Source organism: Dioscorea cayenensis, chromosome 6 (genome assembly GCF_009730915.1).
Source record: "Dioscorea cayenensis subsp. rotundata cultivar TDr96_F1 chromosome 6, TDr96_F1_v2_PseudoChromosome.rev07_lg8_w22 25.fasta, whole genome shotgun sequence".
Classification (NCBI taxonomy): domain Eukaryota; kingdom Viridiplantae; phylum Streptophyta; class Magnoliopsida; order Dioscoreales; family Dioscoreaceae; genus Dioscorea; species Dioscorea cayenensis.
Genome location: NC_052476.1, coordinates 1,141,553 through 1,202,931, shown reverse-complemented (window position 1 = coordinate 1,202,931; position 61,379 = coordinate 1,141,553). Strand labels below are relative to the sequence as shown.

The following is a 61,379-nucleotide window of genomic DNA, read 5'->3' as shown; positions in this document are numbered from 1 at the left end:
TTATTATTATTATTATTATTATTATTTGGACACATTGTCTTTTTTAACGGAATACAAATAAGGCACTTTAGCAGAATAAGAACACTTTGCGTAACGGACCTAATATCAATAAACGATAAGATATATGCATGAGATATTTCCTTTTCTTAACACATTTGCTCGTAACCAAAATCACACTGTATTTTATTATAAATTAACAGTATTTTTATTGAAAATCTTTGGGATTTGGATATCCAATGCTTTAGATATACTTGGATATGTTATAATTCATGAATATATCATATATTTAGTCCTTAAAACCATTGAGATTTCAATTTAGAAAGTCTTGATGTGTTGAAATATGGTGATATATGGTGATCTATGAATTTTATTTAAATTTTTTAAAATATCTTATTAAAAAAAACACACACAATTTCTATTCCCAAAATGCCCATGATACATGAATTTTATTTAATAATTGTTTTAAATAAATAATAAAAGAATTTATCTATATATTTTAACATAAATTATAATTTACTTCTTTTCAACTAATTTCCTTCTTTTATAGAAGTGAAATTTTAGAAACTATCTCACTTGCTTGAAAGAATTTATTAAAAAAAAAAGCATAATTTCACTTCCCCAAAATGCCCTGATTCATAAATTTTATCTAATAGTTGTTGTAAAATAGTAATAAAAAATTATCTAATTTCCTTTTTTTATAGAAGTGAAATTTTAGAAATTATCTCACATGCTTGAAAGAATTTATTAAAAAAAAATAATTTCACTTCCCCAAAATGCCCTTATCCATAAATTTTATCCAATACTTGTTGTAAATTAGTAATAAAAATTATCTAATCATTTAAAAATAAATTATATTTTATTAATTCCCAACAAATTTCCTTTTTTTTCTAACTAGAATTGGTTTTTTTTATATAAATTTCTCACATGCTTAAAAGAATTTATCAAAAAAACACACATTTTCAGTTCCCAAAATACCCATTATCCAAATTTGGGCGTGCAAAAATTTCATAAGATTTTGACTCATTTTGCCGGCTCTGAGGAAACTGGCCTGGAGGCGCATCTGCTCACCGCGGTATGATTACCTCCACCCAAAAAATCACCACCTTTGAACCCTGAGTATTATCTACGTGGCATGCCCGAATTGGATTTTAACTATTAATCTACGTATAAAATATGAAAATTATGAAATTCAAATTTAAAATATTTATGGATTTATTTTATTCATGAAAATTTTACTTTCCATTTTTTTCTGCTTTTTTATAAGGAAAGTATTTATGAAAATTTAAAATTAATTTCAAAATTAATAACTGAAATGAATGTGGGACCCCGTGCATTTCACCTGGGCTGAATATTGTTTTACTGTCCATAATTTCATTATTTATTGCATTTTTCTCAAATTAAGAAAGAAACAAATAAAGGGAAATTACATATTGCCCCTTGGAAATTCAAATTATTCACTGAAGAGTGACTGGTCATCAGTCAAAGGAAAGTAATCCTTTATTTTATATTTTTTTTAAAAAAATAATTTTCCTTTATTTAATGCTAAATGAATTTGTACTTCTATTTGAAATTCAAATAAAAATATAAAAGCAATTTTTATACATTTTTATTTCTCATAAAAAGTGATGCATTTTCATTTATTATTCAGCAGCCATCCACCTAGTCTTCTTCATGTACTGTAAAGTCATTACTAGTGTTATGAATGCCTTTTTAAAATTATTTTTTATTTAATATTTGCTCACAATAAAAAATGTTAAAAATTCTGGTTAAAAGAAGTTTATCAAATTATTATTTTTTAAATTTATCTCATTAATTAATAAATAATTTTTTTTAGGAAGGTGACCTTACCACTGTAAGGAGGTGACCGGAACACTTGGGAACTCGAGGACTTACTATTTTTTAACCTCACCTTAAATTCCGCGTCGGTTACGGTTACCGTCTGATGTTTTTTTAATGTCTATTTTGCTTACAAATATACCCCTGAATAATCCTATAATTTCATATTTGCTATTGGCTAAGTTACAATTACCATTATACCCTCAAAAATGCATGGCAAGTAATAATATTAGTTTTTAATTAAGTAATAATATTAGTTTTTAAATTTAAGCTCACTCACTTTGGCCATAAATAAATACCTTTTGTTAATTAGATTATTAATATTTCATTAAATCAATGCTGAGATTATTTATAAGTTGTTTCAATTACTATCTAATTACTTTGAAGTAGGTATCATAAAATTGCATCAAATGTTCTCCTTTTCCATCAATAAATCATCAAAAATAAATTTTTAGAAATAAATTTTAGAATTATATACACATATTTTCATTGCTAAAAAAATTAAATAAAATTATAATAAATAGAAATTCACACACATTCATTCTCTGCTCGATCCTATTTATATCTTCATATTAGTACAAATCTATACATAATTACAACATAACAAATACCATATAAATACGACAAAATACTCCGTTTTCCTGTCGGTCTGCGTATCAACATGCTTATATTTTTTAGTTATCTAACGTCGGCCAATGATCGTTGTCACTATTAATACTGAAATCTATACACAATCATAATAACAATACGACAAAATTTTATAAACTCTACGATTTCATCTTCAACCTCTGGTTACCGGCGACCATTGTTCTCTGTTGTTTACACTGTTCATTTTTTTATAAAAAAATTTATATATATTCATATTATTATTTTTAAGTATGTGTTAGAAGCATAAATAAAATAAAATGTTATTTTTAAAAAAAAATTATTATTTTTTTCTATTAAGAAGGGGGAGGGGGTAGAATGGTAATTTGGGAGTGGCCGGGGGGTGGTATCCGGCCGGATCCTGGCCGATATTTCCGTTGAGGTCCTCGCGGTTTCCATATTTGTGATTCACGCCCCTCGCGCGCCTTGCTTTCCTTTGCCAACCCCTACCTCCATGCGCCATTTTTAGAAAAGCCACGCCTTTATATTCTGAGAGAATAGAGAGATACTTCTCTCATCTTGTGTTGCCAGAGAGATTGAGAGAGGGAGAGAGAGGAAGAAGAGAGTGAGAAGAAGAGGAGAGAGATGGATTCAGGGGAAGAGATTGAAGGAGTGGAGGCTCAGAGGAAGAAGAAGAGATACCACCGCCACACACCTCGCCAGATTCAAGAGCTTGAAGCGTATGATTCTTCTTCTTCTTCTTCTTCTTCTTCTTTGTCTTCTTTGTCTTCTTTGTCTTCCATTCTTTTATTCATCTTGGTTTTAGAAGGGTTGTTGATTTTCTTATTGTGAAAGACATGAGCTTTTCCTGTTTTTTCTGGGTTTTTTCTTGTGGTGTTTGTGTTCTGCTTCTCAAGGTTGAGTTTTGAGTTTTGTTTTGGGTTTGGATGATTGTTTTGTGGGGTGTTTGAGAGGAAAGGAGGAAGCTTTATTTGGTTTTTGATTTGAAAAGGAAGGGGAAAGGAGAAAGTGGTCGATTTCTTAGTTGTGTTTTGTGTTTTTTGTTTTGGTGTTGTTTTGTTTGTGCAGGGTGTTCAAGGAGTGTCCTCATCCGGATGAGAAGCAGAGGATGCAACTCAGCAGAGAGCTTTCCCTCGAGCCTCGTCAGATCAAGTTCTGGTTCCAGAACCGAAGGACTCAGATGAAGGTATGAATAAAATAAAGATACATTTTTATGTTTTCTCAGATGTTCTCTTTCTTTCTTTAGATCTTTGTTTGATTGGTTTATTTGATTTATTTGTGTCTGTGTTCTTTTATGGTTGCAGGCTCAGCATGAAAGAGCAGACAACTGCTCTCTTCGTGCTGAGAATGACAAGATCAGATGTGAGAACATCGCCATTCGAGAGGCTCTGAAGAAGATTATGTGCCCGACTTGCGGCAGCCCTCCGGTCGCCGAAGACTCTTACTTTGATGAACAAAAGCTCAGGATGGAGAATGCTCGCCTGAAAGAAGAGGTTTGATTGCTTTGTTTGATGATTAGGTGCTGGTAATGTTCAATTTTGGTGCATTTATTTTGTTCAAAATGAGTAATTGTTACAACTTTAATGCCTGCATTGATGGTGCCATCTACTGCTTCTTTTCTGCAGTACCAGTGGATTCATTTCTTCTTTTCTCTGGCTTTGGTTTTCTTTAAAAGATGAATTTATATTCTTAATTGTTCTTCTTGCAGCTTGATAGGGTGTCCACTATTGCATCTAAATATCTGGGAAGACCCATCACTCAACTCCCCCCTGTTCAACCTATTCCTGTTTCTTCATTGGATTTATCTGTTGGTGGTTATGGTGGGGTGCAGTCAGGACTTGGCCCTTCTCTTGATCTTCTTCCTGGAAGTTCATCTTCTGCTATGCAACTCGGTTACCCTAGTGCTGTCTCGGAGATGGAGAAACCGATTTTTGCTGAATTGGCTACTAATGCAATTGAGGAACTTATAAGGATGGCTCAGACTGATCAACCTCTTTGGATTAAGCCTGGTGGTGATGGTATTGATGTTCTCAACCTTGAAACTTATGAGAGGATCTTCTCGAGGCCAGGCCGGCAGTACAAGAGTCCTGATACTCGTGTTGAGGCATCAAGAGATTCTACTCATGTGTTTATGAATGCCGAAACTATTGTTGAGATGTTCATCGATCCGGTGTGTCTTGTTTTCTGCTCGACCGATGATCCATTTTCATAATTTTGGATTGAAGAAGACACTTGTATTTTTGGCTTTGGTTTTGTTGCAGATGAAATGGGCTGAATTCTTTTCGACTATTGTCTCGAGAGCTAGGATTATCGAAGTTCTTACAGGTGGAATTGGAGGAACTAGAAGTGGATCATTGGTGCTGGTAATGGATCACTTAAACTGAACTCAATTTCAATCTTCAGCTTTCAATTGTTTTAGCATTATTCTGATTCATCATAACATGTTTAATTAGATGCATGAGGAGCTTCAGGTTCTGTCTCCGGTCGTCTCCAAACGTGAATTCATCTTTCTCCGTTACTTTCAGCAAATCGAACAAGGCTTATGGGCAATAGCCGATGTATCCGTCAATGTATCAGCAGAATGCCAATTCACAACTCCTTCCAGATCACGGAAGCTACCTTCTGGCTGTTTGATTCATGAAATGCCTAACGGCTACTCGAAGGTAATTCACACGCATAAGTTCTTCACTTTTTTAACCATTTGCTTGAACCATTCATGCACATATATACCAAGTTAAATTCTTTGACAGGTTACATGGGTCGAACACATGGAGATTGAAGACGAGAGTTCAACTCATAACATGTATAGGGATCTTGTTGAGAGTGGTGCAGCTTTCGGTGCGCAGCGATGGCTGGCCACTCTGCAGAGAATGTGCGAGAGGTTTGCCTGTCTTATGGTTGTTGGAACAACTCAAGACGACATTGGTGGTGGAGGTAATATGTTCAGAAACCACAATTGAATTAATTAGAATTGATTGATTAATTACATGCTTGCCGATGTTATGTGATTCAGTGGTTCCCTCGCCGGAGGGAAAGAGGAGCATGATGAAGCTGGCACAGCGAATGATGAACAACTTCTGTACCAGTTTAAGTGCATCCAATGGTCATCAATGGACTTCACTCTCAGGACTGAATGAAGTCGGTGTTCGAGTGTCCGTCCACAAGAGCACAGACCCCGGCCAGCCAAACGGAGTCGTCCTCAGTGCCGCAACCTCTTTCTGGCTCCCAGTGCCATCTGACATTGTGTTTAGTTTCTTCAAAGACGAACGTACTCGATCTCAGGTGCTGCTAGCTGTTCTCTTCTTTAAATTATTTAAAACTGATACAATTGTATCTTACACTGATCGAAAATTTCGCACAATTGCAGTGGGATGTTCTGTCTAATGGCAATACAGTGCAAGAGGTTGCTCATATAGCAAATGGTTCGCACCCGGGGAACTGCATTTCGCTGCTGAGAGTAAGTGTGCTGAGGCTAATTAGTTATTTATCTGATAAAAAAATTAAACATATGTTTGAAAACGATCAGGCATTCAACGCGAGCCAGAACAACATGCTGATACTCCAAGAGAGCTGCACAGATGCATCAGGATCGCTTGTCGTGTATGCACCGGTAGACCTGCAAGGAATAAATGTAGTAATGAGCGGCGAGGACCCATCCTATGTCCCGCTGCTTCCCTCCGGCTTTGCAATTGTACCAGACGGCCGAGCAGGAGGGGCATCAACAAGCTCGAACCCGATGACCGGTTCTCTGATCACCGTGCAATTTCAGATTCTGGTTAGCAGCCTGCCATCGGCGAAGCTGAGTGCGGAGTCGGTGAATACAGTCAACAATCTGATCAGCGCCACAGTGCAGCAAATTAAAGCTGGATTGAATTGCAGCAGTGTCTGAATTCATGTCCAGAGCCTCTTGAAGCTGGCATTCATGTTTGTCTGGTTGGCACCATGAATGCTGTTCTTCTCAGTTGCCAGCCACCATTAGAGAGTTCTTCAGAGAAAACTTCAGTCTCATTTACAACATTCAGTACAACAAAAAAAGCTCAAAAGAGAGAGGACCTTTTTATTAAAGAAAAGGAGTCAAGAACGCACCATTGCTACCTGACTGCCACCCTTCTTCATGGCTGCAGTTGATCATCTTTTGATTTTTATTTTGATATTGATTTTGTAGTTTATGAATTCAAGCAGCATTGGTAATGGTTCGGGCATTGACTTCTATCTATTTGGACATTAAATTTTACATTGATGGCTTTGAATATTTTCAAACTCCAAAGTTCTTATATATTTATATTTATAACATGCTGCACACAATAGGCAATGATCGTCTCACCGTGCACACTCTTCTGACTTTTTTCTGATTGGTACAAGAATTGGATTGTAAGTCCGCATCTACAATATTGCGTCTAGCATGTTTTAAATTCAGGTTATGAGCTTCCTGTAAATTATTATCTTTGAAAGTCGTAAATTATTATCTTTCATAATTGAGCAATAGTCTAATGTTGCTGGATCAAAAGTCTTTTAGTTATATATTTAGTTATTTATATTTGTTTATTATATGAATAAACATGAAAATGAGGAAATATTTTTGTTGCTATTAATGGAAGTAGGGGCCCATGAATCCATGAAGTCACCTAACCATGCATGTGTGTGAGTGTGTGTTTGTTTGATGATGTTGATGAACCTTTGTAGAATCTAAAGAATGTTAAACAGAGTGAAAGCCTAATGGATTGGACCTTTTTCCATAACCAGTTAGCCGGCCAGCTTCCTCTGCCACATTGCATGTGGATAATGAATTCATGATATAAAGATATACACGTGTGGGCCTACACTAGGGTTTGCTTCTCATCTACGTAAATGGTTGACCTAACCCTAGATTTTGGATATAATATCTTCAGATACAACCCTACATCAAAATCCCCCTAGCTACTATAAGTCTATAAACCCTAGATCCTATACCTAGATGTAAAACATAGATGAAATTTCTTTCTCATCTTGTATGGGTTCATAATTACTAATATACCCTCATAAAAATTATATTTTCTTTATAAACTAGCTACACATTGAATTATTTTTTTTTTTTCTACTTTCTATTTTTTATTTCCTAATATGAATGAAAAGAAGAAAGTAAATGAGAATTTAGCATTTTTATAAATTATTTTAATTGATTTTTACAGGGGCATATGAGTAGATAATATTTTTTTAGAGGTATATAAATAAATTTCTATTTTTGGTAACAAGGGCTTGCAACTATAAATAAAATATAAAAAGCATTATTGAAGAGCTAGTTAACCAAACACTAAACTCTAAATTACCGACTAAACTATAGACATAAACATCTTTATTTTGAACTAACAAGTTCAATCAATAGGGTTTGATTGTTGTCAAGTCTTTTTGAAAACACAACTCCTAAACTCGATCAAAATCAAAATTATGAGTAAACCTTAAAACTAAACATTACTAACTAAAACCAAATAATTAGATTAAAAATATCACTTAATGAGAATATTAAATTCTTGACTAAACCCTAAACTCAAGGATTGCATGTTTAGCTTAGAGATTGCTAACTTGGACTGAAAACTTCGATCAAAATTCTAGTAACTACGTATTAGTTAAAATTATTTTTGCCAAGTACACATATTTTATTTTTTGAACATTTGAATTTTTATAGACTTCTATTTTGGTGGTTCAAAATATTTATAAACATATAATGAGGGGTTGGTATTTTGTGGCATTGAACATTCATAGTTGTTGAGTCATATAATGGCCATTGATGGTGCATGGTAAGGTTGTGTGGGGCACAACATGGTTAGATACATTCATTAATTAGACAATTCTCAACAACACCCAAACCAAGCATTATCAATGAACATAATCATTCTAACCAACTTATTTCTTATTCATAATTAATTCGCACACATTGAGGAAAACCAACTTAATGTTTCATTATTTATAATAATAACACCATTTTAATATTAAGTTTTTTATAAGTTTGGGGAAGATAATGAATGATATTAATATTCTCTTGACTTTTGTTTGTCAATCATATAGAACAGTATATATTGTTATTATAATTAAGGTCCATTCCAATAAAAATAAAAATTTAGAATTTAAAATTAAGAAATAGAAATTTACTTTGTGAGATGTTTCGGTCTTGATCCTGATTATCCAATCACCATCACTAATACTTAGAATAAATCACTTGTTGCTCCTAGTGGTGGTGTGTGGTCTAATTTATTTGGGAGCTAGCATTTTATTTATATATATATATTTTTATAAGAGCTGTATCCTTCCCCTTCTTGTGGATTTGTTTTTTATTTTTTTTCTTCAGTTTCCTGTTTTGTATATCTAGGGGTGTATTTGAGTCGAGCCGTTTGTGAGCGGCTCGATATTCGGCTCGATAAGGGTTTATTCGTGTTCAGCTCATATTGTAAACGAGCTAAGCTTGAACATCATTTTCAAGCTCCATTAATAAATGAGCCAAGCTTGAGCAGCTGAAAGCTCGGCTCGTTTTGGCTCGCAAACACAACTCATGAACAAACTCATGAACAAGCTCGTTTATAAGCTCGGTTGTGAGCTCGTTTTTATATATATATTACATTAATATATGTATATATATATGTGTGTGTATTTGTATATTAAGATGTATATGTGACTATGTCATTGTTGTCAATTTGAGTCACACATATAGGGCTCTAAATTACTATTCAAAAGCTTAGCTCGTTAAAAGCTCGGGTCAGCTAGTTCATTAAGTTAAATGAGCTCGTAAGATAAACGAGCCAAGCTTGAACATTACCAAGTTTGGCTCATTAAATATTGTGAACAACTCCTTTATTGTATAATTAAAAGCTCGTTTATAGTATCATTTAAAATTTTATTTGTGGCAATCATTAATATAATCATTTATAATGTCATGAACAAGCTTATTTATCAGATTGCTAATAATATTACAAAAAAAAAAAAAAAAATTATAGATAGTTATATCACAATGTTTATTTTGTTATCATTATAATTATTTGTTAACTTATTTAATGAAGATTTTAACAATCTTGAACTCAAACCTTCATGATTCTATAAATAAGCTTAAATTATTCTTTTATTAAAATGATCCTCAAACTCAAATCGAGTTGAGTCACACTTGATAATAATTCATTAAATAAGCTTTAAATGATACTTTACTGAATAAAAAAATAGAATATAAAAAATCAGTCAAGCCTTAATCAAGCTAACGAGCCAAGTCTATAAGCTTTGAATTTTCTTAACAAATTGAGCCTGAGCATGAAGCTCGAAATAAGCTCGGTTAGAGCTCGAACTCGGTTAAAATAGTAACGAGCCAAGCTTGAACATGAAAAATGAAGCTTGAAGAAAGCTCGGCTCGAGCTCAAACTCGATTAAATAGTAACGAGCCAAGCTTGAATAAGGCAAAGCTCAGCTCGGCTCGGCTCGTTTACAGCCCTATGTATATCCCACTTTTATTTAATTAATAAATTATGCTTTATTTAGTTTATTAAAAAAAATACAAATAATAAAAATGGAAACAAAATTAATAATTTTTTTATTGATAATACACACAGAAAAAAAGTTTAATTAAGCAAAGAAGCCCCTCTTGTTCATGTTAATTCTACTGATACAAGAAATGACAGAAGATGTAGCAATGCAAAGGAATTCAAGCAAAAGGATGCTTGTAGAGATGATTCCTTTCTCAAATAACTTATCAAATTTACTTCTAACTTCTGGAACCACAACTTCATCTCCCAAAAATGATTTAGTTTTCTAATTAATGTCAATTAACACTCCAAATCCAGCTCCAATTCCACTGGCCACCACCGGAGAAATCAACTTATTAAATCCACAGGAAAAAAAGAGAAGATTCAATATCTTAATCTCAAGAATTTAAAAGCAGTAAAAAATATATTAGTTTTAGTGCTTCTCCATGTTGAAAATATAAATTAAAAGAAGGAAGATAATGTTTGCACTATCATATCATCAAAGAAGGAAAATTCAGCAAGCCTTAATTTTCATGTTTTCCATTGCCATCTCTTTACATACAAATATACAATGAACATTGTAAAAGGTGTTTGCAAGAGAGTATACAAGAGTCCAATGCTATTTGCTGCAACAACATATCTGCAAATATTTTAAAGTTAAGCATATATCAATGTTTTCACATAATCAATTATGATCAATAGAAAGAAACCGTATGAGTAATATAATTATATATATATATATATATATATGTACTTCACCTAAATACAGTGAGATCTAGCTAGGAGATTGGTCTGCCCTCCAAAGCTATACTTCACCTTGTCTGTTACTATATATGTGGAAGATGTGGACACTGCTAGTACCACTGCCATTATTAATCTCAAAGTTATACATATACTACTCCCATTGCCCCTTCTGTTAAGCCATCTCTCTCTCTATCTCTTCTATATATCTTTTTATGTAATCTTAAATATTATATATTAAGGTTTGGACAAAAGTATAGCTTAATTATTATATATATACATATGTATGTATAGATAGATAGACAAGTTACGGAATGATGGAAGATGCTTTTATTCACGTATGCATGGAGTTTTAATCAAGAACTTTGTATGTGTGGTTTGGACCTTGTCTTGTTAGGCTAATTATTTTAATGCTAATAAAATTTTAATTTTCAATGTAATTAAATGGGTAAACATGATCATGGATTTCGGCTATAATTAATATTGTGTTGAACTATGTTCTTGAAATGTATAAAAACTAGGAAAAAAATGGATAATCACACAGAAAGAAACACATTTGCTTAGACAATTATACACAATCCTTAATCATTATTGTGAAAGGGAGTTTACCTTCAATCTTTTATTTAGGAAGATGGCACAACAATAAATTTTCCAGATCAAAATGAATTTGCTCCGGACTTGCTAGAGTTTGTAGGGCAACTTCGTAATTATTATCAATAAATCGGCTTCCTATCTATCATATTATTCAAATAATTAATCAAATGAGTTAAATATATAACACCTATCTTATTATCTTAGTTTCTTAATTAGTTAATTACTTCTTTTGCTAAGAAAATATTGATAATGGAAGACATTGTTTACTTCTCAAAGTTGAACAGGTTTAGGTAATTTGGTTTTATAGGACTTGACTTGCATGCTCTTGGATTCATCAATGCATCAATCACTAATGTATGTGTATATATATACATATGATCTTTTGAAAAAGGCTCATGGTTTAGATGATGTCAATGTTGCTGCTTCTTTAATGTATCTTTCATTTGGCAATCAATTACAGGCATGCATAAAATAAACAGAAGGCCTCCCATTGATGAATGCATCAAGTAAACCTAATTGTTTAAGTTACACTTGATAGATAAAAGATGAGAGAAGAGAATGAATACATTTCATTAGAGCAAACTAGCCCATATAAATACAAAAATGGTGTATATATGAGTATGTATATATGTATAAATACAATGTACATGTATTATTATTACTCTAACACGCCCTCTCAAACTCACGGTGGGTCATGAACTGAGAGTTTGTCAACTAAAAACTGAAACCGGGAGACAGTATAGGCCTTAGTGAGAAGATCAGCAATTTGCTATGTAGAGGCGACATAAGGAAGAAAAATACTGCTAGCAAGGTAATGATGACGAATAAAGTGATCAAAGAGCGACCTCGAGATGCTTCATATGCTCATGGAACACAGAATTGGCATCGATTTTGATGGCACTCTAATTATCACAGTATATAAGAGTGGGGGTAGAGATAGTGTTATATCCTGCCTATTACTGTAGTTAAACCAGCCCAGTCCTCTAGCTTTTGCAGCCCAGTACTGCAGATTTTGTTCGGTATAGTAGTTGTTACTGTAGCAACCAGAGAGCTTTGTTTCCTTCTTTCTTTTTCTTCTTCTTTTCTTCTCACTTTTGGCCAATCCCTTCCTTTTTCCTTAGAAAGCTTTCCGCGACCATTCCGGCGAACCAAACCCTGAAAAAATCCTCCTCTTTTATTCTTAAATATGGTAAGAGCTTCGATCCGACTTTTTACTTCATATTTGATTTGTATTTTACCGTAGTTGTATTCTTTGAAAACCTAGAATAAATCCTAGATTTTTTACTTGTTTGTGAATGTTTATGACCTTAAATTGAAGCCTTTGACATTGTGATTCTTTGTGGTGGATGATTGTAAAGAAGTTTCATTGTTTGATGATGTAAATTAGGAGAAAATCATTCGGTTAAGGTTGGCTTTATTGTAGTAGTCCATAGTTACTGTAGCACGGGCAAATCTTGCTTAATTCTTTTGCCTCCTTAGTTTGGAAGGAAGCCTAGTTCCATAGAAACTCTTTGAAAGTCCTTGAATCCAAGTTTGAGCCAACCATAGGCCCTTATAGGGTTGAATTGCACTTATGTATCTAGATCTTTCTTGTTGCATCTCTTTGCTCATACTTTGGTTCTTTTACTTATTATTCTTTGTTGTCTCGCTCTCGTACGTGTTTTGGGTCAGGTGGGGAGAGCGCCACTCGAGAGAAAGAACCCGCGGAGGAATAACACCTTTTGGGAAAAATCCGGTCTTCTAAGTTGTGAGTGGGTTAAGTTGAATGCACAGTTCCAATCGAATATCTTAATGTTTTATTCGCATGATGAAATTATTATCTTGAATTTATCATATTTTAAAATGATGTTTGTGGTTAAAATGGAGTTAAATTGGTCGTTATAGACTACAGTTGTGATGAGAACGACATGGACTTATTGTCTTATTCTCTTTGGACAGTTTATTGTGTTTTGATTGGTGATGATTGAATTTGAACCTGATGGGATTTATATTTTCCAGAATGATGGAAAATAGTCAAGTATCACCACAAATGCATTGAGTTTAATTGACATACATGAAATTGATTATCTATGTTGTGATTTGGGGTATATTGTTATGTCATTAAGCCAATATATGACTATGAATTGTGAAATTAATAAGGGAAGAATAATGGATTTAAATGATGCATATTTTTTTCGGTAATCTTTATGTGATTGATGTTAAAACTTGCCTAGGGTTATGTGTGAACTATGGATGATCTAATTACTCTAGGATCTTTAAAGTTTTGCAATATGATATTATGATAGAGTTATATGGAATTTGAATATAGTTTGATTTTATAAGTATATCGATAGGATGTTTGTTAACGACTATAACTATTGTTAAACTGAAATTCATAAGTTTGATATGCTTATTTTGATACAAGTGAAAAATTCCTTGGAAGAATAATGATGGATAACATGTGTTGTATATGCTAAAAGTTGTAATGAATTTTGAATGTGAACTTCAAAGTTTTTGTGAATGTCCATAAATTGTTCGATATAACGCCAATAAGAAATGGAAGTAAAATCTCGATAGCTTTGATAATGAAATTGTTACTAGCGAAGTTAATGTTGGTGTTTTGAGAGTAATGGCACTTTGTTGAGGAATTTGCGTATGATCTAAAATACAGGAAAATACAAAGAGTTATAGGCTTGTGTATGTGACTACTTGAGGATGTGTAAATCTTGCAAACATAGTGAATATCTTAAATGAAAGACTTGGTAGATGTCTTGGTATACACAAGTGTATGTGATGACATGAATTTTTTTCCATGATTAATGTGTCTTTAGGGTGTGAATTTGTTTATTTAGCAATCATTTGTTTATGGGTGAATTAAACTTGTATTTTACCAATTGAGGATTGATAATGACTTGTGCGTTTTTGAGGGTCTCTAATGAATCATTTTATCAATTGTGAAAGGTTGCAAAGACGATAAAGAGTTTGAAAGGAATGTAAGAAAGGTGATATGTTATGTTATTCATGCAAACTTAGGTATTATGTTTGGAAGGTTATTGGCTTTGCTATTATATCTTGGTGATATTAATTGAATTGTGTGTGAGGGGTAAAGCTAGTTCAATCACAAGTATTGTGTGAGTTTTATTTGGATCAGAAGCTAGGATTTGGTATGACTGATTATCATTATAGGTTTTTAAGATATCCCAAATGTATATCAATACTTTTTGTTGATACTATGGATATTTATATTGAAAAGTGATTGGTGAAATCTCTGTTTATAAAATTGTACTATTGTCATTAGTCTAAATCTGAAATAATTTTCATGGCCTTATCTTATTAAACTTGTGAATTGATCGATTTGAAAGATGTTCCATGCCTTTGGTTTTATATTTGAAATTCATGATGTTTGATGAAAATGTTTATGTTATGTTGACTTATTGGATTTGAAATGAATTTTGGTACCCTACGCATATTGGTATGCTTTAAGCATTGGTTTATATGGAAATGTTTTCTTTTCCACTATATAAATATTTGAATCATCTTTGAAATGAGATATTTGTCTGGAATGGGGACATGTGAATTATTTTGATATGAATATCCAGGATATTATTGTGACACATGGTGTCGTTTCTATTCCATGTTTATGATGTGAGCTTTAGCCATGTTTTATGTTATCATTGACGGTAGGGGGTCTCCACGGGCCAGCCTTTATAGGTGGCGTGGAGGATCAGATTTGATTATCCTTTTCAGGTGGTGCAGAGAAACCTGATTGGATGGTACATTGGGATTCCTGAGTCACCATACGGAACCGGTGGGTCAACGTCAAGAACGTGAGAACCTTAACAGCTTTGAACTTAGCCGCGACCACGGCTATTGTTTGGGGGGTTTTCTAGACCTTAATTTATCGAGATGCAAGTTTGATGTTGAGAAATTATATAACTTATGTGGAATTATTCTTGCATTGATCCCTCGTATGCATTTGAAGAGAAAAGAATGAGTTTTATGCCAAATTTGGGTATGTGTGAAAGTTGGAAACTTGATTTGATCAAATTGATGTTTACACTCATTATGTTTATGGGGCTTATGTGCATGCATTTGTTTTACTCATGATTTAAAGCTTTGAGTATTTGATTAGCCCTTTGGAAACCTCTGTTTTTGGGTTTTTGAATACGGTGGTATCGTACCCTGCAGTTATATGTGTTATAAATGTTGAAATGTTTTATTACTATTTGTATTATTGCAAAAGCTTGGTTATTGAAATTTATTGACTGGTTTATGATATTCTTTTGGAAATGTGTTGACCCACTCATTGAGTGACTTAGGTTACTCACCCCCTCTCCTTCCATTCCAGGTTTTAGTAGCTAGCAGCGTCGTAGCGAGGCGAAGTGCTTGGCAAATCCTTGGTCTTTTATTGACATCTTCAGTCTTATTGTAAGTTATTTTTAACATATTGCATTATATAAGAAAAGTGGATCCACTAGTGTCCTAAATTTTGTATTTGTGATTTGTTAGTCTTTTGCAACTTTATCGACTTTCTGAGTGAAACTCTGGCTTTCGTGTGTTCTAATTGAGTTATTGTTTAACTCATGTATATGTGCATGAGTTGTCAGCCTTGAGGTAACTCGAGGGTTGAATGGTGCGTGTATCCCTCCTCGGGTTCTCGCGGTGGTTATTGAGTCTCGGGACCCACTGGTCGAGGCGTGATAGATGGAGACACCAAAGTCCATCAAAATTTGACGCAACCAAAGAACCTCCTTAGCAGTAAAGGACATAGCACCATACTCAGTAGTAGATCGTTGATCAGAAGCATCACCTATCCAATCAGCATCACAATAGGCACTCAACTCAAGAGAAGATGTACTCACAAAAGGGCAGCATAATGAGTAGAGCGAGGTGTACTCACAAACTGACTAAGAACACAAACAACATATGCAATATTAGTCCTAGTGATGGTAAGGTAGATGAGAGCACTAAAAAGTGCACGATAGCGAGTGTGATCAGGTAGAGGCTTACCATCAGAAAAGGAGAGTCGATGATGCAACTCAATAGGAGTAGAGGCAGTAGGTAGATCAATGATATCAACTTATCAAAAAAATATCAGAAAAGTACTTCTATTTAGACACCAAGTAGCCTCAATGAGAATAAGCAACCTCAAGACCAAGAAAGTGATGAACAGGGTCTTTCATCTGAAACTTGGTGTGTAATAGCTGTTTCAAGGAAAGAACAATATCAACATCATCACCAATAATAACCATATTGTCAACATAAAAAAGGAGAATAGTAAGGCCTTCAGAGGTCTACCCAGTGAAGAAGACATAATCATGAGAGCTTTCAGTGAAACCAAGAGCAAGAACCACACTGCGAAAACACTCAAACCAGGCACGAGGAGCCTATTTGAGTCCGTAGATAGCTCGGTGAAGATGACAAACATGCTGAGAAGGATGAAAGAAACTAAGAGGAAGAGTCATATAACCGTCTTTAGAAAGATCCCCGTGTAAGAAGGCATTGGTCACATATAACTGATGAAGTGGCTAGTAACGAGCAACAACAATTGTGAAAATTAAGAAGATGAATAGTAGTCAACTTGGTTACAGAAGTAAATATCTCCTCATAATCAGTGCTATACTCCTAAGTATAGCCATGAGCAACAAGACGCGCTTTATGGCGCTCAATACCACCATCGGCTCAGATCTTGACTTGATAGACCTATCAACAGCTGATAGGAGTAACACCAGATGGAAGCGGAACAAGATCTCATGTATACACGCTCTGAAGAGTATCAAGTTCTTTTGTGATAGCCTATTGCCACTGGGGATGTTTCACCACCTCACGATAGACTGCGGCTCGGAATGTGAGTGAGTACTAGCAAGAAAGGCTTGAAAATTAGGAGAGTAGGTAGAGGAGAGAGAAAAGGTGTACCAAGCAGGAGGATGGCGAGGCCGATCTGGGTAACGATGAGGGACAACAGGAGCATCTTCAGGAGAGGGTGGGATGATGGAGAGAAGAGACGAATCACCAGATCCATCAATGCGCCCAAAGGAAAGGGAAGGAGAAACAAAGAAAGTACCTATGGAGACGTCGGGAGAAGGCATAGAATTGGTAGTTATTATAACCAGTTTTTACTGTAGATTGAACTAGCCTATTTCTATAGATTTTTCAGTCCAATACTGTAGCAGTCTGGTTCTGTAGCAGCCCGGTTCTGTAGTGGTCTGTTATTGTAGCAGTCCGCTACTGAAGCAACACGAATTTTTAGTCTAAAAGCCTTTCTTCCTTTGTTCTTCTTCTTCCCTAGTTTGGCCCAACCCTTCTCTCATCCTAAAATTTTTCCGGCAAGGTTTTCCGGCGAACCAAGTGTCCCTTCCTCCCTCACTCTTGAACTTGGTAAGCTTGGATTTAATGTTTTATTCCGTATTTTCTTCTTGTATTTCCTTGTTTTTAGATATTTTTTAAAATGCTAGATTTCTCCATGGATTTAGTTGTTTATTTGCTCAAATTGAAGCCATTGACTTGTTGTTCATGTATGAGAATGTTTGTGAAGAAATTTCTTGAATTGGTGTTGTAAATTGGGAGAAAATCATAGTATAAGGGCCGGTTTTACTGTAGCAAACACGAGGTTACTGTAGCAACAGCAATCTTTAGTTGTTTCTTTGATTTCTTTGGACTAGAGTGAAGCTAAAACCCTCGGGAATTCATTGGTAACCTTTAGACCTAGCTTTGAGCTAATCCTAGGATCGAATTAAGGTTCTTTGTTAGAAAACTTAGGGTTTTTCTTGTGTGATTTGTTTTATTTGTTAATTATTGTTGTGTTTTGTTATACTTTGGCAAGGAGAAGTCTTGGTTCGAGACAAATCGCCAATTCGGTGAGTGGAATTGTTGAGCATAGCTTTAATTAGAAGAATGCCAATAGCTAGATATCAATTATACATATATATATATATATATATACATATCATGTTTTAAGTAAGGTTTATTGATTTATACTTGTTTGGTATTTTGGTGAATGATAGTTATTATTGAGAAAATCTTGGATGTCTCATTTGGTTTATGATTTGTTATGGTTGGATTTGTGATTGATATATATATCCATGAGTTTGTGAAATCCTTATTTTGTATGAAACTTGAGATTTGTTGTGGAAATCATTGATTTTGTGAAATCTAAGGCTTGAAACTCATTTTAAATGGTTGAAAGGAAATGGTTACCATGTTGTTTCTTGTGTGGGATTTGTAAATTAAATTGTGTTAAAAGCTTGAACTTTCCTTGTGTTTTATCTTGTCCTTGTACTATGGCCGAGGTGTTATTGATTTATGATATGGATGGCTTTTGCACTCCGAGTGGAGTTGTGTTTATTGTGGTGATTGTATGGTGATATCCTACTACAGTAGGCGGTCTCCACGGCCAAACTGTTGAGGTGGCGTGATGACCGGCTGATTACTACGAGAGGGCCAATTCAGGTGGGAGTGTAGAACCCTGACTGGATATCCATCGGATAGCCGGAGTCACCAACCGGTGAACTGATGGGTTAATGTCAAGGGCATGAGTACCTTGACGGCTCTAAACCTAGCCATGGCTACGGCGAAGGTTTAAAGAGTTTTCTAGACCACATTATGCTGGGTGAGTGTTGGGTATTGTGCTGATTTATTAAAACCATGTTTTGTGGTTTTGGTGTTGTAAACCCTAGTTGGGGTAAAAATGGTTTTCTTGGTATTATTATATTATTTTAATCCTTTTGAAGACTTCTATTATATGTGCTAATGTTTCTAAACTAGTATTATTTTGGTAAAACTTTTATTTTGATGTTTTATTATTATTATTATTATTACTGTTGGTGTATTTCTGCTAAAATTGTGATAACCTCCCCTCACTGAGTAACTTGAGTTACTCATCCCTCTTTCTTCCTCCCAGTCTGTTGTAGGTAGTAGGTGTGGTTGTGTGGCAGCGTACTGGGCATTTGCTACTGTTCTATCTTCTGTTGTATTTCCTTCAGTTCATGTATGTTGTTGTTGTTGTTGTTGTCATGGAACATATTATAAGACCTATGGATCCACTAGTGTGTAGAAAACTTTGTTGCATGGTTTAGTATCTAAATAACTCTTAACTTTCATGTACTTGCATTTTCTACTGTTGTTAGTGTTGTTTCCTTGTGTATTTGTGAACCTCTATATTTTCTGTATCCTACTGTTGTTGTTGTTGTTGTTGTTGTTGTTGTTGTTGTTGTTATTATTGTTGAATTCCAGGTATATTGATCAGCCTTGCGGCGTCTTGAGGGTTGAGTGGCAGGATATCCCTCCTCGGGATTGTTGAGGCAATTGTCGCATTTTGTGGGCCCGCGGGTCGGGGCGTGACAGTAGTGGTAGTGGAACTCGGAAGAATTATGGAGGGGAGAGAAGAGGATGCAAGACTGAATAAAGGAAAGATTGGGGAAGGATGAAGAGAAGTAAAGAGTATCTTTAAGAAAAGTGACATAATGGGAAATACGAGGACAGTGAGAATGAGGATCATAGTAGCGATAGCCCTTGTGTTCAGAGCTATAGCTGAGAAAAATGCACATGGCAGAATAGGGAGAAAGTTTAGTTCGCTCGACAGTGGGCAAAAGAACAAAATAGGTGCAACCAAACGTGCAAAGATGATTATAAGAGGGAGAAAGGGAGTAAAGATGCTCATAAAGTGTGATACCAGAGAGAGTGAAAGTAGGAGTGCGATTGATAAGATAGACGGATATAAGAATGGCTTTAGCCCAAAAGGATTAAGGGGCAGAAAAGGCAAAAAGAAGTGCACATCTAGTGTCTAGGATATGCGATATTTGTGCTCAGCGACACTGTTCTAAGTAGGTGTGTAAGGACAAGTTTACTGAGGAATAGTGCCATAAGTGGAGAGTAATTTTCGGAAGGATGTATCTATAAAGAGATACTCGCGTGCCCCATTAGAGCGAAAGATCTTAATGCATTTACTAAACTGAATATACACCATTTGCGCAAATTAAGAGTAATGGCAAAGCTGAGATCATGAACGCATTAAATAAAACTAAGTATAACGTGATAAATCATTAATGAATGATATGTAATAGAAACAACCACCAAGAGATGAGAAAGGTGCAGGATCCCAAACATCAGAATGAACAAGATCAAAAGGAGATTCTGAAATAGAATCTTGTAAAGAGAAAGGAAGAGCAGTGGTTTAGCGAGTTTACAACACATACATAGATGTGAAGGAAGGGAAAAAACAGAACCAAGACTACCTGAACTTGTTAAGAATTTCAGGCGAGAACTAGACAACTGACCGAGATGACTGTGCCAATAATCAAGAGAACATACAGAAGTGGAAATATCAGAAGATGGAAGAGCTGGAAGATGAAAAGAGTCTAAGTGATAGAGGTCGCCAACTCTACGCCCGATCTCAATTCTCTGGCCTGTAAGATGGTCCTGCATAGTACAAGTAGAAGAAGAAAATGTAACTGTGAGACCATGATCAATGAGTTAACTAACAGAAAGAAGGTTGAGAGCTAAGCCAGGGACGTGATGGACGTTAGGAATGTCAAATAAAGAAGACCGAAGATGACCACACTGCGTGACAAAAGGAAGGCTCCTATCAGCAGTGCGAGCACTGAAAAAGGTATGAGGAGTAAAAATAGAGACCAGGCTGGATGTATTTGTAGTCATATGATGAGTGGCACCATAATCTAAAATTTAAGATGAGGAAGACATACTAGGGTAGAGGTATCTGCATAGCATAAATCTATTCAGTAAGTTGAGTAACTTGAGAGAAAAGATTAGTAAAGGAAGAAGAAGCTGAAGCTGAGATAGAAGCAACATGAGGGGAGGAAGCCGAAGATCGAGGCGGAGGGTGAGACTGGGATGACTGCTATTGTTGTCATTGTTGAAGCTAAAGATATTGACTTTTCATATGACTAGGACGCTTGCAATAATAACAGATAACAGAAGACCTAGAATAGGTCGACAAAGCAGGAGCTGGTGGCACAAAAGGGCCGAAAGATACTTGAGGAGTGTGGAGAGGTCACGGCGAGAACTGTGTCTATAAGGATAAGTCATGGAGATAATGTGCTGAGATGAGTTTCTTCAGCAATAACACTACGAATGGCATCGTCAAATGATGGAAGAGGGTCTCAATTGAGCAATTGGCTACGAACATCCTCAAAATCAGGATGAAGATGCATTAGAAATTCAAAAGTGTGTTGTGTTTTGTGAGACCGAGTGTAAGTTTTACAACATTTGCATGTTAAGCAAGTGGACTCCTCCAATGAATCAATCTGATGCCACAGGGACCGCAGGTCATTGACATACTCCCCGAAAGAACGCTCACGGTCCTGGATGTGTGTAAGGTCTACAAAATGGCATACTGACGAGCAGAGCTAGAATGCTCAAACATACGACCTAAGTATTCCCACATTGCATGAGCAGTGGAAAGATGTCCAATTTTCATACGAACATCAATCTCACAAGACTGACAGATAAAGGTCATGGTACGGTGATCAGCAAGTGTCCATGATATATCGAGGGTAGATGGTTGGGGAGAGGTACCGCCAATATAGCCAAGCAGATCTATATTGAGTAAAAAAAAATGAATGGTAGTAAACCATTCTCTGTAATAGGAACCGTTTAATTTGATATCGACTGGAGATAGGAAATGTGGAGTAGAGGAAGATGATGCCATTATTTTTTATAAAATAATGATGGGAGTAAAGTACTTAGGAAACAAATAAGAGGGGAAAACAAATCTCGAGACTTGGGAATTTTTTTGTTGTTTTTTGTTTTGGTTTTTTTTTGTTGTTGTTTTTTTAATATATATATATATATATATATTTATAATAGATATTGTTAAAAGGAATAAAAGGAAAATGCCAAAAGCTTTAGGACTTGAGCTGTTGAAAAGGCAATCTTGTCTGGGAGGAAGCTTGTGTTGATGTTGACTTGTTTGATCAGTGGATGAGGAAGCTTGTGTGGTGGCTGGAGAGCTCGTTTGTGGCTATGAAGCATGGCTGAAAAGCTCGTCAGTGGTTGGTTGGAGCGTGTGAGTGCTTAGGGCAGTGTGATGGTGAGCATAAAGATTACTGCTGCGGGCAAGCACAGAGATCACGACGGCGGGCAAGTACAGATCGGCAGGGCAGTCAACGTTCGTTAGAGAGCGAACAAAACTCATGAGGAAGATGTCCATCAGTTTAACTTGTCTGCATCTACTCCTCTTGATAGACTAGAATCAGATGAACGAAAAGCATGAAGACGATAGTACTGGAAGAAAACGGAGGAATGTGAAGCTCTTATCAAGAAGGCTCAACAGATGACCAATTCGGCAGAAGTGGACCGAGCAAACGTCGGCGTTGGCAATAAAAGACCAAACAAACATCAACATCATAGACCGAACTGAAATCTGGTAAGGATTCGACAAGATCGGCCGGTGTCTGATACCATGATAGATAAAAGATAAGAGAAGAGAATGAGTACATTTCATTAGAACAAACTAGCCCATATAAATACAAGAATGGTGTATACATGAATATTTATATATATAAATACAATGTACATGTACAGATATTATTATTACTCTAGCAATACTTTTAGAAGCTTTCAAATGGCAAGACTAAAAGAGAAAAGTTGGAAACTTAACCAATTAATAGCTTTAATTTGTCAAGACTTTGCAAGGTCATTAATGCATCAAAGGACAAATGCTAAAGAAAAGTTTATGTATTGGAATTTTATTCATGTATGGAATACCCTTATTGACTTAGAATTAACTAGTACTATTCATAGCTATAAATATTAATGGTAAACCTAACTTGAAATATCAGATTGAGTTCTATCAAAAATAAGAAGAAGAATAAGAAGAAGAAGAAGAAGAAGAAGAGAAGATGGAGCACTGTCAAGAAAAGGCCAATGCTGGGACAATCTCTCTTCCGACAATGATAACGATGGTCAATCTAAACAGCAGTACAATCTCTGAGACACGTACCTCTTGGGATAGCCATCGCTGAAGCTCTTCGTCTCGGTCTTATTACATCTCGAATTGAGCTCTTCATCACCTACAAATACATGTTTTTTTGTCTTTCTCCATGTTACTAAACTCATGATAAAGAGATATATTTAAAATTTATGACAAAACTCATAAAAGTAAAAATATAACAATATAAAAACTACAAAAACTATTATTTATAATAAAAAAATAAATATTATATTAATTTTGGAGAAATAAATTCATGAGAAAAACTAATAGGGTCAAAATATAATTTTAAAAATTTCATTAAAGAAGATATGAGATTAATTAAGCATCAAAATAAAAACATTTAATATTTTACTGTGTTATTTTAAATTTTAAAAATTAGCTATGATTATATAACATTAGCTAAATATTAAATTAAAATATTTTTGTATTACGATAATTATTGGGAGTCCTTCAACATTTTAAGTTTTTAAAATTATTATTAAAAAAATCTAAAAACGAGGCCTTAAAGTTATAATTATTATTAAAAAAAAATCTAAAGATGAGGCCTTAAAATTATGATTATTATTAAAAATTTTAAAAATGAAACCTTAAAAAATATTGGGGCCTAAAATAATTGCTTCATTGGTCTTATCCTAGAGCCGGCCCTGATTGCAAATTATAGATTAAGTTCAAATAGTAAACAGAAATCTCGAATTGGATTATCTTGGTCTCTATCTCATTCACTTGGCAATGAGCACAAAGCCAACGGAAAGTGTGTTTCCAATATATAGAAATGAAATACTTCCTTCAGACTTGAAATCCAGTTTGGAAAGCTATGGAAGAGTGTCACAAAGCTTGGCCTGGTGAAAGCCATTGGAGTTAGTAATTTCTCATGCAAGATGGTGGAAAATTAAACTCCTCTCTTTTTCTAGAATTTCTCCTTCTGTGAATCAGGTGATTATAAATTTATAATAACTATATTGAAATTAATTAATCAAGCTAAGATTAATATTAATGTTTCTGATATATCTATGCATATATGAAGGTGGAGATGAATCCACTTTGGCAACAAAGAGAGTTGAGAGAGTTTTGTGCAAAGAAGGGGATTCATGTCACTGCTTTCTTTCCATTGGGAGGAATAGATGGAAAGTTGAGCAAACACATGGTCATGAACTCTGAAACACTTAAAGAGATAGCCATGGCTCATGGCAAGACCATAGCTAAGGTATGGTTAATTAGTTTTAATTTCTTGAATATTAATTGGTTAAGGTATTTGTTAGTGCAATCGCACTATTTAATTGGCATGATTTGACACCAAGGCAAGATGACGTGGAAACCATGGTGACAAGGCATAATTGATGACATGGAAAGCTTGGTGACATGGCAAGAAGACTTGGGGTACAAGGCAAATCATCTTAAATATGGTGGAGCTATTTTTAGTAAGTCTACAACATGGGGCCAAACATCTTGAAGATCTTGGTGGTATTATTCTTGGTAACTTGTTCAACTTGAAGACAAGATCATATCAAGACCATACTTAGAGAGATATGATTAAAGACTAAATATGGTGGAGCTTATTTGAAGAAATATCTATTCATGGTATGAATGAAGGAGATATGATTTGAAGAATCCTTGGTGATTGAATTGATTGATTGAAGATCTATTATTAGAAAGATTTGAGGACCAAACTTGGGTGAGTTGAAGATCAAGTTTGTAGAATCTTTGAAGACCAAACTTGGAAGATTGAAGACTAAGTTTGGCAAGTTTCATAAAGATGCACAAGGACGTGCGCCCCTTGCGAGGGGATTGCGTGATGAAGAACTGAGGAGGTAGGCTAGTTGCCGGCAGTCAGGATCAGGAGATTTGACTGCATCGACTCGGACTAAGCATGATCGGAAGGTTGATGGGTCTTGAGGTCGTCCGCAACGTAATCAGAACTCAGTCAAGTCAACAGTCAGGACCATGTTGCAACTTATGTTACAACAGGAGTTGCAACAGCTAATTTCGGAAGGTTTTTAAATTAGTATCCGCGGAGATTCTAAAAGAGGTATGTGCTATATTTGGGACGTTGAGGCGTCTATATAAGCTACCTTGCTCATAGGTTGTAAGGGTGCCTCTTGGAGAAGAGTGGGCGAGCACTAGACAATCTAGAGAGGGTAGTGATCTTCATTGTTTAAGAGTGTGAGTGACAAGTGTTTGTACTCATGTATTTTTACCTCTTTTAGTGGATTGTTTATCCCCGGGCTTGGCCCCCCAGACGTAGGCGAGTGGACGCTGAACTGGGTTACCAATTTTGTGTGTCTCCTTCTTGTTTTTTTTTTTGTGTGAACTTTCTTTGATGGTTTGTGTGAGATCTATGAGTGCTTGAGTGTTCCCTAAAGCCCACAAACCATACCGACGGAACTAACAGTATTGATTTTTGTTTATTTGATGGTGTGACAATTGTTAAGGTTTCTTTGAGGTGAGTGTATGAGCAAGGAGTGAGTTTTGTACTGAAGAGCTTTAATGAAGAAAGGATCAAAGAGAACCTTCAAATCTTTGATTGGGAATTAATTCAAGAAGATGTTTATAAAATTAGCATGCATAGTTACTCAGTGCAAGAAGATATATCACAATGATATGCTACTTGGTGAAGGACCCAACTTGTTTGATGAAGGCTTTGCTTGGGAAGAAGATATATGTTAGTGCAACCGCACTATTTATTGGCATGATTTGACACCTAGACCAAGTGACGTGGCAACTAAGGTGACAAAGCATAATTGATGATGTGGCAAGTATTGTGACATGGCAAGGAGACTTGGAGTGCAAGGCAAACATCTTGAAGATCTTGGTGGAGCTATTTTTAGTAAGTCTATAACATGGAGGCAAATATCTTGAAGATCATGGTGAAGCTATCTTAAAGATCTTGGTGGAGTTATTTTTGGCAATACATTACATTTTGAAGACAAGATCATATCAAGACCATACTTAGAGAGATATGATTGAAGACTAAATATGGTGGAGCTTAATTAAAGAAAGATCTATTCATGGTGTGAATGAAGACTAATTGAAGATATGATTTGAAGAATCCTTGATGAAGATTGATTGAAGTCTATTGAAGGCAAGATTTGAGGACCAAACTTGGGTGAATTGAAGATCAAGTTTGGAGAATCTTTGAAGACCAAATTTAGGTGGATTGAAGACTAAGTTTGGCAAGTTTCGTGAAGACGCACAAGGACGTGCTCCCCTTGCGAGGGGACTGCGTGATGAGGAACTGAGGAGGTAGGCTAGTTGCCGGCAGTCGGGATTGGGAGATTTAGCTGCATCGACTCGGACTAAGCATGACCGGGAGGTTGATGGGTCTTGAGGTCATCCGCAACGTAACCAGAACTCAGTCAAGTCAGCAGTTATGGTCATATTGTAATTCATGTTACAACAGGAGTTGCAACAGCTAATTTCGGCAGGTTTTTAAATTAGTAGCCGCGGAGATTCTAAAAGAGATATGTGCTATATTTGGGACATTGAAGCGTCTATATAAACTACCTTGCTCGTAGATTGTAAGTGTGACTCTTGAGTGACTCTTGGAGGAGAGTGTGTGAGCACTAGACAATCTAGAGAGGGTAGTGATCTTTATTGTTGAGAGTGTGAGTGACAAGTGTTTGTACTCATCTATTTTTACCTCTTTTAGTGGATTGTTTATCTCCGGGCTTGGCCCCCCAGACGTAGGCGAGTGGACGCCGAACTGGGTTACCAACGTTATGTGTCTTCTTGTGTTTGTTTGTGTGCTCTTTCTTTATTGGTTTGTGTGAGACTTCTATGAGTGCTTGAGTGTTATCTAATACTCATAAACCACACCGGAGGAACTAACAATATATATTGTTGTAATTCAATGTCTAACAAGTTGGCATGGAGAAATGACTACTCAAGAATCTCAAACCAAACCGGCGATTCAGAACATGACTTAGTGTAGAAGTAGGATTCTCCACCTGATAGGTTGAGCAGGCCTGTGGTGCTAGACAATGTTCTTCTTGTTTATCTTCCTTATTTCTTTTTGTTGTCTTTTGTCTTTGTTTCCCACTTCTTGTGAGAGGACTTCTCCTATATTTTCTGTTTGTTTTTATTTCAATAAACCTATGGTTTATCCACATTTATTTTAAAAAATTAACTACGAGGAGGATGACTAGCTCTTTAAAAAGTTATCCAAAATTTCTGATCTTTACTGGACCTCTCAGTAGGATTCGAACCCTGATGAAGTCTTAACCATCTGTCAGAGAATAAAATAAAGAACGAATTGATCAATAATACAGACAATAAATATATATAGATAAAATAAAAAAAATGAAGAAAATAATAAATTTTTTTTTTCTTCTATCCATACATCAGAAACAAAAATATATAATTCCAATAAAGGAACCCAAGGACCATATTTTTCTCCAATTTGGGCTCTGCTCAAATCTCGAATAAATTCAAGGGTGGTCGACTTGGAGGGGGTCTCAAATGGGGCATGGTGAAGGAGTGTGAATCAAAGGCAGGCATGAAGGTAAAGAAGGGGGCATGACACGTGGACAAATCAACAGCGGAAATCAAGGATCAAACACACCACAAAGGAGAGATAATCGCTTATAAAGAAGAAAGAAGCTGGGAAAGAGAGGGGGTATAGTGTTTGTGAATATTGTAGCCGGTCTGGAGCCTGGTTAGAGGTCAGTTTCATCGTTCCGGTGAGTGGTGATACTGTGCTTGGTACTCTATCTTAGTTGTAATCGTTTTCTTCTTGTTCTTATATGCAAAATCTGTGACTTCTTTATGAATTGCATGCTCATGAGTTTTGGAACTAGTATTAGTGATTCTTTGTTTCTATAGTGGTTATTTTTGGAGTTGACTAATATATATCATGTTTAATGAAATGAACTCTTATTCCTATGGATCTTGATAGTAGACATCTGTAGGTGTTTCTGGATTAATTTCTTGTAAAGATTTAGGACCCAACACAAATGTATAGACAATATATTTGAAGTTAAAACCTTTTCTGTTTACATGGACCAAAGTAAATACAGTTCAACTTCAAATTCAGGTCATGCATTATTGATGAATACTGAAATTAAAATATTGATGATTACAGAACAAGATAATATATACATATATATATATGGAGTACAGACAGTGATTATATTTTTAATTATTATTAGACTGCTGCTTCAATTGGACGGATGTCTTACTAATTGAAAGTATAGATCTATATATATATATATATATATATATAGCATATCAATGAAAACAAAGCACTGAAGAGATGCAGACAGAAATAATTCTGAGCTCTGGAGGAAAAATGCCGATCCTCGGCATGGGAACCGCAGCATATCCAATCCCCCAACCAGAGCTTGTCGAGATGGCAATCTTTGAAGCCATGAAACTCGGCTACCGTCACTTTGATACCGCGAGTCTCTATCAATCTGAGCAGCCTCTTGGCCAAGCTATTTCTCGAGCTATTCGAAGCGGTATCATTAAAGACCGTGCTGAGCTCTTCATCACCACCAAACTTTCCGTTGCCGATACTTACCCAGGTGCAGTAGTGCCAGCACTTCGCAAATCTCTCAGGTGAAGAAAGACAAATACTTGGAAAGATCGCGATACTTATGTCTTACTTTGAAATAATTTTTTCTTGTAGTGAGCTCAGCATCGAATATGTCGATCTTTATTTAATTCATGCTCCAATGAGAGTGAGAGGGGAGAAGAGGTATGTGTTCACAAAGGAAGATGTGATGCCATTTGATTCAAAAGGTACTTGGGAGGGAATGGAACAGTGTTATGAGCTTGGCTTGGCAAAATCCATTGGAGTTAGTAACTTCCCAATTGATAAGCTCAAGCTTCTTCTTTCTCATGCTCAGATTCCTCCTTCAGTTAATCAGGTAATTTTGTTTTTTGATAAAATAGATAAATTATAAATTTATTTTGAAAATAAAGTAAACGGGTACAAAATAAGAAAGAATCAATAAATTTAATTAAAGTTTTAATCACTTTATTTTTAAATTAATTGTAATTTTATTTTTTAAGGTGGAAATGCATCCTCTTTGGCAACAACAAGAGTTGATAGATTTTTGTCAAAAAAACTACATTCATGTTAGTGCTTATTCTCCACTCGGCGGCATTGGAAGTTTTTGGGGTAATCGTGAAGTACTGCATTTGAAAGAGATTGAAGAAATTGCTCGAACTAAAGAAAAAACAGTTGCTCAAGTAAGTAAAAAAATTTAATAAAAGCTTAATTCATATATATATATATATATATATATATATTCATATAAATACATATTTGTTATCTTTCTTATTAGATTTGCTTGAGATGGGCATTGGAGCAAGGGGTGAGTGTATTACCGAAGAGTTTCAACAAAGAGAGATTAGAAGAGAATAAGGACATATTTGGGTGGAGGTTAAGTGAAGATGAGGTGCAAATTATTAGTTTAATTCCACAATTAGTGGGAGATGATGCTTCACATGGCCTGGCTAGGCCAATTAGTCAAGATATAAATGTTTAAATGTCTTAATCAATGTCCCCGTGATGTTGTTATTTTAAGTTATAAAGAGATTGTGATGATCCTGATTATGAATAAGCTATGATTTCTTTGAGGATTTTTTATTTGTATCTCCTGATATTTTTATTCAAGTCAACGCATATAGGTCTGTATTTCAAAAAAGATAATTATATTTTATTTGATTTATGTTATGGGAGAAAGATTCTACACAACTGTCATTGGCCCAAACTTTATGCATCATGTTTATCTTGTCTCTACTATAGTTATGTTTAATTATGGCTTGTGCACTTATATCTCAGTTTTTTTTATTTTCATGTCTGATTTTTATTTTCTTCCCCGTTACTTCTTTACCCATATTTATCTTTCTTTGTTTTTAAGAAATATATATTATGTTATTTATGTGTTTTTTTTAAAAAAAAATAGCTTATTTGAATGAAATATATATTAACATAAATGTATTCATTTTTATTTTTATTTTGTATTAGATTTGCTTAAGATGAGCAATAGAATAAGGAGTTAGTGTCTTGCTTAAGAAATGAATACTCTTTTTTGTAGCTATTGGGTAAGACACTGATGAAAAAGAACTGCATGATCATTAAATCATATTTTAAAAATCTTCAATGCAAATGATCTTGACGTCTGTCTAAGTAGGCCTGAGATGCCATACGGTTTCTTCCGTCTACTTAGCTTTTTATCTCTGTTTACTCTTTCTCTTTCTTTTGTTTCTCTGTTTTTCCTCATCACTGGTGAGTGATGACTCTATCCTTGTACTTTCACTTTTTCCTTATACTTCTGCTTTTATTTCAATAAATCTGTGATTTATCCACATTTATTTCCAAAAAAAAAAAACAAACAACATCAATGTGTGTATAAAATTAACTCAAGAAGATGTTTATAAAATTAGCATGGTTACTCAGTGCAAGAAGATAAATAACAATGATACTCTACTTGGTTTTGCACCTCTTAATGTTGTAGCGCCTAAGCGCTGCATGCTAGCGCCTAGGTGCTAGATTTTCTATTTTGCTTGTTCCCTCTTTGTTGAAACTTTGCTCTTCTTTCTCCAATCTTGTGCCTTTACATGTTCTTCCTTCGAATCATTCTCTTTCTTTCCTACAATGCAATAATACCAACATTATGAGTAAAATTGGTTTAAAATAATTCAAATTTAATTCATTATGTGTTAAAGAAGGTCTATATATTAAGTGCAAATTATACTCATCAAATACCCCCAAACTTAGAGTTTTGTTCGCCCTCGAACAAAAGAAAGAGAAAGAAAAATATCATGAAACAATGAAATGTGATTAACAGCAGCATAAGTGAAACTCCGGCCTCAAAGTTGGATTTTTCAAACCCATAAAAAGAAATTTTAAGCACGGTCTACAATTTCAACTAGAGAGCAAATCTTACTCCATTTAAGGTTCCATGTGTGTGTGTGTCCAGTCTTTGCTACTTCGCTATCCTTGAACTCTTGTTCATTTATGCAAAAATAAGAACCCACCTAACCTCTAATTGAAACCCCCAAACTTATTTACTTATATATATATATATATATATATATTTTTCATCTTTTTTTTCTTTCTTTTTATTCCATCATCATTTTTTTTTTTCTAAAACAGTAGCTTTCACACATCCTTTGAGGTAGCCCTTTCTCCCAATATGGCATACTTGGTATCCGACTTTTCAGAAGTGGCTTCACACATTAAAGGTGGTAGCTCTTTTTGTTTTTGTTTTTTTTTTTTTAACAAATGATCTAACTAACTAATTCTAGGGTCTTTCAAGGCTTTAGTAAGCTCCTAATTTGCATAAATGATCTCTAAGTATTTGGACAACTTAGTAAGCAGAACTGGGTGTGCTAAGAGTGTAAAGGAACCAAAAATAAAGCAACACAAGCACTATAGTTAAAAGAGAGACACATTTATTGTTTTTCATGGATTAGAAAAGCCACTAGAATTTTTATCATCGGCCATCATTGTTCCGCAAACCAAATAAATTTTTTTTTTTATATAAACACCACCAGAAAGCCCTAGCTATCATGTTTGGTATAATATGTGACGAAAAAAATTCCCACCTAGTATAGACTTGACGTAATTATAGAAAATAGTGAGTACATCTCTAATTAGGATATTTTAGAAACTTTGTCTCTCATAATCTTTTTGAGTGAATTAGTGATTATCTTAACGCTCTTTAAATCATGTGGAGTGGATTTTAAGAAAAATACAAAAAATCAGAGAAAATGGCAACCATATATCTACCGATTGGTGCTGGGAGGTGGAGCCCTTGTGACCTTTTGGGGGGATACTCTTGCTACGATATAGAAAGATATGATCATGTGTGATGATGGAGGATGATGCATGTATATATGCATCATACATGTGTGTGTATATCTTAGTATCATGTTAAGATTTGTGGGTTGAAACAGAGACAGACCATTAAGACATAGAAAGAGATGATCATGTGTGATGATGGGTAATGATGTATGTATATATATATATGTATGTATGTGTGTATATATATATCTTAGTATCAAGTTAAGATTTATGGGTTGAAGTAGAGACAGACCACGGTGCTTGTCGCCTTCGAAAAAAACATAAAAAAGAGAGTGGTTATTGAATTAATCATGTGCATGATGGTTGTAACAACATGCATCCACATGATCTGACCCAAATAAAAGAGAGATAAATAGACATCCATACACATGCATGGTGCTTCACTTAAGTTGGAAAGAACGGGTGTGTGTCCAATATCTAGCTGACATGAATTTTTTTTTTCTTAAATAGATAAATCATAATTTTATTAAAAAAACAAAAGGAGAGAAATTGGACAAATACAGAAAAAAGCTGACTAAAATCCTCACCATGCCAATGGGTAAGGTGCAAGCTGCCAGAAATCTCATCTTTTTTTTTATGAAAATAGATAAACCATATTTTATTTAAAAAAAACATTCTCATCTAATTAGGATAAATAATTTTTATTAATATTTTATTAATAATTGATTAATTATAAATATATGTATATAATAGTTCAAAATTACTTTACAAAAATTTTACATGTGTGTAATCATCTCAAATAATACAGACAGACTACAACAATAATGTGAAAAGATAAAATGACAAAAAAACAACAACAAAATACAATAGTTTATTAGACATGGGTCCAGGCAGAAAACAACAACAATTTTGCAGAGATATGGCAACTACAATATAAGAAATGAAAGGAATCATAGCCATAGGGTTCCACTAGGAATGGAAGAGAAGAGAAACATTGCATGCTTTGAACTTTTCACTCTTAATATTGAAGAAATGATTACTTCTCTTGCTCCAAACAACTAATATGTATATTAGAGTTTTTTTTTAAAAAAAAGCTATCTTTTGATCAACAGCAACATTTGCATTAGTAAAAACTCTATTTTCATATTACATATATAAAGTACGTTTAGACCACCAATAACATAGTCAATCCCTATTTATATATGTCTCCTTGCTATATTGGACATAAAATAATTTTTAAAAAAAATATATTTATAGTAATTTATATTTTTATATAATAAAATACTTTTATAATTAATCTACATGTTTTTTATCAAACACATATATTCATTATATACCCTACCATGAAGGTAAAGACAATGGATGTGAAGTTAAACCTTTCTGTTTACATGGACCAAAGTAAACTCAGAGGTATAGTTCCTAAAAAAAACACAGAGGTATAGTTCAAAACTTCAAATTCAATTCATGCATTATTGATGAATGCTGAAATTATAATATCGATGATCATAAAAAAAAACAAGATAGATTGATTGATATATATATTTATATATTGAAATTATATTTACTTAGTTGGAGTAACAGTTAGACCGTGATTATGTTTTTAATCATTACTTGACTGCTTCCTCAATTGGACGGATGTCTTACAAATTGAAAGTATAGATCTATATATATATCATATCAAAGAAAACAGAGCACTGAAGAGATGCAGACCAAAATAATTCTGAGCTCTGGAGGAAAATTTCCCATGCTCGGCATGGGAACTGCAGTATATCCAATCCCCGACCCATAGCTCATTGAGACGGCAATCTTTGAAGCCATGAAACTCGGCTACCGTCACTTTGATACCGCGAGTCTCTATCAATCTGAGCATCCTCTTGGCCAAGCTATTTCTCGAGCTATTCGAAGCGGTATCTGTGAGAGGATTTTAAAAATGAAAAGACATTAATGTAATAAACACCACTTGTAATACAACTAATGAGAGCTTATCATTTGTAATTTCATTAATTAATGAATGATTATTTTATTTTATTTGAAAAGATGTCTAATTAATCAAAATAGTTTCTCATTAGTAAAAGTGGTAGTGTCTATTTAATAAGTGGTGTCTCAGTTAATGAAATAATGTGTCTTTTTTTATTGAAGTGGTATAATGAAGTGGTGTGTCTTTTTAAATGACACTCGTTATTGAAAGTGGTGTCTCTTTACTAAAACACCACTTCATTCCTATAAAAAATAATCTCCTATCATCATTCAAATTAATTGAATGAAAAAAACAAACTCCTCATAAGTTCATTTTGACTTTGTTCTTTGAGTGCATCAAAAATAGAAACAAACTTTCGACTCTCGTAATCATCTGTTGTCTTTGCTTGAGTTTGGAAGTGCAAACCATACTCAGGGTCTTCATCGTATCCTAAAAGGAAATTCGGCATTTAATCCAGTTTTGCATCCAAGGGTTTGAAATTAGGGTGGAGGCGAATTAAGCTGCAAAGGAAAGTGTTTCCCACGCTTGAAGACTTGTGCACTATTTCTTTTTCTAATCTCTTCCTCTTTATTCCTCAAAAGAACCATCTCCACTAACAATCTTTAGGCTTAATTCCTCTTGCAACAAATGGCTCTTTGAAGGATTTAACCATGAACTTTTGTGAAGTTGAGAGGTTTGAAGGCGGAAACTTTCTAAGATGGCAAAAGAAGATGAAATTTCTCCTCATTACATTGAAGGTGGAGTATGTTCTCACTACTTCAAACCCGAAGAAATAGAAGGAGAGACCAGTTCTGGAAATTAGAGAAAGGCAAAAGTGGGAAAATGATGATTTCATTTTGCATTGGACATATTCTCAATGGGCTTAGTGATGCACTTTTTATGTTTATCAAGACTCAATCTCGGCGAAAAGAACTTTGGGAGGAAACTAGAGCAAGCGTACATGCGAGAGGATGTAATAAGTAAGAAATTTCTTGTGAGTCGTTTTAATAACTTTAAGATGATTGATGGAAAATCTATCATGGAACAAATGCATGAAATTGAACATATTTTGAATAACTTCAAGCAACATAACATGCATATGGATGAGTCTATCATTGTCTCCTCAATTATAGACAAGCTTCCTCCGTCATGGAAAGATTTCAAAAAGAATCTCAAGCATAAAAAGGAAGATATATCTCTTGAGCAGATTGAAAATCATCTTCGCTTGGAAGAGGAGTATAGAAAAGCAAGATGATACTAAAAGATATCAAGGCTCATGAGAAAGTACTTGTATTGGAAGAAGGGGTCCCACAAAAAACTCCAAGAAAAGGAAAAAGTACAATAGAGAGTTACATGCGCACAAGATGGCCAGCATAACAAGAAAAAGAAAGGAAGTTGTTTTCTTACGTAGAAGGTTGGCCATTACTAAAGAAAAGAGTGTCGCTTTTTACAAAAGATGCAAGAGAAGAATTCCTCCTCAAAAGACAATCTTGTGCCCGTGATATCTGAAATCAACATGGTTAAAGATAATGAATCATGGTGGGTTGATTCTGGTGCAACTAGTCATGTGTGCAAAAATAAAGATCTCTTCAAGACACTCAAAGAAGAAGATGAAAATGTGCTCTACATGGGAAATGCTTTAAGTGTCCAAGTCAAGGGCAAAGGGATAGTTGAAATTGAGTTTACTTCTGGAAAGGTTCTTACTTTGAAAAGATGTGTATTATGTACCAAAAAGTTAGGAAGAATTTAATTTACGTACCTTTACTTAATAAGTTTGGGTTTAAGTCGAGTCTTTTGAGGGAGATAAGTTTATTCTCTCTAAGGGTGGGATGTTTGTGAGGCAAAGGTTATTGTTGTGAGAACATGTTCAAGATGAACATTGCTAAAATTAATAATAATAGTTATAATTATATTTACTTTGTTGACTCTTGTGATTTATGGCATTATCGTTTGGGTCATGTTAATTTTCGCAAATTAAATGATATAATGAATCTTGATTTAATTCCAATGACTTCTAAACAACATGAATCTTGCACTACTTGTATGTTAACTAAGATAACAAGACAATCTTTTCTTAGGGTAGAAAGAAATTTTAAAATATTAGAATTGATTCATTCTGATGTTTGTAATTTACATGGTTGGCCTACTATAGGTGGCAAAAAATATTTTGTGATATTTATTGATGATTGCACTCGATATTGTTATATTTATTTAATGCATTCAAAAGATGAAGTTTTACACAAATTTAAGATTTTTAGAACTGAAGTAGAACTTCAATGTGAAACTGTTATTAAATATTTGAGGTCGGATAGAGGAGGTGAATACTATGATGCAAAATATTTTGAGTCTATTGGCATAATTTATCAAGTAACTACTCCTTATTCACCACAACAAAATGGTATAGCCGAAAGAAAAAATAGGGTATTAAAAGAAATGACAAATGCTTTGCTATCTTACTCTGGTTTGACAAGTGGATATTGGGGTAAAGCATTGCTAACTGCATGCTATATATTAAATAGGGTTCTTAATAAAAGGAACAAGATAACCCCATATGAACTTTGGAAGAAAAGAAAACCCAATCTTAACTATTTTAAAGTTTGGGGTTGTAGGGCAATAGTTAAAGTTCCAGAACCCAAAAGGAAGAAAATTGGTGAAAAAGGAATTGAATGTATCTTCCTAGAATATGCTAAAAATAGTAAAGCATATCGGTTCTTGGTAATTGAACCAAATGATTCTTATCCTATAAATACAGTTATTGAATCAAGAGATGCTATTTTTCAAGAAAATAGATTTAATTCTATTCCTAGGCCAAAGGATATGTTATATTCAAATAACAAATGCAATCTAGGGGATAATATTTCTTCTAATGATACATTAGAAGAAGTAGAACATAGAAGGACTAAGAGGGTTAGGAGGGCAAAAACATATGGCCCGGATTTCTTCATGATCCTTATTGAAGGAACAAGTGAAAGAATTCAAAGTCATGCACCTATTTGTTTTAATATAGAAGGTGATCCTACAACATTTGAAGAGGCTATGAAATCTCAAGATGCAGCCTTTTAGAAAGAAGCCATACAAGATGAAATGGACTCAATAATGGGGAATAAAACATGGAAACTAGTTGATCTCCCACCTGGTTCTAAACCAATTGGTTGTAAATGGATTTTCAAAAATAAAATAAAAGTAGATGGAACTATTGATAAATTTAAAGCAAGATTAGTTGCTAAGGGGTTTACACAAAAGGAAGGAATAGATTATTTTGACACATATGCACCTGTTGCAAGAATTACTACCATTAGAGTGCTTATAGCAATTGCTTCAATGTACAATCTTGTAATACATCAAATGGATGTTAAAATAGCCTTTCTTAATGGAGAATTGGAAGAAGAAGTGTATATGAAACAACCGGAAGGGTTTGTTGTTCCCGGTCAAGAACACAAAGTGTGTAAATTAATTAAGTGTCTTTATGGGCTTAAGCAAGCCCCTAAACAATGGTATCAAAAATTTGTTGAAGTGATTCTAGCAAATGGGTTTAAAATTAATGAATCCGACAAATGTGTCTATAGTAAGTTTAATTGCGGAAAAGGTGTCATAATTTGCTTATATGTAGATGACATGTTAATATTTGGCACTGATATCAATGAAGTTATGAAAACAAAGAAATTCTTGTCTAACAACTTTGACATGAAAGATATGGGAGAAGCAAATGTCATTCTAGGCATTAAAATAATTAAGGATAACAATTATCTTAGTATGTCCCAAGCTCATTACATTGAGAAAATATTAAAGAAGTTTGATAATTTTAATTGTTGTCATGTTTCTACACCATTTGATTCTAGTATCAAGTTGGAACAAAATAAAGGTTGTCCTGTGAGACAACTAGAATATGCTAAAATAATTGGATGCTTGATGTATGCCATGACATGTACAAGACCAGATACAGCTTATGCTGTAGGAAGGTTAAGTAGATACACAAGAAATCCAAGTAAAGACCACTGGCATGTTGTGTATAGAGTATTAAAATATTTGAAAGGAACAATAAATTATAGTCTAATCTATAGTGGTAATCCTTCAAATTTAGAAGGATATACAGATGCTAGTTGGGTAAATCACACTGAGGATCATGCTTCTACAAGTGGATGGGTCTACACACTTGGTGGGGGTGCTATTTCTTGGGATCAAAGAAGCAGACATGTATTGCAGACTCCACCATGGCATCTGAATTTATAGCATTGGCTGCATGTGGTAAGGAAGCAGAATGGCTTAGAAACTTATTACTTGAAATTCCTATATGGCCCAAGCCAATGGCACCAATATCTATACATTGTGATAATCAGTCTACACTTTCAAAGGCTTATAGCCAAGTTTATAATGGAAAATCTCGACATATTGTACTAAGACATAGCTTTGTAAAAGAGTTGATTTATAAGTGGGGTAATTTTGATTAATTATATACGGTCTGAATTAAATCTTGCGGATCCTGTGACGAAAGGATTGACAAGGGATATGGTGTAAAAAACATCAAAGGGGATGTGATTGAAACCCATAAAATCATAATTACCAATGGTGGAAACCCAACTCACACTTGAGTATCATCAGGTCTTGAGTTCAATGGTGAAAGTACACTATTAGAGTAATTGTAAGTACTTGATTTGTATACATCCCAAGATTGAAAAGTACTTGGTTACCATGAGTTTACAAGAGGAAGGTTGAGCTTTAGCTCTTAATAGACCTACAAGCATATATTTGTTGGAGTGCCTGTCATGGTGGTGCTCTTGATAGAGTCTACCTATGTGAGAGTGAAGTGGGGCCGCTTCTTGGAATCTAAGGGCTTGACTCGAAAAGCTCTCATGAAAGGGATACTAGACACAAGGTCATTTTAATTGTGTCAACTTCAGTGACATACAATGGTTTGAGATCTTATGCGTAAGGCATGTACACTTGTTCAAATGGGATAATTGGTTCAAAGCTTGTCTACCATATTATTTCGGATGGGTGAAACTATGTTTTGCTAGGTGAAAGTTCAAGTCCTAAAGATACTTTTACTAAAAACATGAGATTTCCAAAGTGATCGGAATTTGTGTTCATTTTCAAAATGGTGGGGGATTGTGAGAGGATTTTAAAAATGAAAAGACATTAATGTAATAAACACCACTTGTAATACAACTAATGAGAGCTTATCATTTGTAATTTCATTAATTAATGAATGATTATTTTATTTTATTTGAAAAGATGTCTAATTAATCAAAATAGTTTCTCATTAGTAAAGTGGTGTGTCTATTTAATAAGTGGTGTCTCATTAATGAAATAATGTGTCTTTTTATTGAAGTGGTATAATGAAGTGGTGTGTCTTTTTAAATGACACTCATTATTGAAGTGGTGTGTCTCTTTACTAAACACCACTTCATTCCTATAAAAATAATCTCCTATCATCATTCAAGTTAATTGAATGAAAAACAAACTCCTCACAAGTTCATTTGCTTTGTTCTTTTCGAGTCGTACAAAAGATAAGAAGCTTTTCACTTCTAGAAAAGCCCATTGTTGTCTTTGCTTGAGTTTGGAAGTGCAAATCATACTCAGAGTCTTCATTGTATCTCAAAGGAAATTAGCCATTCAATCCATTTTGCATCCAAGGTTTGAAATTAGGTGGAGGCGAATTAAGCCTAAAGGAAAGTGTTTCCCACGCGTTGAAGACTTGTGCACTACTTTCTTTCTAATCTCTTCCTCTTTATTCCTCAAAGAACCATCCCCACCAACAGCATCATTAAAGACTGTGATGAGCTCTTCATCACCACCAAACTTGCCGCTGCCGATACTTACCCCGGTGCAGTAGTGCCAGCACTTCGCAAATCTCTCAGGTGAAGAAAGACAAGAATATTCAGAAAGATTGTGATCCTTATGTCTTACTTTGAAATAATTCTTTCTTGTAGTGAGCTTGGCATCAAATATGTTGATCTTTATTTAATTCATGCTCCAGTGAGAGTGAAAGGGGAGAAGAGGTATGTGTTCACCAAGGAAGATGTGATGCCATTTGATTCAAAAGGTACTTGGGAGGGAATGGAACAGTGTTATGAGCTTGGCTTGGCAAAATCCATTGGAGTTTGTAACTTCCCAATTGATAAGCTCAAGTTTCTTCTTTCTCATGCTAAGATTCCTCCTTCGGTCAATCAGGTAAATTTTTTTTTTTTAGAGTGAATAACTTACAAATTTATTAAAAAAAATTCAATATATATAAAATACTGGGAGAATCAAGTAAATTTAATTAAAATTTTGATCGTTTTGTTTTTAGATTAATTATGATTTTTTTTTCAAGGTGGAAATGCATCCTCTTTGGCAACAAAATGAATTGATAGATTTTTGTCGAAAAAACTGTATTCATGTTGGTGCTTATTCTCCGCTTGGTGGTACCGGAAGTTTTTGGGGAAATCGTGGAGTACTGCATTTGAAAGAGATTGAGGAGATTGCTCGAGCTAATTAAAGGAAAAACATCTGCTCAATTACGCAAATATATATATATATATAAAAGTAATTAATTAATTATATTTACATAAATATATAAATATATATTTGTTTCCTTTTCGATTAGATTTGCTTGAGATGGGCATTGGAGCGAGGGGTGAGTGTATTACCGAAGAGTTTCAACAAAGAGAGATTAAAAGAGAACAAAGACATATTTGGGTGGAGGTTAAGTGAAGATGAGGTGCAAATTATTAGTTTAATTCCACAATTAGTGGGAGATGATGCTTCACATGGCTTGGCTAGGCCAATTAATCAAGATATAAATGTTTAAATGTCTTACTCAATGTCCCCGTGCTATTGTTATTTTATGTTATAAAGAGATTGTGATGATCCTGATTATGAATCAGTGTTTTTTTTTTTTTATCTATTGTTTTATATTCAAGTCAATGCATATGATCCATATTCCCAAAAAAGTAGTTATATTTATTTTAATTTATATTAGGGAAGAATGATTCTACATGGTTGTTATTCTCCGAAAACTTCATGCATGATCTTTATTTTATCTCTATTATACAGATGTTTAATTATTATTTGTACGCTTATTTCCTAGTTTTTCATTTTCATATACAATATTTATTTTCTTCATCATTATTTTTTATCAATATTTATTTTTTTCTTAATTTATGTTAAGTGATTTACTATTTTTTTTTAAAATAAAAGTAGTTTATTTAAAGCAAACATATATTTACATAAATGTATATTTTTATTTTTATTTTATTAGATTTGCTTAAGATGTGTAATAGAACAAGGAGTAGGTGTTTTTACTTTTTACCCAAGAGCTACCCAAAAAAAAAAAAGGCTCAAAGACAATATGGCAATATTTAATTGGAGATTAAATGAAGATGAGTTGAAAATCATTAGCCTAATACAGAATTAGAGGCTGATGATATAAACATTTAATTAATCAACTTCATCAATGTTAATCATTTGTTTAATGAGGGCAATGTTCATATTCTTATCTATAATCATCATTATAATTTCAGTATTCATCAATAATGCATGAATTACATTAGAGGTTGAACTATACCTCCATATTCATTTTGTTCTAAACAAACAGAAAGGTTTGTGTTTTAATCTCTGAACTAGGCAAAATGTGAACATTTTCGGTCTCTACTCACATTTGATCGATCCGTAAATGTGGCGAACAAACAACATCGAGGTAAAAAAACCGATAGTACCAAGCGCGAGGAAGACGCCGTAGCATAAACAAGCCATATAGCCGAAAAAGAAAGATTTCTGCATAAAACTAGACATATCTGATTGTGCATAATAGTAGAAGCAATAGCCGAAGATAAACAATCCGGTCGATCCACCGTAAAAGAAAGAACTGCATGATCATTAGATCATATGTTAGAAATCTTCAATGCAAATTAAACAACATCGATGTGTATATATATTTATATATACTGATAAAAGAGAATACTGATTACCTCCACCACCACTTATAATGTTCCAAAGATAGCTGAAAATAAGTAAGAGTGATGGTAACAAGACCGGTGACGAGTAGTAGAAGAGCAAAAACTATAGAAAGGGCGCTGAATATAGTGTAAACTCTATACCCCCAAAGACCTGAAAGAATATAATGCAGTTGAATGGAGATCATGCTAAAAGGAAGAACGCCGGCAATGAACATCTTTAGAACAATTCCTTTGTACCAAGGCAATGGAGGAATTTCTCGAGGACATTTGGTGGTTTTACATGGAGCGTCGAATCCTGTATTTCGGTTTTTACCGGCTATTCCACCGAGTACAAGCAAAGGAGAGCCTAGTAGAATCCATATACAAAGCAGAACATAAGGAATAGAGGACCGGAAAACAGAACATAAGGAATAGAGGACCGGAAAACAGACATTGCTGCATTTGCACTATGCATACTTGCAATGGTGTTGAGAAAGCAGAACATAAGGAATAGAGGACCGGAAAACAGACATTCAGTCAGGATCAGATTCTTTACCTGTGAATAATATCGAACAAGTTAAGTTTAAGCAAAATGTGTTTGAAAAAAACAAAAAGGAATGAGAAATTAATCAAGAACATACCCAGTTCGCTCCTTCGAGCTGACAGTAAAAAGAAGTCGAAGTGTAGCCAGCCAAGAAAGATGCAATTGTGTATATGACTATAAGTGCAGTCGCAAAATTCCCTTGATTGAACGGTGGGAATACACCAAGAAATCCGATAATAAGCAACAAAACAAATCTAGAGATTGGAACAAAACATAAATAAACTCTCGCATAAATGTTTATTCAAATTTACACAAAAATACCTACACAAACAATAGCCGAGTCCCCGATCCAAGTGAAGCAGCAAGCAGTGATTTATGTCTCGGGTATCTGAAAACATCTCCGTGAATGTTCTTCCATCCAGTCTCCTCTTGATCGGTAATCAAGTCGTCATTGATAGCATACCTTTCGTAAAAAGAACAAGGTCTCAATGCAACAGCTTGTAACATTTAAAAGGAACATAAGCGGAATTCATCGAATATTTTCTCACTTTGCTAAGTCATTGTGCAGCAACCATATCAGCATTGAGGCAAGTAATCCAGCAACAACAATAACCAAGTAGCTTGAGCTCTTAGTTAAGAACCAGTTTGACTGAGTGTCCAGAGAAATATATACATCCATTCTTCTCTCAAATGGAATGCTCGTCTCCTTCCACTTGACAGAGTACAAGAACTCCACCTCCATCTCTTTGTCCTCAGATATGTCTACAAATCCACTTGAAGCCAAGTTGACAGAGCAAATACGATGATCGGTGTCATAAGAAATCACAAAATTCAAGTTATTGAAAAGTATGAACTTGGAACTAGAAGAACCGATTTGATCTTTATATCCAATGAATCCCCAAAAAGGAAGGTCATCTAAGTACATTTCAAATAAGTATGCTTTTTCTATTGCATTTCTAAACTTAGCAAGATCATCTCTTTTCATTCTCTTCTTGCACAACGTTTCAGATATGTTACTAGCAAGATCAACACCGAAGTTTAGCTTAAATGGACCGACAACAAGACGACCACCATCAAGCACTTGACTAAGTGTTTCCTTCTCTTTACTTGCAATCCCTGCATTGAATTCCAAATACTAGAATGAAGAATGAACAAGTAAAGAGAGACTCAAAAAGCTAAAAGACAAACCTGAAGAACAGAATGGAAGATCAAAGTATCTGTAGCTTTCTCTGTGAGAATTAAGATCAAGAAAAGAGTTAGAAATGCAGAAAGGTGCTGCTTTTTTTTCTGAAAAATAACTGGCTTTGCAGAGTATATATATATATATATATATATATACATAGGGTCGGAGAAGGGGCTAATCTTGTTGACATAGACAAGGACTGGATCGCCATCTTTGTAGTGACGGCCGGTGGAGACGGTGGTGATCACAAGGATGAGGATCAGAGTCAATGAAGCAGCCACCATGATCACCAACTTCTTTCTTGTTTGTATTTTCTCATCTATGATCCAGTGCAGTTATCAAAGCTAATGAAGTTGACTAGCTATGGACTTTGACTTCTATACACTTTGAGTAATTCTAAATTTTCAGAAGTTTGGAATTTAAAGGAAAAAAAAAAGAATCATATTATTCATAGATGAATCAGAGAAGAAAGAAGCAGACTAAGTGCACTGTATCAAAGAACTTCAAAATAAAACACAATTTTGATGGATTTATTATGCTTAATCCCACTGTTAATCTTTTTGTTGTGATGTACTGTAGTCTTTTCACTTTAGAAAATATTATTTACGATGCACGTTTTAAATCATAATTTATTTAAATCACAATTTATTTAATAAAAAACCGGATACAAAAAGAGAACCAGAACATGATATAAATTGAAAAACAAATTAGCTAAAAATGAAGAGGTACAACCCTAACAAAATAAAGAAGAGACACAAGTAAAACATGTCCAATAAGATTGGACTACACATCATGAGGAGCAATAGATTATTCATTTTGGCCAAGGAAAAAAAAGACAATAGTAACAGGAATGTTGGAAATAAAGTACAATATTGGTTGTGTGATAGAAGTGTAATGGGTTTATATATAGGTATAGGGGCTAAGCCACTAAATCTTGAGACTTTTTGGTGTAAGACTTCTAAGCCTATATAGGACCCACTAGTACCAAAAATATAAAATCTAACAAGAAATTCATGCACTTTCTTCTTCTCCACTTCTCCACTTCTCCACTTCCACCTTCATCACGTAAGCCACCATACATACATCCAATATGTTGAGACATATGACCGGAATTCATGCACTTTCTTCTTCTCCACTTCCACCTTCATCACGTAAGCCATCACACACACATCCACTATGTCTCAACCATGCATTAACCCTCAAAATCTCATATAAAAGTCAAATGTCTCATTGCTCACCTCTTGTGGCATGGTGACCCCAGCCTTTCTTCTTCTTCATTGACTTCAACAACTGTATATTTTCTCTTCCTCCCATGTTTCTTCTCAATTGAGCCCATGGACGGAAATAAGTGTAGGGTTTTTTGCAAAAGCCCAAAACCTTTTCATTAAAGGAGGTCCATTTGTGAACAAAGTCATAAATTAACATGTTTTAAGCTTTTGGGTTAAGGAGTTAGCCACAGAACATCAACAAAAACAAAGAGGCAAAGAGAAAGAGAGATTGTTTTTCTGCAGTTTTTCAACATTCCCTAACTTGATGAAAGCTAATGATCATAAAGTCATTTGTAGTCAAATTATGTTAAAATCTTGATAGCAAATTTATGACATATACTTCTTTAATTTGCGCGGTGTGATGTACAAGCAGAAATACAAAACTTTGTTTCTTGGTATCTAAACAGAAGCTAAGTATTTAATAATTATCTCAATATTAATTATATCAAATCAAAATACACAGATATGTACTCATCTACAGTCATGTGAGCACAACCGGTGGACATTATACCAGAAACAATAAGCCATGGTACAAAAAACAACATCAAACTTACAGTGATTTATAAACCGAGAACTTCTCTTCATGCTCATCATTTTACAGTGAAGAACAATGACTACCCACATTTCACCGATCCATATATGTGACGAACAAAGAGACTTGAGGCGAAAAAACCGACAGTTCCAAGTGCAAGGAAAATACCATAACATATACAGGCCATATACCCGAAGAAGAAAGATTTCTGTATAAAACCAGACATGCCTGATTGAGCATAGTAGTCAAAGCAATAGCCATAGACAAATAATCCTGCTGATCCACCATAAAAGAAAGACCTGCGTTGCAACAACCATAAATTGTCAATACAAAAAAATACGAAAAATTGAACAACAATGTATATGTCTATAAATGAAAAGATGTGAAAACTAGGCAATGTGAATTGATTACCTCCACCACCATCGATGATCTTCGGATGCTAGCTGAAGATAAGTAAGCGCCACAGCAACAAATGCGGTGACAAGTAGGAGAAGAAGAAATGCTATAAAAAGGATGCCATACATTCTGTAAAATCTGTAACCCCATAGACTTGCAAATATATATCGAAGCTGAATGAGGATCATGCTAAAAGGAAGAAATACCGGCAATGAACATCATTGGAATAATTCCTTTGTACCAAGGTAATGGAGGAATTTCTCGAGGACAGTTGGTGGTTTTACATGGAGTTTCGAATCCTATATTTCGGTTTTTACCAGCTATTCCACCGAATACAAGCAAAGGAGAGTCTAGCAGAATCCACATGAGGAGAACAAAGATTGTACCAAGTGACTTTGCTGCATTTGTGTTATGCATACTTGCAATGGCATTAAGAAAACAGAACATTAGGAATAGAGGACCGGAAAACAGAAATTCGGTCATGATCAGATTCTTTACCTGTTAATAATATCGAACAATTTAAAGTCAAGCATAATGTGTTCCAGAAAAGAAAAATAAGAATGAAAAATCAAGAACATACCCAGTTTGCCCCTTCAAGCTGACAGTAAAAAGATGTCGAAGTGTAGCCAGCCAGGAAAGATGCAAGTGCATATATGACTACAAGTGCAGTCACAAACTTTCCTTGATTATACGGTGGGAAGACATTAAAAAAACCGATAGCAAGCATTGAACTAAATCTGAAAATTGGAGCACAACATACAAAACTTGTTTCAGAGAATTACCATTGATAATTAGACTTATAAACAAGGGTGCTTACACAACCAGTAGCCGAATTCCCGATCCAATTGAAGCAGCAAGTAGTGATTTGTGTTTCGGATACCTAAAAACATCTCCGTGTATGTTCTTCCAACCAATCTCCTCTTGATCAATAATCAAGTCATCATTGATAGCATACCTTTTCCACAAACAATTTCATCAAGAACTAAATGAAAATTCAATCCAAACAATGCTAATTAACAACAACAAAAAAACTCACTTTGCCAAGTCATTCTTTAGCACGCGCATTAGAATTGCAGCAAGGAATCCAGTAAGAACAATAACCCAAATGCAAGACTTCATAGTTGATAAATAACGGAACTACAGAAACATTGAAGAAGGTGATCGAATGTATAAATCCATTCTTCTCTCAAAAGGAATGCTGGTCTTTGTCCACTTAACAGAATACAAGAACTCCACCTCCATCTCTTTGTCCTCAGATATGTCCACTAGTCTATCAGAAGCCATTCTAACACTGCAAATACGGTCACCATTGTAGGAAATCTCAAAGCTCAAGCTCGTGTGAAGTTCAGGCATAGGTCTGGAAGGATCATTCCAGCTCTTGCGTCCAACGAATCCCCAAACAGGGAGGTCATCCAAGTGCATTTCAAATAAGTAATATTTTTCAATTGCATCTCTAAACTTGGCAAGATCCTCTCTTTTCAGTCTCTTCTTGCATAATTGTTTGGATTCAAAATCAACAAGGAACTCAAAATTTATATGGAGCATGAACAAGTGTCTCCTTCTCCTCACTTGCAAGCTCTGCCATGAAATTCAAACACAACAGTGAAGAATGACAAAACAAAGAGAGAATCAAAGGTCAAAAGACAAACCTGAAGAACAGAAAGGAAGATCAAAGTATCTGTAGCTTTCCCTGTGAGATTTCAGACAAAAGAAAACAGTTAGAGATGCACAAAGGTGCTGTCTTTTTTTCCGGGAAACAAAAAAAACAAGGGTTTAGAGTGTACATGGAGTTGGCAAAGGGACCAATCTTGTTGACATAGAGCGGAACTGGGTCGCCGGCGCTGTATCGGTGGCCGGAGGTGGCAGAGGAGACGGTGATGATACAAAGGATGAGGATGAGAACCAACGAGACGACCTCCATGGCCACCGAGTTCTTCTTCTTGCTTGTCTTCTCTTCCATCCATGAGCTTTTCTAAGCAGAGCTAGTGAGTTGACGGCCGACCATTGACTTTGACTTGGACGAGTACGAGAAGTTGACTTACAAGCCATGAAATATTATAATTAATAATATATTTGATCCCTTCTCACTAGTCCTTGAGACCTTGTCATTGATTGAGTCACCATGCCTATTGAAATTTAAATATTATTTTTATTAATTTATTTGACATACATGACGTATCCTTTACGTATGTCTTAGATTTAAACGGGTATTTTATTTTTATTTTTTTTAATTCAGATTTAAACTATGAATTTTGTTGAAGATTTTGTGAGGGTACACATAAAATTATAATTTTTTTTTATTTCTACTTTCAAGTATTAGAGTTTAAGTAGTTTGTTAAGTCTTAGTTTAAATTGATAAATTAATATTTTAATAGGCTAAGATGGTGAAAGTCAAAAGTGTACTACATCGTAAATGTAAATTGTCTTTATCGTGTCTTTCTTGACAACAAATCACCAAAACCTACGAACCAGTCACAGCATCACAACAAGGTTCAAATGTATTATTTATGAACTAGAGTAGACATACTTAACCATCCAAAACAAATACAATTTCCGTTCCAATATATATATATATAGAGGACTCATCATCTAGGGACATCCCTAGATTTCAAATCTAGGGATGTCCATAGTAGCTATTGGATGGTAATCTGATGGCTCTTATCATTATGAACAGTAGAAACCGCGTTCTACAGTGTTGTACAGTGAACATGAACGGTAAAAATGTGTACAGTGTTATGTAAACAATCAACCATCAGATGATAATCCAATGGCTTAGATTTAAAACATCCCTAGATTTGAAATCTAGAGACTTACCTAGATGATGTTTTTCCATATATATATATATATATATATGAGCTAAAGTTTCTACGACGTTTGTTGATGTCAGCAATGGGTAACAATCCGATATGAGTGTATTTTTAGTTTTTAAATTTTATACTATAGGTGTTAGTAAGAATAAGATTGAACGGTTGTAATTTGTTTAGTTACTATACAGAAATGATTAAAAGATTTAAATTAAAATATGTGTAACTCATTTTTTATTGTACATTATTATTTATAAATACAGTAATCACTCGTAAACTGTTGGATTCTAAATCAACGTTAAATCAACGTCTATAGATTTAAAATCTACTTCTTAGAGTACACAACCTCTATATATATATTAATGGAAACCTCTATATATATATATATATATATTAATGGAAACGACAACCACTATTAAAAACCACCTAAAATATACCATAAATGACTTCAAAACAACCTTAAATGAAACATATTCGGACCCAATAAACAATTACTACAGTAACAATACAGTGGTTACAGTACTTTAATATAAAGATTCGACCATACGTCTTGTTCATGCATCACTTGTAACACATAACTGACTGACCACTAGTTGTTTTATTACTCATACCTGATCGATCGATATATTAATCTATAACAAATAAATATTAATGATGCTATAAAAAACCACAGTTCCAAGCATACAAAAAATATAGCATAGCATAAAGTTTGCAAGCCATATGTCCAAAGAAGGAAAATGTTTGCAAAAAAACCATTCATGTCTGAACAATCATAGCAGTAGCAGTAGCAGTAGCAGTAGCAGAAGCAGAAGCAGAAGCAGTATCAATACATCAAAATTCCATTTGATTCACCATAAAAGAGAGACCAAAATTGCAGCAAATCAGTAAATAACCAATGTCAATCTGCAGAAAATATATACACACACACACACACATGGAAGATTGATAGCACTATTAGGATTACCTCCACCACCATTGATGATCTTCAGAAGCAAAATCTAAAAGTGATGACGAGGAGAATTATGAAAATGATCAAGAGAACGCCATACATTTTGTAAAATTTGTGACCCCATACAATTGCTAAAATGTAGTAACATAGAACATAGATTGTACTGAAGGGAAGACTACAAGGCCATTTCCGGAATACCGCCCTTGTACAAATGTAGTGAAGGAATTTCTCTGGGGCATTTGGTGGTTTGACACAGAGCTTCCAATTCTACTCTTCGGTTTCTACCGATGATTCCAAACCAAATTAGCAAAGGAGAGCCTAGCAGAATTCATGTGAGAATGAGCATTTGAGTTATAAATTCTAGCAACAGTATTGAGAATGCAGGACATTACGAATAGAGGCCCGAAAAAGCAGAAATCCAATCATAATAATATTGTTTACCTGCCAACAATGATAGACCAAGTTAGAGTTAAGGTATGATATGGTAAAGAAGAGAAATTGAGTACATACCTAGTTTGCCCCCTTCAAGCTGATGGTAAAAAGAAGTGGAAGTGTAGCCAGCCAACGCCAATGAAAGTGCATATAATAAGTGCAGTTACAAAAGATCCTTGATTAAAGGGTGGGAATGTACCAAGAAATCCAATAATCAAAATTTAAGTAATGATGTACTTCATGCTGATTAAAAAAAAACATCAGGACAGGAAAAGATAATTGGAATTAACCTTATTTGACAAAGATACATACAAAAATGTTATTATGGGTACCTACTACCTAAAGACATCTCCATCAATGATCTTCCACCTTGTCTCTTCTTGGTCCATAATCAAGTCCTCGTGGGCATATCTGATCCGTAAACATTAATACTAAAGGAATCAAATTAGCACAATGAACTGGTGATTAATCCAACAACAAAATTGTTCATCAAAACTACAGGACAAAGTGTACAATCAGAGTAAATTGATGCAATGGGCTCATGCACTTCAGCTAATAACTAAGTATATATCTATCATCAAAGTATCATTTTTATGCTGACATAGCTTAATCATGGGGCCTTAAAACGTTGATCATTTACAAGACCAAAAAAAAAAAAAATCACTATTCCAATTCATCAAAAGTCAGTATTACAGTATAAAAATTGGAGAAAGTTTTGGTCAAACATTTTCCATGCTATGCAATCAAAACATTGAATCTAAAGCCTAGGCAACAATGTAGTATCAAACAGAGAGAAAATTTTCACTTTGCTAAATCATTCATCAACACATGGACGAGTATGGTTTGCAAGGAATCCAGTGAGGAGAAGAACCAAAACACATGAATTTATAGCTGAGAACATTGAATCTCCCTATAATAGTTAAAGTTGGAGTATTTCTACATTCTTTTGTCAAAGGGAATGTCAGTCTTCTTCCACTTCACAGAATACAAAAACTCCACTTTCATCTCCTTGTCCTCAGTAATATCCACATATTCATCTGAATTCAACTCCATTTGAAGATAACACTCAGTAACATGATCCCCTCTTTGAAAAAGATCCCAAAATACAGTTTTTCAAAGAGTAAATACTTGGGTTTACTTGGAACTGGGTAATTTCAATGGTTAATCCTCCCAAGAAATCCTCAAATTGGGAGACCATCCAAGAACATTTAGAACTAGTAATCACTCTCAAGTCTTAACTGCATCCCTAAACTTGGTCACCTCCTCTCCCTTCAACCTCATGTGATTCAAGATCAACAAGGAACTCAATCTTATATGGAGCAACAACAAGATCACCACCTTCAAGCACTTGCCCAAGAGTCTCTTTCTCCTCAATTGCAACGTCTGCCATGAAATCCAAATCCTAAAAATAAACCCATGAACAATCAAAGGGAGAAGCAAAGGCAAGAGACATACCTGAGGTGAGGACCAAAATGAAAGATTGAAGCATCTGTGCTTTTCTCTGTGAGAATGAAGACCAATAAAGAGTAAGAGACGCATAAAAGTGCCACCTTTTTCTCTAAAAATCTAGGATTGGAGAGCATACACTGGGTTGTGAAAAGGGCCAATTTTGTAGGCATAGAAGGGGATAACGTCGCCGGCGTTATACCATGGTCGGAGGGGGCGGTGGTGATGAGGAGGAAGAGGACGGTGAGAGCCAAAGAAGCCGCCGCCATGGCAGCCGGCTTCTTCTTCTTCTTCTTCTTCTCTAAACTCCATTGTTATGCTAAAGCAACCCCACTACTTGACTTTGACTTTTAATTTTTTAGTAAAACTAGATATTTAAATATAATTATTAAATTAATTGATAATTTTAATTTTCCCAATTTCATCTAAGCTTTAATAGTTGATATTGAAATTGTTTCAAAAACAGTTGCAGGAATAAAGAACAATAATTTGCTGATTTAACTCTTTTTCTTTTTTTCTTTTTTTTTAAAAAAAATAAATAAATATCGGGTGGACACGTGTCATTCCCAGATTCAACATCTAGTGTTTTTTTTGTGTTCAAGGTATAGCAGCGGATCCTTGTTATACAGTTACTTTTGGCTAGCTCAAGCCTCAGGATATTCTGTATATATACCTTCTGATCAATAATCCAACGGTTAAAATTGTTTTCCAAATTTTATATTACAATTTATTAAAAAAAGAAAAAGAAATTAAATACCATTGAAAGCACGAGCCTTATTTACACGTTACAAACTCATATTTACAAAAAAAAAAAAAAATCAAATCAAATAATAAAAATAATAAAAATTAAAACTTAAGTGAAAGCACGATATTGTTAAATTTATGGATACGGCCAATATCTGTGCATGTTTCTGACTTAAAAACTTATCGCTAGTATTAAAAAAAAAAATTACAACAAACTCGGCATAGTTTTCCAAAGCTCGAGTTCCATTTCCGATCTCTCCGCCGGCGCCGTAAACGTTTGGCAGCTCACCAGCCGGCTCAACTCTAGCACCGCCGCCGCCGCCGCCGCAAAGAGCGCAGAAGCCGATGAGTGAATTGAAGATCGAGCTAAAAACGGCTCTCAGAACAGCTCCACGGCGCGGTATGAGCCGAGGGTATGAAGCCGAGCCGCCAACCATAGCTCCCGCCATCTCCGAGCTTCGCTAGTGTCACCGCCGGTGAGTATAGAGTACCAAGGAGATGGGAGTAACGACACATGTATATATCGAAAGAGATCGGTCTGGTGTTCTCCGCGTCTAACTTTATTAACCAAGTCCGACTACTTGGCAGAACACGCGGTTACGCGGTTTTAAGTTGTTATTAATAAAAGCAGTTTTTCACTTCCCAACCCTGACAATTAACAAAATTACTTTCCATGACATCATTTTTTTCTTTTTCAAAATTTTACTTGTGAACCATTTATTTTATTTTACTTTTCTTTTAATGTCTTAAATTAGGTTTAAATAACTATTTTGTATTTTTCATATAAAATATTTAGGCATCATAACATTAAAATCAAATTATTATATATTTATTAAAAAAAAAGCCACAATAATTATATATATCAGGGCATGTGCACAAAACTGCGCCCCAGTTGAGAATGAGAGATTTAGGTTATTATATATAAAAATTCATTTTATTAAACAAGGATGAAAAAAAAAACTATTTTACTGTGTTAATTGAATTATTTTGCAAAAAGTTTACCATGTTGCTTGGGCCTTAAGTTTTATATACGTGGCTTCATATAAAAATTGGGAATTTTATGGCAAAAGAAAAAATGAATAATTAAATCAAATGAAGGTTAATATGAAGTTCTAGAAATTATATTAAAAACAAAAAAAAACTAAGTACTTTTGTAATAGTTTTTTAGAGAATCTTTGACAATTAGCATTTTGGTGGGACATTGTTTACACTAGCTAGTCATTTCCCAAGGACTTGTTCTAATTAAGTACAAAATTATTATACGCAAATGCTCTTTCAAGTCCAAGAACATTGCATGAAGATAATATAATTATTACATTATTAGTTTTTTTTTATTTTCCAAACACTTTTATAAAAATAATAAGTAAATAAATAAATAAACATGTATGTAACTAACATAACCGTTTTTCCCGGGAAAGTTTAACTGAATTCCTTCCCAACCTCTCATTCTAAATTAGCATGTCTCTATTGTTCTCTTTGCATTCTTTTTGCCTTCCCCTTTCTATTGTCAATTTCATCAATTTTTTTGAATCTCAAGGTGAGAAAAATTCCATTCTGAGTTTCATATTGTTCTTAATATATTTCTTGGTTTGAGTTCAGTTTGTGAATTCAATATTTAATGCACATTTGAAAGCAAATCAAGATGTTGTGTTGTGGTGGTGGTGAAGAGGAAAACTTTGGCCAACCTCTCCATCCATCAGTTCCTCCTCCAAGTCGAAATGCTCCCGGTATTCATTATTTCTATATATTTCTGAAATTCAAACCCTCTTTAAGTTTTCATAATCTTATTCTTCATCTTCAGCATTGTTTCTGCAATTTGAATGTGAATTATTTCTGAATTTTTACTGCATTTCAATGAAGGGAATGATAGAGAGCCAAGAACATCAAATGCTGTCAAAACTGGACCAGCACAAACAGTATTACCAATTGAAGTTCCGGCAATTCCGTTAGCGGAATTGAACAAGTTAACACACAATTTCAACCAGAAAGCTTTTGTCGGTGAAGGTTCGTATGGCCGGGTTTATCAAGCAACACTTAGCACCGGACAACATGCCGCGATTAAGAAACTCGACCTTAATGCCTCACAAGAATCTGATAGTGAGTTTGCAGGACAGGTATAACAACAGAGCACAACATTGTATCTTAATTTTTGGTTTTTGTTCTCATACATTTTGCTCATTTGTTGTTACTAATGCAGCTCTCATTGATTTCAAGACTCAAACATGAATACTTTGTCGAGTTATTAGGCTATTGTTTGGAGGCGAATAACCGGATTTTAATATACGAATTCGCGACCAATGGTTCACTGCATGATATATTACATGGTAAGCTTAGTGTAATTTTGATTGCATGATACCGAGTACGAAAAAAAACAAATGATTATGTGTTTGATTGCAGGGAGGAAAGGAGCACAAGACGCGAATCCTGGCCCTATTTTGAGCTGGAATCAAAGAGTGAAAATTGCTTATGGTGCTGCAAGAGGCCTTGAATATCTTCATGAAAAAGTACAACCACCGATCGTCCATCGGGATATTCGATCAAGCAATGTTCTTTTATTCGACGATTTCTTGTCGAAAATATCTGACTTTAATCTGACAAGCCAGTCACCCGACGCAGCTTCCCGTCTTCATTCTAGCCGTGTTTTAGGCACTTTCGGTTATCATGCACCAGAGTAAGCTACATTTTATAACATTAAGATTGAAAACATTGAAAATTCATTGACATTCAGAAATTAAATTCAATCTCAGGTATGCAATGACTGGACAATTGAACCAGAAAAGTGATGTGTATAGCTTTGGAGTTATACTTCTTGAATTATTAACAGGAAGAAAGCCAGTAGATCATACAATGCCTAAAGGACAACAAAGTCTTGTCACTTGGGTAATCTTTTGTTTTACTTTTAATTTGTTTTTCTTATGAGCAATCTTACTGTTAAATTACATGAAGTCATAATTGATCTGCATTTGTGATAATCTATTTTAGGCAACACCAAGATTAAGTGAAGATAAAGTTAAGCAATGTGTTGATCCAAAATTAAACAATGAATACCCACCAAAAGCAGTTGCAAAGGTATATATATATAAATATATTGGAAATTTTCTCGTATTTTTAGTTATATAGTTTGAGAAATTTCTGAACAAGTTTGAAACTGATTCAGATGGCAGCAGTAGCAGCATTATGTGTTCAATACGAAGCCGATTTCCGACCGAACATGACGATCGTCGTCAAGGCTCTGCAACCTCTGCTTAATTCTAAAGCAGGCCAAGAACAACAACAAAACAATCAGTGAATAATTTGATCACAGAGTTATTGTTCTATATATATATATGATCTTAATTATGGTATTTCTTTGTATCATTGCTAATTAAACCATGTTTCTTTATATTAATCTCTTTTTTATTTTGATTAAATTTTTTCATAAACTGTAGTTAAGGTCAAATGGTATAAAATAATAAAAGATATTATGATTCAATGTCACGTGAAGATATATAACAACATCAAACTGTTGAAAATTTCAAGATATTGATAGTTTTTTTCTGCAAATTCATCTTCATGTTTGAATTCATTCTTCACTCTATTTTTGCATCACATGTCAAATAATTAGATTGCTAAATTAATTAATTAAGTAGTTAATTAGAGACTTAGTCAACTGAAGGTAGGTCTCTAGCAAACTTCTGAATATTAATCATCTTAATTATGAGCGTGTTAATTAAACATTACTTTCAAAAACTCATAACTAAAAAATTTAGATTTATGTATATATAAAACCTTGTTTGACCTCTTTATTATTAGTATTATTTTAAACACATTTATCCAATATTTAATAACCTTCACTCTAAAATTATCATTAATTAATGAATTAGAATTATTATCTGAAGTACAACCTTCTATTACCTAAAAAAAAAAGTACAACCTTCTAGAATAAAAGAAAAATTATGCTCGGGGTACCTTTCTTCTTAAATTATATAATAAAAATTAATTAAATTATTATAACCAAATCATTATTATAAACTTAAATGAATAAATATGAAGCCACAGACAAATAAGCGATTTAATATTAAAGTATTTTTATTATTATTTTTTTAAAACTTTATTCTTCTCTTTTTGTGTGTGACTTGAAAGAAGTATTGGATTTGTTTCAATCATCACATCACCTTCCTCTAAAGTATTAGGAAACAAAAATGAAAATACTAAATCTATATATATATATATATATATATATATATATATATATATATTATATTCATTGTCTTCCAAAAAACAATAAAACCTTAGCATAATAGCTTAAAAAATTAATAAATTAAATCAAAACATGATCGAATAAGGTTTATTTTCAATAAAGTATATATAAATAATAATTTTATTAACAAATAATACAAACAAAAAAATGTCTATAACGAACAAAGACAAATACATAAAAAGAAAAGACAAAATAAATATAGAGTCCACTAGATGTGAAAACAAAAAACAAAAAGTTACATAAGACAAGACAGATAACAGAGCATGTAATGGCAGAGAAATCCGCATACGAACGCTAACAAATCGAATTAATTTTTTTTATTTTTATTAAATAAAGTGTCATAATTTACAACAACGATGAAATGCATGCAATCATTAATATTTCCATCAAGAGAATAATAACAAATACAACAAAAATAATACTACTCAAGAATTCAATGAATTCATGGGTTCAAGGGGCCATTTCCAACCTCTCCGCCGCCACCCTCCTCCGCCATCGGCGGCTCAGCCGGCACCGCCGCCGCCCGAACTCTAACACGGCGGTGGCCACAGAGAGAAATAAAAAAAGAGAAGAGAGAAGCGAAGACAGCTCTGAGAACAGCACCACGTGGCGGGATTAGACGGGGCTGGACTTGCCGGCGAGATCGCCGGAGTTGACGTGCGGCGGCTCCTTCTCTGGTCATCTCTGATCTGAACTTCACCGGCGTCTCATCCACAAGCAGAGATTCTTAGTGATTAAGTAAATATAATAGCAAAGAACGCGCTTGTGGAAAAAAAAGGAGTGGGGGGTACTTTGGGTATATTAAGTATGTGGAAGGGTATGTTGGGAAAAACCTAACATATTTACTCTATTATTTACTCCCTCCTCCCTCCGTTTTTTTTATCTGTCACAAATCTATGTTTCTTTTTATCTGACATTTTCTAACATCAAGAACTATTTATTATTATTTTTACAAAATTACCCTTAACACTCTATTTATTTATTTATTTATTTTGAATTAAATATGAGAGAGAAATGTGAAAATATAAATTAGAGGTGGTTTTGGAAAAGTGACTATTTTTTTATAAAATTTTACTAAATAACTAAGTTTCTTGGTAAGTGAGATTTGGTTAATCACGACAGATAAAAAAGAACGGAGGAAGTACTTTCCGTATTATTTACTCCCTATGTTCCTAAATACATGTCGTTTAAGGATGTTGCACATGAATTAAAGATAGCATTAAATTATCTAAATTTTAACATAAAAAACAACCAAATTATTAAACTATCCCTCCCTTGAAACCATGTATTTTTTTTTACTATAAATATTACTCACTTCATTTATACAACTTAGAAAATTAAATATAGGTAAAATTGGAAAAGAATAAATATTGCTTTGATATTGTAAAACGACAACTATTTTGAAATAATTTTTTTTTCTTAAAATGACATGTATTTAGGAACGGATGGAGTAAAAACATGTATTTAATAATTAATTTAATATATATATATATGGAGTGATAATAATAAGCACGCGTTATTATTTTAAAAATTAAATTTTTAGTTATAAATAATTAATTTTTATTTATATTAATTAAGTCAAATTTTGATGGCCACACTAAAGAGAGAACATGTTTCTTTTATAAAAATCTAAATTATTTTAAATAAATATATTTAATAATTATTTTTAAAAAAATGGTAACATTAATGAACATTTATCATTCCTAATATTTAAAAATGAAGATTTTAATCATAAATATTTAAATTTTAGTTATATTAATTAATTTAAATTATGGTGTTGGAATGAAATTTTTTCTTGCAACTCTAGTGTGTGTGTGTATATATATAAATATATAAAATAAAAATATTTATGTATATAATGACCGATGAGGACACCTTTACCTCCACTTGGACCATTTTTATGAGTTTGATTTAAATTTTTATTTTTATTTAAAAATAAAAAGTATTTAAATAATCATTCATAATGTTTTACAATAATAAAATAAATTCAATGTTAAACTAATAGGCATGATTTTTTATATTTTATATATATATTAAATATTTCGATATGCTTTTTATTTAATAAGAATGAATGTTAACAATTAGCAGTGTTCAAATATAAATAAAATTATTTTTATCACACTTATGATTTGATTTGATTGAAAGATTTCCTAAAGTATTTATATTCGTTTAATATATATATATATATATATATATATATATATATATTGGGAAGTAGTTTGGCAAATAGCGTTTTGAATGTAGGCCCCTTAAAGAATTAAATTTTCATTACTAATAACAGCTATACTAAAATAAATGTCAACGCATCAAATTAAAAGCGAAAAATATTGGGAATTAGGGGAAACTTTGTGAATTATTTTTTTAAAAAAAAATATATAGAAATCTAGAATTTAGGAAAAAAAACAAAAATAAAAAAATAGTTTTAAATACTTTTGAGTATTAACAAAACTAAAGATAACATTACACTGCATTTTCTAAATCAAGTTAACATATAATTTTTACCATATTATTTTGTGTTGGGAGTGATTTTAAAATGATTTTTAATTTTATTGTATATATTTTAAAAAGTCGAAACTATTAAACACATGTCAAATAATAATAACAATAATAATAATAATAATAATTATTATTATTATTATTATTATTATTATTATTATTATTATTATGTTTGCTCTGATTAATCCTCTTTGAAATAAATTATAAAATAGAGATAAATAATTCCATAATTTTTTATCAACCATCAAATAACAATAATTTGAGAATGTTCATATTTAATTTTATATTCATCCACAATTACAGTTTATATTTGTCACTCAAACGGAATTTTCATTTCTTTTCTATAATTTTATCAAAAAATAGAAATAAAAGATAAAAATAAATATCAACAAAAATCAACACCACTTGAAGCTACAAAAAAATGAAAACAAAATTTTAAAAAATATAGAATAAATTTCTCATCAAAACTTCTCTTTAAATCCAACTGAAATTAAAGAAAATGGAAAGTTTTATGCCACACGTCACTTAGAGCAACATGAATGCATGGTATGATCATTGCCCACCAAACAACAATAAATAAATAAATAAATAAATAAATAAATAAATAATAATCATCACATCTCTTGCTCACTAGTTCCAAACTTCATCAGAATTAAACAAAAAAATGAAATCAAAACACAAATAAAAAAATTTATTTATAACCCCATCTTTGATATATAATATAACACTTAACAAAGAAAATAAAACAATAATTTTAATTAAAAAAATCATAATAATACAACAACATCATGCATAGTCCTAAAAGTTTCAAGGGTCATTCCCAACTTCTCCGCCACCGATCTCAGCCTCCGCCGCCGCCGCAGCCTCCGCCGTCGGTGGCGGGCGCTGAACTCTAACTCCGGCAAGGCCGCAGAGGTGGAGGAAGAAAGAGAAGAGAGAGGAGAAGACGGCTCTGAGAACGGCCCCACGTCGAGGGATGAGCCGAGGTTGGACTCGCCGGTGATGTCGCCGGAGTCCGGCCACTCTAGCTCCTTCTCCGGCCATCTCTTAGCTTCACTTAGTTTGAGAATTCAGCTGCTCTTGAAGGGGCATTTATAGAAAAAAAAAATTGGGTTAAATAATAAATATTAAATAATTAAATGAAATGTTTATTTAAAAAATGAGAATTATTACAATATTCCTCAGAAATTTGGAAGGCCTTAATGACGTAATAAGAGAATTAATTAATTAATTAATTAATGGAAAAATTGCTACCTTTGGTGGGATTTTTTTTAATATTGTATAAATTTACTTTTTTTAAGTATTTAAATATATATATATACAATATTTAAAGAAAAAAACCTCCTTTGGTGCTACCTCTGATTTCCAAACCTTATCTTGAAACGCGTTTTTAACATAAAATTAATTAAAAATTATAGCTTTGTGAAGTTTGATGTGTGCTCTTTTTGTTTGATGAATTGAGACAAGACTCGAATTAATTTTATTAATTTATACTAGTTATTAATAATCAACCAAAAGTAATCACTCAAATTAATAATAAACTAGCTAGTGAGTAATGAAGGGAAATGTTGATTAAAAAAATGAATGAATTTGATTATAAATTTATTATTACAATACTATCACTATTGACTAATTAATTATGAATTAGTACAACTAACAAAGTGCTTAATCAACCTCATGCAAGGTTGAGAATCTAAAACTCTATGAGCAAACACTAAAGTAAAACAAATAAAACAAGACATAAAGCGTCACACTCCAAATAATAATAATAATAATAAAATATGAGAACTTTTTTATGACTGGATTGATTATGCATATTATATGTATGAAATTTAGGAAAAAAATAATTTAGTAAATATTATAACTAATTTAGTAATAATAGCCCATTGGTGTTAAAGTGTTAGCCCAATTGCATAAAAGTTATTGGACACACCGACTAAATGATCATATTCCTGATTTGCTAAAGCAAAAAAGAAGGAATAATAAATAATAGTCAATTGTGTGGGATTAATTTCTTAAAAAGTCACCCAACTTTGTCTTATTTTCAATTTAGTCATTCAACTTCAAAACGTACCAAAGTGATGACTCAAATTACAAAAACTTTTGCCGGACAGTCACTCGAGACTTTCCGGTGCCCAGTAGTCTACGTGGCCACCTTAAAAGCTGAGTCAACGGCTAATATCCACACCATTAGGCTTGCATGCCTTGTCCATGTCGGATTAAGTTCTTTCGAGTTGGCAAAACAACTTGACACCCTCGACCTGCTCTTGGTCTCCTTCTTCTCCGATTCTTCTTCTATTGCCCCAATGAAGATGAGCGGTGATGAAAGTTCTATTCTCCACATATCTTTCTTCCATTTCTTAATCGCTCGACCTCATCCTCACCCCTAGCAACCTCCGATGACATGGTATGAGTATTCTCTCAGGATGATGTTTTCTATAGAAGCCTAGTTCGCCGGACTGGCATCACCTATGACTCCCTCCAGTATCTAGTCACGGCAGAGGAAAGAGGGCTCGCTCCTGCTCATCGTCGCTGT

At 33.8% G+C, this 61,379-nt stretch overlaps 6 protein-coding genes, 1 long non-coding RNA gene and 2 pseudogenes across 16 annotated transcripts; 6 read left to right on the top strand and 3 right to left on the bottom strand.

The window, feature by feature from the left end:
• Nucleotides 1–2,896: 2,896 nt before the first annotated feature.
• LOC120262854 (homeobox-leucine zipper protein ROC8-like) lies at nucleotides 2,897–6,486 on the top strand. The gene is made up of 10 exons (XM_039270757.1): nucleotides 2,897–3,161; nucleotides 3,511–3,628; nucleotides 3,747–3,935; nucleotides 4,151–4,612; nucleotides 4,704–4,805; nucleotides 4,896–5,105; nucleotides 5,193–5,376; nucleotides 5,456–5,724; nucleotides 5,810–5,899; nucleotides 5,969–6,486. The coding sequence occupies exons 1-10, from the start codon at nucleotides 3,067–3,069 to the stop codon at nucleotides 6,329–6,331; spliced, it is 2,082 nt and encodes a 693-aa protein (XP_039126691.1). The 5' UTR covers nucleotides 2,897–3,066; the 3' UTR covers nucleotides 6,332–6,486.
• A 5,865-nt stretch (nucleotides 6,487–12,351) lies between these two features.
• On the top strand, nucleotides 12,352–15,656 carry LOC120263906. Of its 2 annotated transcripts, XR_005537169.1 has the most exons (4): nucleotides 12,352–12,444; nucleotides 12,927–13,002; nucleotides 14,937–15,061; nucleotides 15,583–15,656. It is a non-coding gene; the product is annotated as an uncharacterized LOC120263906 (long non-coding RNA). The 2 variants fall into 2 exon arrangements; XR_005537168.1 differs by lacking the exon at nucleotides 15,583–15,656 and having other exon boundaries at nucleotides 14,937–15,313.
• Nucleotides 15,657–22,524: 6,868 nt separating this feature from the next.
• LOC120263628 lies at nucleotides 22,525–25,781 on the top strand (annotated as a pseudogene).
• A 1,859-nt stretch (nucleotides 25,782–27,640) lies between these two features.
• LOC120263285 (methylecgonone reductase-like) lies at nucleotides 27,641–29,779 on the top strand. Of its 6 annotated transcripts, none has more exons than XM_039271154.1 (5): nucleotides 27,641–27,860; nucleotides 28,431–28,737; nucleotides 28,808–29,048; nucleotides 29,194–29,373; nucleotides 29,469–29,779. In XM_039271154.1, the coding sequence occupies exons 2-5, from the start codon at nucleotides 28,433–28,435 to the stop codon at nucleotides 29,670–29,672; spliced, it is 930 nt and encodes a 309-aa protein (XP_039127088.1). In that variant the 5' UTR covers nucleotides 27,641–27,860; nucleotides 28,431–28,432; the 3' UTR covers nucleotides 29,673–29,779. The 6 variants fall into 6 exon arrangements, with proteins under 6 accessions (XP_039127088.1, XP_039127087.1, XP_039127086.1 ...); XM_039271153.1 differs by having other exon boundaries at nucleotides 28,404–28,737; XM_039271152.1 differs by having other exon boundaries at nucleotides 28,374–28,737.
• Nucleotides 29,780–33,279: 3,500 nt separating this feature from the next.
• LOC120263627 (non-functional NADPH-dependent codeinone reductase 2-like) lies at nucleotides 33,280–40,683 on the top strand. The gene is made up of 7 exons (XM_039271594.1): nucleotides 33,280–33,285; nucleotides 33,726–33,849; nucleotides 37,733–37,738; nucleotides 39,664–39,751; nucleotides 39,824–40,064; nucleotides 40,207–40,362; nucleotides 40,480–40,683. Exons 1-7 carry the CDS (start codon nucleotides 33,280–33,282, stop codon nucleotides 40,681–40,683), a joined length of 825 nt encoding a protein of 274 aa, XP_039127528.1.
• Nucleotides 40,684–41,360: 677 nt separating this feature from the next.
• Nucleotides 41,361–44,166, bottom strand: LOC120263575 (transmembrane 9 superfamily member 4-like). 4 transcript variants are annotated; one of them, XM_039271535.1, is made up of 8 exons: nucleotides 43,693–43,968; nucleotides 43,542–43,582; nucleotides 42,902–43,469; nucleotides 42,679–42,816; nucleotides 42,451–42,607; nucleotides 42,287–42,365; nucleotides 41,843–42,176; nucleotides 41,361–41,739 (listed from the first exon to the last, which is right to left on the bottom strand). In XM_039271535.1, the coding sequence occupies exons 1-8, from the start codon at nucleotides 43,818–43,820 to the stop codon at nucleotides 41,523–41,525; spliced, it is 1,662 nt and encodes a 553-aa protein (XP_039127469.1). In that variant the 5' UTR covers nucleotides 43,821–43,968; the 3' UTR covers nucleotides 41,361–41,522. The 4 variants fall into 4 exon arrangements, 3 of the variants coding, with proteins under 3 accessions (XP_039127469.1, XP_039127470.1, XP_039127471.1); XM_039271536.1 differs by lacking the exon at nucleotides 41,361–41,739 and having other exon boundaries at nucleotides 41,867–41,981; nucleotides 42,068–42,176; nucleotides 43,693–44,166; XR_005537108.1 differs by lacking the exon at nucleotides 41,361–41,739 and having other exon boundaries at nucleotides 41,906–41,981; nucleotides 42,068–42,176; nucleotides 42,262–42,365; nucleotides 43,693–44,162.
• Nucleotides 44,167–44,501: 335 nt separating this feature from the next.
• On the bottom strand, nucleotides 44,502–47,688 carry LOC120263574 (annotated as a pseudogene).
• A 2,880-nt stretch (nucleotides 47,689–50,568) lies between these two features.
• Nucleotides 50,569–51,687, bottom strand: LOC120262858 (transmembrane 9 superfamily member 4-like). Its single transcript, XM_039270763.1, has 3 exons — nucleotides 51,503–51,687; nucleotides 51,373–51,418; nucleotides 50,569–51,300 (listed from the first exon to the last, which is right to left on the bottom strand). Exons 1-3 carry the CDS (start codon nucleotides 51,673–51,675, stop codon nucleotides 51,145–51,147), a joined length of 375 nt encoding a protein of 124 aa, XP_039126697.1. The 5' UTR covers nucleotides 51,676–51,687; the 3' UTR covers nucleotides 50,569–51,144.
• Nucleotides 51,688–53,749: 2,062 nt separating this feature from the next.
• LOC120263708 (probable protein kinase At2g41970) lies at nucleotides 53,750–59,888 on the top strand. Its single transcript, XM_039271677.1, has 8 exons — nucleotides 53,750–53,834; nucleotides 53,968–54,221; nucleotides 54,305–54,431; nucleotides 54,505–54,778; nucleotides 54,855–54,987; nucleotides 55,090–55,176; nucleotides 55,265–55,370; nucleotides 59,686–59,888. Exons 1-8 carry the CDS (start codon nucleotides 53,750–53,752, stop codon nucleotides 59,730–59,732), a joined length of 1,113 nt encoding a protein of 370 aa, XP_039127611.1. The 3' UTR covers nucleotides 59,733–59,888.
• The last annotated feature ends 1,491 nt before the right edge of the window (nucleotides 59,889–61,379 follow it).

What these genes read in the sequence shown, in the direction of transcription:
- LOC120263285 (XM_039271154.1), top strand. Translation starts at nt 28,433, where the DNA reads ATGCAGACAGAAATAATTCTGAGCTCTGGAGGAAAAATGCCGATCCTC. An exon ending in TTCCTCCTTCAGTTAATCAG is followed by an intron (nt 29,049 to 29,193) that starts GTAATTTTGTTT and finishes TTATTTTTTAAG; the next exon opens with GTGGAAATGCATCCTCTTTG. An exon ending in AAGAAAAAACAGTTGCTCAA is followed by an intron (nt 29,374 to 29,468) that starts GTAAGTAAAAAA and finishes CTTTCTTATTAG; the next exon opens with ATTTGCTTGAGATGGGCATT.
- LOC120263708 (XM_039271677.1), top strand. Translation starts at nt 53,750, where the DNA reads ATGTTGTGTTGTGGTGGTGGTGAAGAGGAAAACTTTGGCCAACCTCTC. An exon ending in AACAAAGTCTTGTCACTTGG is followed by an intron (nt 54,988 to 55,089) that starts GTAATCTTTTGT and finishes AATCTATTTTAG; the next exon opens with GCAACACCAAGATTAAGTGA. An exon ending in CACCAAAAGCAGTTGCAAAG is followed by an intron (nt 55,177 to 55,264) that starts GTATATATATAT and finishes AAACTGATTCAG; the next exon opens with ATGGCAGCAGTAGCAGCATT.
- LOC120263627 (XM_039271594.1), top strand. An exon ending in TTCCTCCTTCGGTCAATCAG is followed by an intron (nt 40,065 to 40,206) that starts GTAAATTTTTTT and finishes TTTTTTTTCAAG; the next exon opens with GTGGAAATGCATCCTCTTTG. An exon ending in AGATTGAGGAGATTGCTCGA is followed by an intron (nt 40,363 to 40,479) that starts GCTAATTAAAGG and finishes CTTTTCGATTAG; the next exon opens with ATTTGCTTGAGATGGGCATT.
- LOC120263575 (XM_039271535.1), bottom strand. Translation starts at nt 43,820, where the DNA reads ATGGTGGCTGCTTCATTGACTCTGATCCTCATCCTTGTGATCACCACC. An exon ending in AGCCCCTTCTCCGACCCTAT is followed by an intron (nt 43,583 to 43,692) that starts GTATATATATAT and finishes TAATTCTCACAG; the next exon opens with AGAAAGCTACAGATACTTTG. An exon ending in TCTTCCATTCTGTTCTTCAG is followed by an intron (nt 43,470 to 43,541) that starts GTTTGTCTTTTA and finishes AATTCAATGCAG; the next exon opens with GGATTGCAAGTAAAGAGAAG.
- LOC120262858 (XM_039270763.1), bottom strand. Translation starts at nt 51,675, where the DNA reads ATGGAGTTTAGAGAAGAAGAAGAAGAAGAAGAAGCCGGCTGCCATGGC. An exon ending in GGCCCTTTTCACAACCCAGT is followed by an intron (nt 51,419 to 51,502) that starts GTATGCTCTCCA and finishes TCATTCTCACAG; the next exon opens with AGAAAAGCACAGATGCTTCA. An exon ending in CATTTTGGTCCTCACCTCAG is followed by an intron (nt 51,301 to 51,372) that starts GTATGTCTCTTG and finishes ATTTCATGGCAG; the next exon opens with ACGTTGCAATTGAGGAGAAA.
- LOC120262854 (XM_039270757.1), top strand. Translation starts at nt 3,067, where the DNA reads ATGGATTCAGGGGAAGAGATTGAAGGAGTGGAGGCTCAGAGGAAGAAG. An exon ending in ACCGAAGGACTCAGATGAAG is followed by an intron (nt 3,629 to 3,746) that starts GTATGAATAAAA and finishes TTATGGTTGCAG; the next exon opens with GCTCAGCATGAAAGAGCAGA. An exon ending in TGCCTAACGGCTACTCGAAG is followed by an intron (nt 5,106 to 5,192) that starts GTAATTCACACG and finishes ATTCTTTGACAG; the next exon opens with GTTACATGGGTCGAACACAT.